At 41.8% G+C, this 72,089-nt stretch overlaps 1 protein-coding gene and 1 long non-coding RNA gene across 5 annotated transcripts; one reads left to right on the forward strand and one right to left on the reverse strand.

The window, feature by feature from the left end:
- The first annotated feature begins 11,698 nt into the window (after positions 1-11,698).
- LOC131243571 (caffeoylshikimate esterase-like) lies at positions 11,699-50,725 on the forward strand. 4 transcript variants are annotated; one of them, XM_058243027.1, is made up of 9 exons: positions 11,699-11,806; positions 11,928-11,960; positions 12,052-12,142; positions 12,248-12,280; positions 12,358-12,504; positions 12,591-12,721; positions 13,855-13,992; positions 16,689-16,787; positions 18,606-19,119. In XM_058243027.1, exons 1-9 carry the CDS (start codon positions 11,804-11,806, stop codon positions 18,906-18,908), a joined length of 978 nt encoding a protein of 325 aa, XP_058099010.1. In that variant the 5' UTR covers positions 11,699-11,803; the 3' UTR covers positions 18,909-19,119. The 4 variants fall into 4 exon arrangements, with proteins under 4 accessions (XP_058099010.1, XP_058099013.1, XP_058099012.1 ...); XM_058243030.1 differs by lacking the exon at positions 18,606-19,119 and adding an exon at positions 16,901-16,942 and having other exon boundaries at positions 16,689-16,852; XM_058243029.1 differs by lacking the exons at positions 13,855-13,992; positions 16,689-16,787; positions 18,606-19,119 and adding exons at positions 48,381-48,479; positions 50,230-50,725.
- LOC131243572 (uncharacterized) lies at positions 26,486-27,584 on the reverse strand. Its single transcript, XR_009170128.1, has 3 exons — positions 26,978-27,584; positions 26,813-26,893; positions 26,486-26,629 (listed from the first exon to the last, which is right to left on the reverse strand). It is a non-coding gene; the product is annotated as an uncharacterized LOC131243572 (long non-coding RNA).
- Positions 50,726-72,089: the final 21,364 nt, after the last annotated feature.

Raw genomic sequence — 72,089 nt, forward strand, 5'->3', positions numbered from 1 at the left:
CAAGATCGACCCGACGGAGCATATCGAATGCTTCAGAACCTATATGGAGCTCCACGATGCCTCGGATGCAGTAATGTGTTGGGCCTTTTCTCTTACATTGACCGATGTAGCTCGACTGTGGTTCAAACAGTTGAAATCAAAGTCCATCAGCTCATTCGTTGAGCTGAGCGACGCCTTCCTCACCAACTTTATCGGTGGAAAAAAGAAATTGAAACCCCCTGCACATCTGAACAACATAGTTCAAAAGCAGAGAGAGCTATTGAAAGATTATATCAAGCGTTTCAATTTCGAATCCCTTCAGGTTCGAAAACATTCAGAAGAAACGGCTCTCAATGCGCTCATGCAAGGAGTTAGAGATAAGCCATTCCTGGCATCTCTAGACAAAACTCCGCCCGATACTCTGGCAGAATTTATGGCACGGTCGGATAAGTATGCAAACGCCGAAGAAACGCGAATTCTGCGTGAAACTAAAACTTTGGTCAAAAAGTCGGCCAAAAAGGAAGCCGACTCGGCCGGAGGAAGGAAACGCAAGGATGATCAAGCGCATGATGAGCGAAAGTCAGGCAAACGACCAGATCGAAGATTTTTCACATATACCCCCCTGAACAAGACTCAGGAACAGGTATTGATGGAAATCAAAAGCGAAGGCTTTGTCAACTGGCTCAGTAAGCTCAGGAATAATCCTAATCGGCGGGACAAGGATAAATACTGCCATTATCACCGTGATCACGGGCATAACACAAGTGATTGCCGTCACCTAAAGGAAGAGATCGAACGACTCATAAAGGACGGCCGACTCAAAGAATATGTGGTTAAAGCTGGGGTAGCTGAGGGACGTCCGACCGAGAGTCAGCCTATGGAAGAAATCCGGACAATTATCGGCGGTCCGCGAGGTGGGGGCGACTCAAACAATGCTCGAAGGAATCATGCGAGAAAACTTAGTAAGCCTAAGTCCGAGCTTATGATTATAGATCGGCCACCGAAGGAGAAGAAAAGGGAAAGATATTACATTTCGTTCACAGAGGAAGATGCCCGAGGTATCTATCACCCCCACGATAACGCATTGATTGTCACCCTGACTATCGCTAACCGAAAAGTGTTCCGGATACTCGTCGATACGGGGTCATCTGCAGACGTGTTGTTTACTCAGGCGTTCGACAAAATGGGGATCGAACGATCCATGCTACGCCCAGTTCGGACCCCGTTAATCGGTTTTTCCGGAGGACAAGTACTGCCCGAAGGGATTGTCTCGTTACCGCACCGCTGGTAGTGCCCCACATCCGACGATGATGGTCGAATTCTTGGTCGTCGATCAACCCTCAGTATACAACGCAATACTCGGCCGACCTTCATTGAGTCTCCTCCAGGCCGTGGTATCCACATACCATCTTTCACTGAAATTCCCGACTGAGTCGGGAGTAGGAATTGTCAAAGGAGACCAGCAAGATGCGAGGCGTTGTTACATGATAGCTGTAAAGGGAACCTCCGACAAAAGTCCGATCAACATATCAACGATCGAATCATTGGACCCTCGGGGCGAGAGTCATGAACGAGGGCAAACCGGCCGAAGCTTATCTCAGGCCCCTTGGTCGAAACAGATGGATCTAAGACGGTACCAATTGGCTGTCTTTACAGTCCCCCTTGAAAGAAAAGTCGATAGCCCTGCTCCGTAGGTACGCCGACGTATTTGCTCGGTGTCATGAAGATATGCCCGAGATCGACCCTTCTGTGATGCTCACCGACTTAACATCGATCCGTCATATCGACCGATCCGACAGAAACCCGCTCGGCCCCGAACGATACGCCATCATTGAAGAAGAAGTCAACAAACTCCTCCAGGCTAATTTCATAGAAGAAATACACTATCCAGAATGGGTCGCGAATGTCGTGCTTGTAAAGAAATCCAACGGGAAGTGGCGAGTCTGTATTGACTATACTGACTTAAATAAAGCCTGCCCGAAGGATAGCTTTCCGCTTTCGAGGATAGACCGGCTAGTAGATAGTACCGCCGGACATGAGCTCCTTAGCTTCATGGATGCATATTCAGGGTATAATCAAATTGTAATGCATCAAACAGATAAATCAAAAACTACCTTTGTCACCAACAAAGGCCTTTATTGTTACCGAGTGATGCCATTTGGTCTGAAGAATGCCGGCGCAACTTATCAAAGATTAGTTAACAAAATCTTTGCTCGGCTTATAGGCCGAACCATGGAAGTATACATTGACGACATGCTCGTCAAAAGTATACACGCGACAGATCATGTGAATGATTTGGAAGAAACGTTTCTCATCCTACGGAAGTTTCGGATGAAGCTGAATCCGAGTAAATGTGCTTTTGGGGTGGGCTCTGGAAAGTTCCTCGGTTTCTTGGTTAGTTAGCGAGGAATAGAGGCAAACCCTGAGAAGATAAAGGCTTTGATTGATATGGAATCCCCTAAAACCATTAAGGACATCCAAAGGTTGACTGGACGAGTCGCAGCACTTAATCGGTTCCTGTCCAAAGCCACGGATAAATGTCTCCCTTTCTTCAAACAGTTAAAAGGAAGACAAACAATGGGTTGGACGGAAGAATGTGAAGCGGCATTCCAACAATTAAAATCATATCTCGGTTCTCCACCTCTCTTATCAAAATCCGAATCAGGGGAGTCCCTGCTCCTTTACCTAGCAGTATCCGAGGCAGTGGTTTGCTCGGCTTTGATACGAGAATCCGAAGGAAAGCAACTGCCGGTTTATTACGTCAGCAAAGCGTTATTGCCAGCAGAAACGAGATATCCAAGCTTGAAAAAAGTGGCATTGGCTTTAATAACTTCCTCTCGCCGACTCAGGCCGTATTTCCATGCCCATACCATCATCGTGATGACCGATCTTCCGCTTCGTCAGGTATTGCAGAAACCAGAAGCTTCCAGCCGACTCACGAAGTGGGCTATCGAACTGAGTGAGTTTGACATTCAATACAGACCGAAGGTAGCAATCAAAGGGCAAGCCGTAGCTGATTTTATTGCCGAGGGAACACCACCAACCGAACTCCCGGTCAATGATATGCCAAAGGATGTTGCAGTTCCAACAACAACCGCTCCCCCGACCCTACCCTGCCCTATTCCCTGGAAACTGTTTGTCGACGGTTCTTCCAACTCGAAGGTAAGTGGGGCTGGGGTTGTGCTGGAAACCCCCGATCATACCTATATACAGTATGCCTTACGACTTGGATTCCAAGCGTCGAACAATACAGTAGAATATGAAGCATTGTTACTCGGCCTCCGACTCGCCGCTAGCATGGGAGTCACGCACCTAAGTGTTTTCAGCGATTCTCAGTTGGTTGTTAATCAAGTTACTGGTGTATACCAGACACGGAAAGACCAATTGAGAGCATACATGGAGAAAGCGAAAGAACTTATCAATGGATTTCAACTCTGTCGTGTCACTCGGATCCCTCGTACAGAAAACGGCAAAGCCGATTTATTAGCAAAGCTCGCCTCCGCCGATGAAGATGATATACCCAGGTCCGTCCCTTTCGAATACGTCGATAAGCCGAGTATAAATGAACCAATTAGCGAGGCCGTCAATACAATCGACTCGGAACCATCCTGGATCGATCCAATCCGCCAATACCTTGACAAGGGAAAGCTGCCTGAAGATCGTGCCGAGGCTCGACGAGTTAAGATCCGAGCCTCCCGTTACACCATACTCAACGGAACCCTCTATAAGAAAGGTTACTACGCTCCGTTGCTGCGGTGCCTCAAACCCAGTGAGGCGAACTATGTATTACGTGAAATCCATGAAGGAATCTCGGAAACCACTCTGGAGGGCGATCTCTCGCCCACAAGGTCCTACGACAGGGATATTACTGGCCCACTATCCAACACGACGCTCGCAAGCTTGTCCAAAAATGCGACAAATGTCAACGGTTCGCAGCAATTCCGAGGCAAGCCCCCGAGGCACTGATGCCGATGACTGGTCCTTGGCCCTTCGCACAGTGTGGTGTCGACATCATAGGTCCACTCCCTATGGGAAAAGGTCAGACCAAGTTTGCTGTGGTAGCAGTGGATTATTTCACGAAGTGGGCCGAGGCAGAGCCATTAGCTAAAATAATCGAGCAGAAGATCACCGAGTTTGTATGGAAAAACATTATCTGCCGATTCGGAGTACCCCGTACCATTATTACAGACAATGGAAGGCAATTTGATAATAGGAGCTTTCGCGAGATGTGCGACAACCTCGGAATCAGAAACGTCTATTCTTCACCTCATCATCCTCAAATTAACGGACAAGTTGAGGCGGTTAACAAGATTATCAAACAACATCTTCGGACCAAGCTTAACCGGGCCAAAGGAGCATGGGCCGAAGAGCTCCCGAAAATTTTTGGGCTTACCGAACTACAGCTCGAACCGCCACAGGGGAAACTCCCTTTTCACTCGCGTATGGCTCGGAAGCCGTCACTCCCGTTGAAATCGGATTACCTTCGGCTCGAATCACTTCGTTCAATGCGAAAGAAAATGAAGAACTCCTTACACTCGGGCTCGACCTTCTGGACGAACAAAGGGAAGTGGCGCGGCTGCGCACGGAGGCACGACAACGACAAGTGGCTCGGTTCTACAATACCCGAGTTAAGATCAGGAGGTTTCGAATGGGAGATATGGTTCTCCGAAAAGTATTTTCCAATACCAAGGAATTTGGATCGGGTACGTTGGGACCCAATTGGGAAGGACCCTATATCGTCTCGGGCACCATCCGACCAGGAACGTATCGGCTAGAAGATCTAAACGGACAATCATTGCCTCATCCTTGGAACGCTGAGCACCTCAAGATTTACTATCCTTAGCTCGGTACTCAATGTTTAAAGACTCTTAACTAAGAAAGATTAAAGCCAAGTCAAATGAATAAAACTAAGCGTTTTCTTTCATTCATCAACCACATGCGAGTACAACATGTGAATACATCAATTTAAAAAAAAAAAAAAACACAAGGGGCCCTGGTTACTGTCCTCCGGTAGGAACGGTACCCGAAGCATTCTCGCATGTACCGGCCTCATCCCCAGCAGTGACTTCAGCAGCGGTGTCCGGATTCTCGGATTTCGAGGCTCCTCCACCCTCGATTTCTGAGAGATCAAGGTCAGGAAAAGATTTCTTTATGTCTTTGACACATTCCAGAAATCCGCTTTGGAACAAGCGATCCCTCTCATCCTCGAACTCCACTGACTCAAGGAAAGCTTGGACGGCTTGGTCCCTAGCTTTCTCAACCTCCCGAGTCTTCTCGTTGGCCTGCTGAATATGCCCCGCCGCCTCAAGCTTAGCCCGAACTAAGTCATCTGCACAAGAAGCATGGACTGCGAGAACTCGTCGGTTCTCTTCTTCAGCTCTGGAAAGGAGAGCCAATACCCGAGTAACCTCGGCTTGCGTTTCATCAAGGGCTCTCCTGGAGAAAGCCGTCTCTGCTTTTGCGTCTTCGGCAGCTTTCCGGGCAAGGGCCGCCTCGCCTATCAGAACGCTGACCCGAGTTTCAGCATCCTCGCGTCGCCCTTCGGCTTCCGACAGAAGAGTCTGCAGCCGATGAGTCGAAGATAACTCTTTGCTGGCCTTAACCAAGCAGGGAGCGAGTTCAAAAAGCACCCTTGCTGCATGGCCGATGGTTTGCGATGAAGGAGCGTTGTAGAGACTGATGAACTCTTTTTCGCTCCCATGGGTTAAGGCCCAAGGAACCATCCCCGACACCACCTTCCGCAGGATGGACGGCCCTTCTTGGTTCGTTTCCTCCCCTCTGGAGGATGCAGTCCTCGTCTCTTCTTCCCCTCTGGAAGACGCAGCCCTAGTCTCTTCCTCCTGTCTCGGAACATCCGTCGCAACGTGTCCCGAGTCGGGTGCCGCCTGAGGTTCCGAGGCTGCGGGCACCGTCACTTTCACCCTTTCTTCCGGGTCAGAAATTACGACGACAGTAGGGCAGAAGAACTCGCAGGCTCCTTCTCCTTCCGCACCACTCTTTGTCTCTTCGGCGGCCGAGGCTCCGACAGAAGAACTGATCGCGGAGGAGCCTTTAACTTCGAAACCGCCCTAAGAGGAGGACGAGCTCCAGTCATTTTCGAGGGGGCCGATTCGGGAACAATCCTGAGATGGGGTCGAGCTTCGGGCAAATCTAAAAATAATAAAAAAAAAACCAAGTAAGTTAGGAAAAATTCAGAAGATACATGAAGATACATTTTCAATTACCTGTGACGGCCGAGTCTAGACCTGCGAGATGAAGACGCTCCGGCTGTAAGAGCATCTTCCAGGACCTATCTGCCGGATCCAACGTCCTCAACTCTTTGATCCGAGTCGAATCACTGGAGCCGAGCTTTTGCCGCTTCTTCGGAATATCTGCCAGACATAAGCCCGTCAGACTCAGAATATTACAAAAATAAAGAAGGGCAAGAGAGAAGACCCAAGTCACCTGCTCTCTGGAACGCCCGAGGAACACGAGCCTCGCTGGACCCGGACTCAGCCGACTCCCAGCGACCACATGCCCAAAACCAACGTTCTCTTCAATGTTTGTTGGAAGTGGGAGGGTCAGTTATTAGGGAGCCGCCTCCGCCCCGCCAAGCAGCGAAGATATAAAAGCCGGGGTAGTTCGGGTTCACGCGCACTTGGTATAAGTGGAGAAATTCGTCGACTGTTAGCGGTGGCTGTTCCATCTCAGCCCACAACACCGCACACCCGAATAAGTTCCTCCACCCATTCGGAACTATTTGCCCCGGGGCAATCTGAATACGAGATAAAACTCCCCGGACGATGGCCTGAAGGGGCAGACGCAAGCCGCATTGCATCGAGACTTGGTAGATCGCGACCGCCCCAGCAGGAGGATGATCCGGCAAGTCATTCGGACGGGGGAGATAAGTGATAACCGATTTGGGGATGTGATACCCGATTCGGATTCTGTCTAAATCTGCCTCAGTTAAAACTGAAGGAACCGGGCCGCTTAGATCATCCCCCGATCCTTCTCCTTCAGACTCGGCGTGTGCCGACTTATCAACAGGAACCGGCCCAGAGGTTCCCTCGGCAATCAATATTTCCTCTTCCTCCTCCTCTTCTTCCTCCACGCCCCTTGGAAAATTAGGCCTTCCCGGGCGGGTTATTAAAGACGACCCACCACGAGAAGGATCAATGGAAGCAGGGCGCTCCGCCGGAGCTTCAGTGACCCTCTTAGAAAGAAAAGCGGCATTCGCATCAACTGTTATCTCTGTCAGTAAGGAAGGCGATTCCGCAACATTCTAAAAACGTTGCGCTTCGCCTTCATCTCCGGAAACTCCCTCCTGGGGACTTCGAGAACCTCTAGCCTCCATTATCACTAAATAAAGAGGAAGGGGAGACTCACCGGAGGGAGGAAGAAAAACGGAAATGGCGAAAGGAGCCGCTGACAGTTAAGAAAGAGGAAAGGAAGAAGACGAAAGACCGAAAAAGCTCCAAAGGGAATGCAAAGCGGGAATGGCAGTAGAAGTTCAAAATGCGGGACCCCCACCATTTTATAAGATTGCCATGTGGCGGAAGCAATTAATGGGGAAATGATTCGACGCCTGCATCGACTCCCCCACTCGACACGTGGCGCACGTCGACTGATGACAATAATGCCCTTGCTACATATCCAACCCTCATTGGTGGGGTGAGCGATTTGACGGCTGTCGGTGCATTCGATGTCAGAAACTGAACCGTCTCCCGTCAAAGGCGACACAGAATGCATTAAATGACTACTTATTGTCTCGGACTAAGTTATGAACCGACTCAAAACTCGCTACTCCTAAGTGTCATATGAAACACACGGAGTAAGGGGGCTTACTGTTGGGGACAAAAGATACAGAGTTCGGAGACTCGGACTTAATGCCTCGGTTCGCCAAAGGATGTGTCAGATCCGAGGCATGGTTTACTAAACCGAGACAGAAGTTAAGTCGGTTCGGACGACACATCAGCAATCCGGGCATGCATCGGGCCGATCTTCTTATCAGATCAGTCAGCGCAAGATAAAGCCTCACCCCGAATATCTTGGGATAAGATCCCCGACCCCGAAGCTCACGGGATCGGATGAAGACTGGAGATAGGCACGATCCCATCTCCGTGATATCAGGAGAGGATCCCGCACACGATATCAGGAGGAGAATCCTCGTATGATTAAATGCTCCAGCAGCTATAAAAGAGGAACCTCCATCGTCTTGTGAGGTAGGTAAAAATTCTTTCTCAAAACCCCTCAATACATTTAGACCCAGAATCCGGGCCTGACTTTGGCATCGGAGGGTCCCCTGCTCAAGCCAGGGTCTCCTTTGTCCTCTTTCCGTGCAGGTATACGAAGGTCTAAGAGGACGAACCAGATTTTTGCATCAACACCTACCATAATATTTATTTGAAATCCAACCTATTTAAAAGTTTAAAAAAGACATGAAATAAAGGAAAACAAATATATTAGCTTGATCTAAAACTTTTACAGCCTTTAAAAGCTTTTAATGGTGGTTATCACTGACCCTACTATTTTCTATGCTGGGTCCACTGGAGCTTTGGATTTAACTCTTTTTTGGATATTGCCCTAAAATGATTTTTTCAAATGAATGGAAGGTGTGGATGCAAAGCATACATTATGATAGAGCCCATGGAACTTAGTTAGGTCACTTTAATACTGAGTCTCGCTGCTCAACCTACAAATAACTAATCGGTGCCCAAAAATGAACAGTATCCAATGCCCAATTGGGCTGTGATAATTGAACGTGCGTAGTTAAAATATTTATGAAGCCACAAAAGTTTTGAATCATGTTAAAATTTGTATTTTCAGTTCATTCCAGTGAGGATTGACATTAACGGGATGCATGGCATGTAAGCATTATTGTCAAACGGAAGAAAGTTTCAGCCGTAGTAATTTTCCTAACCACCTTTTCCTTTAGTGCAGCTCACTAGAGTCTTAAAGATGGACGGAGCAAAGTAAATTAGTAAAAAACATCACGAGGTCTCACCGAAGTCCACGGCGCAGGAATTTCCTGCGAAAGTCTTCCTCAGGAAATTCGCGTCCCGTCCCGTGGGGGGCGGTACGCAATCCGCGTCAAGGAATACGGAGTGTCTGACACGCTGTCCCACCCGACAGACATATGAATTCTTCACACGTGTGAAAGCGTCCTCGACCGAGGAAATAAACGTGTTGGAAAAGGTCCGGTGTACTATGAGTTGGAGACGGGCATATATGCGCAGCCCTTCCGGTCTTCTCTATCCTAAAAACAGATCTAAAGAGATATACTCGGGCGGTGTGATCAACGATACATGGGCTGTTAGAAACTACTGAGTATTGCTTACGTGGCATACGAATAATTCAAGATAAACCGCTCAAATTATAGATACCATGTTAGATGTATCTTGAACGAAAAATTTGTTGTTTTTATATTATTTAACTATTAGAGGGCTCGACACTCATTGGACGGTTAAAAATGAAAATATCCAATAATCTTATTTCAAAAAATCAAGGTCCACGAATCAGAGGACAGGATTGTTTAACCAATCTGACTTTTAGATTATAACTTATCTACAGTGAATTTCACAATTTAGATTTGAGTTAATATATTCTACGTGTACCATTTTAAAGTGCCTGTGTATCAAGCGTCATAGGCAGACAGAGTGGCAATAACTTCCGAAAAGGCTCCTAACGACGCGCTTCCTAAAATAAACTACGCGGTTGAATGCTCACGTTTGTCGATTGCACAAGTGACTATTTGAAGACTCTTTTTTTTTGATACTACGGTTGCGTATGACGCTTGATACTCGGGCAGCCAGAAATTGTACACGTGGACAACGAGGCTCAAATTAAACCAATTAAATTGTCTAAATCATTATATTCAAATCACTGTACCAAAATCAGATTGGTTGAATAATTGTATACTCTTGATTCGTGGACATTTGTTTTTGAATAAGATATTTTTATTTTAACAGTTTAAAAAAATATATTCTCCAAATGGATATTTAAAAAATAAAATAAGAGTAAATTTAGGTTAAACACATCTAAACTGTAGACCATAGTTTTGACGGTTCAAATTATAGTATTTGAATTTCACGTATGCAATATCTAAGTGAATTCTAAGTGCCTGCGTATCATCTATCAACATCCGGCAGAGTATCGAAGATTTTCTCTTTTCTTCTGTGATCCAACCGAGTAAAAAAGTTGGTTTTGCGTCTATCGCGTCTGAGATTCTAGCATGTGCCTCTACTTACTGGGGCCCACATGGTGAGATTTTTCGACGAATCAAACCGTGAATTCTTTTATTTACCACTATACATAGCTATTATCCCATTATCACTTTGCAGGAATGATTGTATCCTTTTATTTTTTATAGTTTAATTTGACCCATTGAAAAAATTCAATTAATGACTTTAAGTTCTTCTAAAGGTAATTACAGTAGAATCATCCGTTCAGAATAATTTTCACTTGGTTTCTCTTAAATAAAAAATATGGACGGTTCCGATCTTGGATATTTCACCATTTGGACCCCAGTGGGTGGCGACGAACAGTTTTTTCCATGTGGTGACAGACGCAAAATCAACTCTCAATTAGGGTCGGAAACGGATTGGCTACTCCCCCTGCCACCAGCCAATGGCTGGTGGTCGGTGCTATGTGGGCCCCACCATGATGTATGTGTTTCATCCATGCCGTCCATATATTTTTACATATCATTTTATGATATGAGACCAACAATGAGATATATCCTAATCTCAAGTGGACCACATTATAGGAAACAGTGTTGAATGAGTGTCGACCATTAAAAACATTTTGGGGGCCATAAAAGTTTTGTATCAATCTGATATTTGTTTTTTTTCCCTTAATCTGAGCCTGCATGACCTAATCAACAGATTGGATGTCAAATAAATAGTACAGTGGGCCTTAGGACGATTTTAATGGTGGATATCCAATCACTATTGTTCCTGTGGTGTGGTCCACCTGAGATTTATATCCCTCTAAATTTTGGGATAAGGCTTAAAATGATCTTTAAAAATGGATGAATGGAATGAATGAAACATATACATCATTTGGGTTCCCACAAAGCACCGACCACCAGCCACCAGCCCGGTAGCTGGGGGAGTAGCCAATCCGTTCCGCGGACGCGGATTTCCTGCGAAAGGCTTTCGCGGGAATTCCTGCCAAGGATGCTGGGCCGCCACCATGTTTTTGGGAAATATACTCCGTTCATCCGTTTTGCAAGATAATTTCAGGATAAGAAACAAAAAATGAGCTGGATCCAAGACTCAAGTGGGCCACACGAGAGGAAACAGTAGGGATTCAGTGAGAACCGTTGAAACATTCCTATGACCATAAAAGCTTTGTTTCAGGTTAAATTATTTGTATTTTCACTTCATCCCTGTGTTAATGACCTTATAAACGGTTTGGATGGCATATAAACATCAAGGTGGAGCCCAAGAAGGTTTCAACAGTAGTATTTCTTTTCCCAAATTTTCCTCTCGTGTGGCCCTTACCAAAGTGAGCTCGCCAAACGGACGAACAGAGTATATTTCTCAAAAACATGGTGGTGGGCCCCACCCAGCATCCTTGCGCAAGAATTTCCTGCGAAATCCGCGTCCGGTCACCCCACCGACGTACCTTCCTCGAAAGCAATTCCCTCTATTTAAGCGGAGATTTTGAACATTTTGTCTACGTCCTCTCTCTCTCTTTCCCACTACTCTTCTTCTCTTTAATAACAGAAGAATCCCTCTCTCTCTCTCTCTCTCTCTCTCTCTCTCTCTCTCTCGCTTTACCACTACTCTTCTTCTCTTTAATAACAGAAGAATCCCTTTCTTTTGTGGTGTTTTTCATTTTAATGGTAGGTTTTTAACGTTTGTTGCCATCATACCCGTGTCTTTGTTTTCTATGGATTGATGGTATTTGCTCACACGTGTTCTCTCTTTTTCTCTGATTTTTTGTTTTTGGGAATTTTTAAATAGGCCCAAGATCTTGAGAATGTGACATATGAAGAGGTTAGCTTATTAGATTTATTATTATTAAATTCATGGGTTGTCTTCTTTATTTATAATTTTAAGGTTATTGATGAATTGGAATTTGGTATAGGAATTCATATCGAATCCTCGTGGATTGAAGCTTTTCACATGTCGATGGACGCCGATTCAAGACCCAAAGGCATTGATCTTTCTATGCCATGGTATTCATCATAACTACCATCCACACGTAAAAAATATTCAATTTGTTTTTATTATTATTCTAATTTTCCTTTATTTTTTGAATTTTTGTTCTTGGTGTTTGCTAGGATACGGCATGGAGTGCAGCATATCAATGAAAGGTGAATGTCCAAAAAAAAAAAAAAGGAACTTAATTTAGAGCATGGATTTTAAATGGGTATTTGTGCATTTGATTCAGGCACTGGAATCCGACTCGCGAAAGCTGGTTTTGCGGTGTATGGTATTGATTACGAAGGCCATGGAAAATCATCGGGCTTGGAAGGTTACGTCCCAAGCTTTGATGATCTTGTCAATGACTGCTCTGATTATTTCACAAGCGTCTGTGGTACATACAATCTCCCTCTTCATTTCTTGCATGGTCTTTGATTTTTCTCTATTTCTCATTAAAAAGAATATTTTTATCATTTTCAGAGAAAAAAGAGAATAAAAAGAAGTTGAAATATCTACTAGGAGAGTCGATGGGAGGAGCGGTTGCACTTCTCCTACACCGAAAAAAGCCTAAGTATTGGGACGGTGCCGTTTTGGTTGCACCCATGTGCAAGGTCAGTTCAATGCTATTTCCGTGTTGGTTGTTAATGGGATGAAGTGAAATTACAAAATAAATAAATAAATAAAAGCCGGAAACAAAGCTTTTATGGCCACAAGAATGTTTCAACGGTTCTAAATGGATGAACGGCTAGATTTCTCGCAAACATGGCAGTGGGCCCACCCAACATCCGCATCCTGCGGAAACAGCCTTGGTTCAGTGGGGCCTGTCATTTTGTGTATGTAAATCCAATCGGTTCATCGGGTTAGAATCCTTATTTGAACCGAACATACAAAATATCAGCCTGATAAGAACTCATATAGTCCATGTTGGCACCTGATTAACGGGCCTGATGGAAGATACACACCATGTTGGCACCATACAAAATCCTACGGTTGGGATCACATCCCAGTTGTTCCTTACGGATGTGGCCTGCCTGAGTTGTGAATGTGTCTGATTTTCCACATATCCTAAAATTAAGAATAGTACCTGATGGATGGATCGGATTTTATATATAGAAATGGTGGGCCTCACTGAGCCTGGGTGTTTTACGCGGTCCCATCAAATACCGGGGTTGGTAGAGTCAGTTTTGGGGGTTGGAATATCACTTTTTCATTTCAAGCAACTTCGAATATCCATATCTTATCACCTTGAATTGAATATTGTGTGGAGTCTATGACCGAGTTTTCTTTTTATTATTACGACAGGTTTCTAATTCCACACGCGTGAGCAGTCAAGCACATTCACACCTAGCTACACGTGCCAATCAAATCACACGTGTGTTAGATCAGAGCTTTCTATCTGGGTTGGAACTAATGGCCAAATCTTCTGTCCAAAAATAACAAGCAGTTTCCTGATCAGAGAACCACAATGTACAAAGTAAATAAACTGCTAAAACTTCTTCTAGCCGTTTATTTGTCTTGAATGCTGTGGTCCATCTCAGATGCTAAATAGCCTCATATTAACCCTAAAACGATCTACACAGAGTGGCCCACCAGATGAAAGGCTTGGATCTTGTAAAATACCATACTGACACGTGTACTGCCTGTAGAATTAGCAAACACTTTCTCCTCAGTCAAATCTCTCTTTGCAAAGGAGAGATTTCTAACGCGTATTCCGAAATGTTTTTTTTTTTTTTTTTTTTTTCAGATTGCTGACGAATTGAAGCCTCATCCTATTGTAATCAACATCTTGAATAAGCTCTGTAGGATTATTCCAACATGGAAAATCATTCCAACTCAAGACATCATAGACATTGCTTTTAAGGAGCCTCAAGTGAGAGAGGAGGTAAATCACATTCATACCTAAACTGCAATTAGATTTTTTAAATTATTTTTTATGGGTCTTTTCCTGCCCCTTTCTAATTTAAATTATTTAATTAAAATACCTTTATATATATTAAATGTGAATTTTTTATTCTTACAAATTTACAATTAGTGTTTTTTTTTTTTTTTAAAAAGCAAAGAATTTTAAATATTAAAAAAATTTAACATTTTGGAAATTGAAACATGTAACTTTTATATCATAAAAGGTTAAGATTTTACCGGCAAGCTGCAAAGGCTTCTATTTTTCCTATAAAAGACCCTCTCCCAATGAGGTTTTATTGTAGTATGGTGTCACCCCATGATTATATGGAAAAGTGGTTGGATTTGTACCCTAAGTTGTAAACTTAGATTGAACTGAACCGTTCATGTTCTCAATATTATTATACAGAAGCTATATTCTTATAATCGTGTTTTATTGACTATCCTAATTTTTTAATAGGAGCAATTGAATGCTTACTTTCATATGCAATCACTTGTTCCACAAATGTTTCTTAGCGGTCTTCCATATATATCATAGAATCTAGAACATCAACGGTTCAGATCATGGTTTATAATGCATTCCGAGGTTAAAACCAGCCACCATCCTATGCATCAGTCCCAAAGATAGGGATCCACTGAGGTTGGTGGATACTTGACTGTGGGGCCCACTATGATGTATGTGTATTGTATTTATACAGTTCATCTATTTTGCCAACTCATTTTTAACTTTTTAAGGGCTAAAAAAGTTTTAGATCAAGCTCATATTTGTGTAGTCCCTCCATCCACGCGGACTTAGAAAATAAAGATCATGGTAGCCATCAAGAAGTTTTTAACGGTGGCCATTTACTAATATTCCTATAGTGTAGTCCACCTTATATTTGAATATGCATCTTTTTGGGCCTCATCCCCTAAAATTGGGATTGCATAGATACAAAACACATACATCACGGTGGGCTCCACAGCCAGGATCCCCATATATAGTCATCACTCCTTTATTCTATCCTTTTCTAATTTGTTTTTTCTATTAAAATATCTGTTGAATCTTGATCGATTGATTGGCCTATTTCAATTTATAAAGTGACAAAACTGCACTCTTAGAACGGTGGGCTCCACAGTCAGGATCCCCATATATAATCATCACTCCTTTATTCTATCCTCTTCTAATTTGTTTTTTCTATTAAAATATCTGTTGAATCTTGATCGATTGATTGGATTTTTCAATTTATAAAGTGACAAAACTGCACTCTTAGAATGTATTTTGGCTCCACATATAAGGCCGAGCCCTACACGTGCCTGTGGGGCCCAATTCGCTTCCTGCCGTTCACGTCTCTCACTACAACACGCCTTCTCCACGTTGGGAAGATGAGAAGTTCTATCCTTTTAATTTATTAAAAAAGAAACTTTAATATGCCAGTGTAATAAGTTACAACTACTTGTAAATTAGTTAGATATTGCTTATGTGGCATACAAGTGATTCAAATTAAACCGTCCAATTTAAGTATACTAGTTTAGATGTACCATGAACAAAAAAAATACACTTATTTAATAATCTAACCATCAGATTAGCAGACATTTATTGGACAACGAAGGATAACCAAATGTTTTATTTCAACAAACAACTGTCCACAAATAAGAGGTTAGAATTATGCAAGCAATCTTGTTTTTGGATGTGGGTTCCACAATTCAGATGGTTTAGTTTGAATTAACGCATGTCTAATGAATAATATTTAAGTATATGTGTATCAAGTATAAGCAGCAAGAGGATTATCCATGGACTTCCCTTTATTGAATACCGCAATCCTGTCCAATCAGAAGTATATAACTCCTGTTTTACGCAACTCCACGAATGAAACACAGCTACGTTGGGCCAACCATGTTGTATGTTTTCACTCCGTCTATCATGTGAAAACCCTTATATGGACCGTACATAAGAAAGATTAGCCCCTATAGAAATCTCAGGTGGGCCATTAGAATAAGAACAACGTAAAATTGTTCATAAAACCTGTACGTTCGTTAGTTTAGGCTGATATTTGTATCTTACCTTCATCCTTCGTAGGCACAACTGATGAACGGATTTGATGAAAAATTCATTCCATGGTAGACCCAAATAAAAATACTTGTTTTGTGTAACATCCCCACTGTTTCCTGTGGTGTGGCCCACCTATGTTTCTAACGTGGCTGATTTTTTTTCCTAGGAACTAAAATTGATAAGATAACCTAATGGATAGAGTGGATTTTACACAGACAACATGGTAGGCCCCATTTCAAAAAACCATCCTCAATCAACAGATAATTTGTCCGGCCCAATTCAGGCAAGGGCCCAGATGTGCGGCCGAAGATATGGGCCCACTGGCATATCGCCAATTTCTTTATTTGTGGGGCCTACCATGTAAAACCAGCCCAGAACACATCATATGTACCGTCTACTTCATATATAACAATATATGAACCGTCTTGCGGGCCGGTAGGTCTGCCAACGAATTGGGGCCCAGCTGGCGATCTAACTCTAAGTGGGCCCCACCTTTAAAATGGCTATTGACCAAAGGAGTGATTATATAGAGTGTAGGGGGGTTTTAATAAGATATTAGACAGTTTTCCGTTTTTTGTAATTTGTTATTTTTAATAAGATATTAGACAGTTTTCCGTTTTTTGTAATTTGTTATTTTTATGAAATTGCAGGTTAGATCCAATCCATATTGCTACAAGGGAAGGCCGCGCTTGAAAACAGGAAATCAGCTTCTCATGGCCAGCTTAGAGATAGAAAAGAATCTGGACCAGGTAATTGCTCTTTTCTTACATGGGGCCACCTTTGTTCGACCGTTTATTTGGTGGACCGCAGTGATGGATGGGCTATATATGCATTTATCTCATCGTAGGAAGATGATCTGGCAGGATAATTAATTTTAAAAGGCAAACGTACGGTTGAGATGCAACCAGTAAAGTTACATTAAGTGGGAATTTATGAATGTCCAACGGTGCAGAGCATGGCCCACCAGATGAATGGCGTCCAAGTTCCAATTCCATGTAGGCCCGCGGACTACCAAACCAGTCCTTTGCTATTTTTAGTCCTTTGCTATTTTTATAGATCAATTGTTATAGGTTTGCTAATTCCACAAGCGTGTGTATCCCTGCCCATCCGTAGGTGTGAGAGATCTGAGCTTTCCAAACTGTTGGAAATGATACCTAGCGATCTGCTGCCTTGAAATCAGGTATTCTTACTCCACACGTGTGCCACAATGTATACAGTAAATTGACGGCTATGACAATTTGCTGTAAGCGTCTATCTGTTTGGTGATCCACGGAAGATATTATCAAGCACATGCTTTATACATCGGCACGTGTGATTGCGTGTGGGTGGCAGGGTACAGGCGCGCGTGGGATTATCAAACATCATACCCGCAAAGACCTCAACAGAGGGCATTGTGGTAATTGTCCATCATGGGTATTTTCGTCCACTTGAAAAGTTCAAGACGCCTTACGTCTCAAGGATCCTTGCTCCTGTACGCATGCGTGCAAAATACGCACGAGTGCATGAGACGAATGTGCATGATTGCACGAGTCCGAACCGCACGGAAGGCTCTCTCTCTTGCCTTTTTTGCCGCGTTAGCGTACCTCACGGGCCAAGAACAACATGGGTTGAACTTTCATAAGATCCAAACCGTCCATTATCTACGATGCTTCATGTTCACTCTGTCGTCCAAAAATCATAACCATCCATAACTCAGTTAGGCCACACCCTAGGAAAAAGTTGGGATGGGACACAACCATTGGTTTTGTGTGGGGCCCACTGTCGTATTTATATGCCATTTGATCTATTTACATGATGTGCCTTGATGAAATAGTCAGCCAAAAATCAGAGTATTCGTGGGCCATAACAGGTGAAGTTAAAGTGTTTTAGATGTAACTTCATGGGTGGCCCACCTGTGTGTTGAATCACCCTGAATTTTGCAATCAACAAAAAAAAATAAGAGATCATCCGATGGACGGTGTGGATTTGACCTACCCTAAATCATTTTCCTCACGCTTTAGCACGTACGCAAGAGTATTTATTATATATGTGAAATTGAAGCGTACGGTACATTATACCGGACGTGTGCGCACGACACTCAACGCTTAAAGTAGCAAATTGCGTTTACGTGTTATGAGTGTTGAGGCCGTTGCGTTGGGACTTTCTTATCCTGCACTTATGGCATATATTGATGTATTATTTCTTCAAGAGGGGCCCCTGTTTCAATGATCCACACCGTTGGTATGATGGTCTCATAGTAATAGATGATGCTATGGAAATCTCATTGATGGAATAAACATGACTCATCCATGGTCGGCTTGGAAATAGACTATAAAGATGGTAAATACAATGACGGTCCACAACTGTCAAAATGCCAAAAATAAATGTGGCATGGTTTCGAATCTGGGAGGCATGTTTCTCCATATCAATGGTCAGGAATGCCAAACCATAGGCCCCACCTGTACAAATTCGAAAACTCTTATGCTGTTATTTATATCATTGGATCAATATAGAATAATTCTTTTGGTCCTATGATGACATGAATGGTTCTGATGATTGATCTAGGCCGTTCTTTTGTACAATTACAGGTATCATTGCCGTTTATCATCGTTCACGGTGGGGATGATACTGTAACAGATCCATCAGTGAGCAAATTGCTCTACGAATCTGCAGCGAGCACTGATAAGACGTTTAAGCTATATCCGGGCATGTGGCATGCACTCACGTCCGGCGAACCGCTGGAAAACATTGAGCTTGTGTTCTCGGACATCATTGGATGGTTGGATGAAAGAACGATAGGTGGAAATTCAAATTCCGAGAGGGACCGGAAAGCTCAGCATGATTATCAGTTCCTACATTCGCAGGGCGAGAAGACGATTGTCGTGGCGTAAGATAATTGGCGATGATGGAAGAAGATTGCTAGTTTGGTAGACCATTTGATGATGTGGGGCCCACATAAATGTCCCAACCCATAGCTTGGAGTGGTTGCATATAAGTGAAAGAGGAGTGGTCCATGGTTTATAATAGTTCTGTGAATAAATTAAAGTGTTTGTCTTATAGCTTATATTTTTAAATTGAGAAAATATATAGTACTTCTCTATCCTTGATCGGTGCACTTTAATAAAGGATATGGACCATCCAATCAGTGAGCTATGTCTTGGACGACCTATAAGCCCTAAAATTGCAGTGACTTCCAACTTCATAACCATCTATTTTTGGAAGGAAAATGAAGGTGCATAACAAAGGTCCAAAATGAATCTAGAGATTGAGTGGTTAGAGAGCCAATCCATCCAATACTAACGATTGGCCATCCATTATGTGGCCTGCAAAATCCGTTGGTTAAGATACTTCAGGTGCTGGGCCATCCATGAGGCAACATATCGGGGGCCAAACCCCACCCCCCTAAATAATAATAATAATAATAATAATAATAATAATAATTAAAAATAAAAAATATCCTGCCCTAATAGGCTAATTTGGCCATGGTCCATTCATGATAGTAGCCACCGAATGGATTGCAAGGATCATATGAATATGAATTTTTGTGGCCCCATGTTGTAACACATGCCTGAGCCTAACTTGAACTCATAATAGTCTCTTTAAATATGGGCCAGTCCTCTCAGTCTGCAGCGTGAAAACTATCTAGTAATAATTCAGTTGGAAATATGATTTTCTCCATGTCATTGATAAAGCTATTATGTGTCTATTTTCTCGATGTCTTTGACGGGGCAATTTTTTTTATTTTTATTGTTTAACAATTAGAGCTTGAAGTACTTATAAAGGGCATTCGGTTCTAGGGCATTCTAATGAATTTTTAGTGTAATAAAAGCTTATGTAATTTCATGATCATATCTCTCATTCCAAGCCTTTTGATCTATGAGATTTAGGTTATATTCTTTATAACTTATTACTTAAAAGAGATTCCATCCTCATTAACGAAAACAAACCTCTTATACATTTTATTTTAGAGATTAAACTTCAACCAATAGTTAAATCCTTCTCTAAACCCTCTAAAACACTAATTTAGATAAATCTATTAGGCATTACAACTTTCCAATAGTTGTAAAAGATTCTACCCAATCTCTTATTACTTTAGTCACTTTAAAGGAGTACTGCATATAAGGTGATTGATCTTGGAGTCAATGTATTGACAATGCATCGGCATCATGATAGGGGAAGCAAAGAGAAACTGATTGATTCAGGAAAAAGTATCAATCAAACAACCCAAGATGATACATTAACGAGGTTCAATCTAGCAAATAAGTTGTCATTTAGAGAGTTTGTATACTCTCTTTCATTGTGTAGGATTCAGGGTAAGAGTTTGTGATCTAGATTTGAATAGATTTTTGCATAAGACTTAGGCTCTTGTGTCGAATTTACCGGATATAGGTGCGTGCGTGTTAGCACTACCAAAAAAGGGTTTAACAATATGGATAAAAGTCTTAGTTAAAATCCTTTGGCTACGGTTATAATCTGTAGCAGGACCGTAGCCATTGGCAGTATACCTGTTGCTTCAAAAGAAAAACCTACGGACTTAATTCGTAACTATAGATGAAAAATATAGATATTCCAGATTGGATCCATAGCTATATATTCCGTAGCAAAATGTTGATATGCCTACAGATAGTATTTGTAAGTAAAATTAGACAAAAATTCATAGCAATATATGCTAAAGCTAGCAATATTTACCGTTTTCAGTGATAGGACTACGGCCAATATCCATAGCCACTGTCTACGTATATAAAAATAAATAAATTATATTAATAGTGCCTGTTACCAATATTGCTAGTACGTGCCCTGATTGATACGACATCGATCCACAAAGCTTCACAAGGTTGGGAGATACCTGAATCGTGTGGCCCTGTGGCCCACTTCACAAGATTGACCCATGGTGAAGAAAAACACATGCTGCCATGCCTAAATAGCAATCATATTGATGTCGTGTGTATAAATAAGCATGCATGTAATAGAAACAGCCTCATGTCTAAGAAAATCCATGTTTACCTTAGCAAACTTAAATTTCACCCATTACACATTAATAGCCTCCGTATCCTCTCACCTAAACCAATGGCTATAAACAAGCCCTTTAGGTATGCATCCTTGGTGAGGTCACTGCATGTCCTTTAGCTCCTGATCTCGATCTGCATAAGGCAGATGTAAATCACAAAATATAAACCACCTGAATTTCGCAATTCTGAAAAGACATGAAATTCACTCAAATTTTGAATAGGAATTTAGTAATTTTTCCTAAACATTAAAGAAAAGAATAGAAAAGAATGTGAACGCTAGCATTTTTCTATACGAATTATGTCCAGATGGAAATATACATGATGTAACAAGGCGATGAAGCAAAAACAAGACGTAGAATATTTCACACAATTCATAGGTAATGCAAACCACTTGCCTTAAAATCATTTTCTTTGAATATGTCAAGAGCTTGTTCCCTCTTGATATTTCAATACACTCAAGTGGACCACACATCAGAAAGCAGTGGGGACTGAACATCTACCATTGAAACCTTCTCGGGGTCACGAAAGTTTTGGACCCATCTAATATTTGGTTTTTCCCTTCATCCAGATCTGTATGGCCTTATGAACAGTTTGGATGGAAAATAAACATCATGGTGGAACCTATGAATGTTTCAACGAAAACTTGGTGACGTCAGCACAAAGTGGAAGTTGGCTCGGGGCACACCACACAATCCGCTTCCCCCGCGAATCCGGGCGGAGATTCGGTACTACCCTATCAGGATCTAGCTGGAGAAAGATAGTCCTGTCTAAGGCTATGTGGGGACGTCTGCCGTGATGTATACGTTATCCACACCGTCCATCCATTTTTCCATATCATTTTAGGGAATAATACTAAAAGCTAGGCAAATCTAAGGCTCATGCAGGCAGCACTACATGAGAGTGATATAAATCTCGGGTGGACCACACCGTAGGAAAACAATAGTGATTGGATATCCACCATTAAAATCCTCCTAAGGCCCACTGTACTGTTTATTTGACATCCAATCCATCGATTAGGTCGTATAGACCCAGGTGAAGGGAAAAAACAAAGATCAGCTTGATCCAAAACTTTTATGGGCCCAAAAAGTTTTTAAGGATCGACATTCATTCAACCCTGTTTCCTGTGATGTGGTCCACTTGAGATTGGGATATACCTCATTTTTGGTTTCATACCCTAAAATGATCTAGAAAAATAAACGGACGGCATGGATGGAAGACACATCATGGTGGGGCCCACAGAGCACCGACCAGCAACCATTGGCTGGTGGCAGGGAAGTAGCCAACCCGTCTCCGTTAAACATTTTATTGCCTACCATCCGGACCGTGGATTGGATACTACCCTGCCCGTCCCTAGGTGGAAAAAGACAGGGGATCTGAGGGCCACTGTGATGTATTGGTTTTATCCACACCGGTCATTCATTTTACCATATCATTTTAGTATACAAGCCCAAAAAATAGGCCTATCCAAGGCTCAAGTGGACCACACCACAAGAAACAGTGGTGATAATGACACCCACTATTGAAACCTTCCTAGGGTCCACCATTACAGTTAATTGCCACCCAACCTTTTCATAAGGTCACGTAAACCTGGAAGAAGAAGGAAAAATACAAATATCAGCTTGACTTTCGTGGCACAATAGTTTTCAAGAATAGATGTTTAATTCCTACCGTGTGGTACACCTAGGCTTGGAACGGCCTCGTATTTTGTCTTGTAACCTGCAATGATATAAAATCACGGATGCATGGCGTGATAAAACATATATATCACCCTGGCCTCTTTAGAGCCCAATCCACTCCCAGGCAGGTAGTATCCAATCCGCGTCCCATCCTTCTATTAAAGTCCACCAATTGCATGGGATACAGATGGCCTGGGAAGACTTTGGCAGGATTTTCCTTTTGCCGGAAACTAAGTTGGGCCAGATTGCCTGGAAAAGCCTTCCGCAGGAACTTTCTCTGTCCGAAGTTAAATGGGAACATGCTAATTGTTATAAGGTAAATATGTTGACCTACCGTAAACAGGCCAGGTCAAGTATTGCCACGACCCATCGGTCCAACACTCGCCTCTCAGTCAAATAAGAAGAAAACTCAACCTCTCAGCATCAGGTCGAGCTTGACCCCAACATTAGGCTGAGCCCAACCTCAGTGAATACGCTGAGCTTGATATCAACAGGACAGGGGACCATCTGAAAGAGATCACTCACCTTGGGTCAGCTAGGCTCGCCACCCCTAGTAACAACGCGACCTCAAGAGAACCAGGCCAGACCACCTCAGGTCGGCCAAGCCCAACCTAACCGACATTCGGTCAGCCTGCGATTTGCCCCGAAGATCGTGGGAACCAGCTCTGACACGGTTCTCCTCGATATGCAGTCTTTGGTGACGAAAATTTTCGTCGCTAAAGGGTATAAACAATTTTTTCAAAATTTCGAATGGATTACTTTTAGCTACGAACATTTTCGTAGCTAAAAACACTGTATGAGACTTTTAGCGACGAATATTTTCGTCACCAAAGAATACTTTTAGCTACGAAAAGGGTCGTAGCTAAAAATCAGGGATATTACTTTTGGCGACGAAAGTTTTCGTTGCCAAAGACTGCATATGGATTACTTTTAGCTACGAACATTTTCGTAGCTAAAAATTCTGGATGAGACTTATAGCGACGATTATTTTCGTCGCTAAAGGCTGTAAACTTATTTTCAAATTACTTTTAGCTACGAAGCTTTTCGAAACTAAAAACCCTGGTTGAGACTTTTAGCGACGAATATTTTCGTTACCAAAGGTAACAAACGAATTTGCTTTTAGCTACGCAAAGTGTCGTAGCTAAAAATCAGGGATACTACTTATACCGGTTCGGATTACTTTTAGCTACGAACATTTTCGTAGCTAAAACTCTTGGACTTTTAGCGACGATTATTTTCGTCGCTAAAGGCTGCAAACTGGAATGGATTACTTTTAGCTACGAACATTTTCGTAGCTAAAAACCTGATTAATCACCAAATACATCGCTAAAAACACTTTTACCTACGAAATATTTCGGAGGTAAAAGTCTCTTTTTTAAAAAAAAATATTCCATCTCAAATTTCCTGAACCTGTTAGATTATAATTCATCATATTCTTCCTGACATACACCTGTTATATAATATATTTCATCATATTCACATTCACATCCATCTAAACCCAAACATATATACTATAAAAAATTTCTAAACAAATTTCTCAACAACTTATCATCATGCTTGAGCAATCAATACAAGAATATACAAGTAAAATCATAAAACCTAAGATACTCAACAACTTATAACTTTATTCAGAAAATATAGTTCACTTACTTAGAAAACAAAACAAATTGAATCAAGCAACAAGCACAGACACAAGTAAATATGACTAACCATCCAAGTCCAACTAATCCAAGTCATCCAGCATGCACCTATACTGCCCATGAGTATGTGTATCAAAGCGAAAACAGGTCACTACAAGAAAACTGGCCTTTATTGACGGTCAAAACCGCCGGCAAAGACCAAGAAAACCGCCGGCAAATACTTTGCCTGCGGTTAGCTAACAGTCGGTAAAGCCTCAGTCGGTAAAAGCTTTACCGACGGCCAGGACCTTTACTGACAGTTGTGCTAGACGTCGCTAAATCGTTAGCTTTTGCTACACGACTAGAAAAGTGGTTAAAAGCTACTGATAGCTTGCACTTCTCTGTCCATTTCCCTTCTCCTCAGGTTATCTTCTGTGGGCAAAAACCTGCAGTTTGATATTGCACACAAGATGGGGTCACATAGAATGTTCTGAATTTCTAGATCCTGCAGTAAACTGAAATGAACATAACAAGGAACTAGATTCAGTAAGCCTTCTTTATGGATGAGTCCTAGAAAGAAGGATATCCAATTGGATATGGGAAAAATGAACGATTGCTAAATTACTGGTGCAATCAAATGAGTTGAGAAATGTTTACCCTATATCCACAGAGTGCTTGCCAGGAATATCATCCAGTGAAAAGAAGCACCTAAAACCAAAAAATAAACTGTAATTAGCATGCGTCGGTGTTGGGCTCAGATCAGATAATGCCAATAGAAATCAGCAATGAGAGATGCCATATGTGAAATAAATGCTAGCACGTGCCTTTTAAGATTAGTAAGTGTTATGAAAATCAATAAAACTTGTTGCTTGCTTCCAGATTCTAATTCCCTGGTTCAAGTTAAGCCCCAACCCTTTCTACCAGAACACATTGAAATAAAAATTTCATACTTCATTGTGGCTGCACCAGTCTTTGGATAGACTCACTTTTGTTATCTTTTGGATTTTTTTTCTAAGTTTCTAAGAGCAAAAAATGTAAAATTCTCAAGTGAGAGTGGCAACTTAGTTTCAAGATGGATTTGCTAATATTCAGATGATCCAATCATATGCCAAGTCAAGAAGATTTCAAAAAAATAACATTGAAAAAGCATGCAAGAATGTCTTTGCTACGTTGCACATATGCTACAAGCATACATGTAGAGTACCTTGCAGGGTGGGCCATCAAAACTCTCATTCATCCCTTCCTAAAGCCTACAAAACAAGACAAATAAATAAATAAAAATAATCCAACCATCTAACTCCCATTCATCCCTTCCTAATGCCTACAAAACAAAATAGCAAAAAGAAATTAATTGGTATCAAAGTTAGAGATTGGAATTCAACTCAATATTGCATCCAAATACACATTAAAGCTATAAGTTCAGTACAAATGAGTCATATGAACATACACATTAAGAAGTTTATAGCTTTTTTGGGATGGCAGTCATGTATCAGACAAGCTGTTGTTTCCAAAAAGCCTAAAAATCGCGATACAAGTGGAAGATTTGGTTTGTTAACCTGAAAGAAGGAATGCAATAGTTATTTACTACTAGAGATCATGAAGAAAAGGGATTTGGAACTGAAGGAAAAAAAAAAAAAGAGTATAAGGTGAATTGAGATACTAAAATATGGACTGCCCACTATCTACGTAAACCACTCCCCTGTAGAAAATCCTCAAAGTTTCAATGCTAAAATCTCCCAACAGAATAACACAAATTGCATGAAAAACATTTCAGAATGACAGCTAATGAATGGAGGATGAATCATCCATAGTGATAGATAGTTACAAGCAAGGAATCCCAAAGGTCAGGATACACATTAAGAATGCACAGGTTCTTGAAAATTAGAAAGGTAAATATATAAAGAAATTAGCAAATACAATCCCAAAGGTCAACCTTAAGAAGGCATCCATGAACCTTGCTAATGTGATTTGGCAAATCCAACATATCAAATCCAATAGTTCCAACAATGGGACATAATAAACATGGCATCTTGCAGTGCAATAGGACAGAGACTCATCTATGGTGAACTTGTGGAAACGCAGCATGTCTATCATGCTAACACGTGCAAGAGCACATGTAGCAGACAAGCTGCACCTTTAAAAAGAGAACTTACAAGTGCATAGGGTTTTAGTGTCGGGATACACATTACAACTTACAAGTGGGGCCAACAGTTGTGAGATACAAACTTTACTTTCATAAGCTCTGCCATAGATGGAAGATGTGTGAAAAGCCTTACAGAACGAAGCTTTTAACCTGCCTGTCAATGTCCTACAAAAGACGGATAAGAAAAGAATATAAATATCAATTGTCTAGGAAAAAGATGGCCAAAGATTGGATGGCAAGGAACTTTCAATTAGATTTGGTTGGGTCATATATAACAAAATGAGAACTAGTAAAGTTATAGAAATATTACTGACGCAATCCAAATTTAAGCTTGGGATGTGAAATTACTATTCTCAGTTGATATGGGTTTCAAAGCATGGATTGGCTGCAAACAAATCCAGACGTACTGGCTCCTTGAAGAGTTCCTTACTGACATAAATTACACTACTGCAGTTAAGAGTTACACATGCTGTAGAGGCAAATATCATATACAAGGACCACACAAATCAATACCATATTAAGTTAACCTGAAACAGATGATTACTAAGCCTGCACGTGTGTGGAGCTGTGCCCATCCACATGTAGCCACACATGCCAATATGGAAGATGTGTATGAGATCCCAGCTTTTCATAATTTCATTAGATGAACCAGATTGATTGGATGTTCTTGTGCAAAAATCAGGCAGTGTTACTTCTCAGGTCAGGGACAAAATACAAAAGAAATCTTTAGGCAACTTACTGCAAGGCCAACAGTCCCAAGGCCGAAAACAGCAACAATAGATCCTGGTTCTACCTTTGCTGTGTTCCAAACTGCTCCAAATCTGAAAAAAGGTGGGCCCCACATGTACAGTTTATTAGGCCAAGCAAATGCTTATCCTCCTTATATATAACAGCCACGAGCCAGCTAATTCCATCTCATATATAACACAGCAGTAGTAATATCATAATACTCATAACCAGCTGCCTACCAGACATCAATCCTCCATTACCTGGTCTGTCTACTGGCTGGTGCATTTCCTCAAGTTCATTACACGTAGAAGAATCTCTCTTCTAATTTTTCCAGTTTATGAGATAAACATATGAAACTAAAGGCAACACATTTATGTCTGCAATTCAGTTAAAAAAATTTGATGAACATATTGAGCCAATGTGGCAAAGATTAGAGATGAACAAAAAATTTGATGGACTAGAGATTACCTTGTCGAGCTGGTCCAATTCAGTTTTCCCATTGAATAATGGTTCCTTTGCAGTTGTTGAATTTTCTTTACTCCTAATATAAGTTCAAGTGCCCTGTGAAGAAAGAAGTAGTGCAGAACTGCAGTGAGTTGCTAAGAAAGTGCAATATTTTATAGAAATGACAATTAAAAAGTAAACAAACACCAATACCATTAAATTCTATGGAATTTCATACTTACACTGAGTAGGGTCGAATTCAGAAGACATTACCACATCCGCAAGTAGAAGAAAACATGTAAGAAAGGCATTTTATGAACCTGTAGCAAGCATGGGACAAACACCAAGAGCTACTCCTTGACTAGCAACAGAAAAGCCCCCCACAAAGCCTGCACACGTGGTGACAACACATCATCAGAGAGAGAGAGTACATCTAAGACACTAAACACAGCAATTATCAAACTTATGATCAAAGATTTGTTTAGTTTAAAAATAGGAGGGGGGACAATCAAGATATGCACTCTGCTCCCAAAAAAAAAAAAAAAAACATAAAAATAAAATATTGAATTTGAAGCCACTACCCTCCAATTGGTAGAAGCTCAATGTGTATAGTTGCTTGTTAGGTAATCAGGGAGATTTGAGCATGAGTCGTTGACCTGAGTGCCTTCTAATAAAGTTCATCCTTCAACTAATAATAATAGGACAGCTGTCAGATCAGCCATGCTTTTATAGAACAGAATGTTAGACAACAAAATGTGTATATAATGAGTGTAGCTAAACAAGGATGTTGAGATAGATGAATGGCAAGGCGACGAAGGATGGAATTAGAAGTGAATGCTATGACCGAAGAATGCAATTATTGCAATTTAGAGTCGTAGACTCACTGTAATTTTCGATTACATGGATGACCCAACAGATCGAATTATTGCAATTATGTTCAACTGAACACCCATATATCAAATGCTTTCCACACACACAAGAAATGAATGTAAATATTCAGCTCAATCAAGAGACGAGATTTTTTTAATAACATCATATTCTTGCAATCAACTATGTGCATCCAAACAAATCATCCATGACAAGAATAAAAGCAGCTTGCTTTTCAAGTACAAACCAAAATGGTTTAATAAAGTTCCTTTGCCTCTGCTGGACAGGACGGGAGAGCCTCATTCTTAAACAATAATACTCTGTTGGAATAACCTCCTCCTTGAACAAAATAAATTGTTGGCATACCAATTAAACCACATTCTGTTGGTAAGTTTTTTCTTTCTAAAACTGCAATGTAAGCAAATCTGAACATTCTCATGCCATCAAAATGATCCATAAGCCTGTATTTAAATTGAGAGCTTTTTTTTTTTGTCCATAAGCCTGTATTTAAATAAATTATTCTTCTAATGGGCTGAGCCAAACACAGTTCAATTGAATTGTGCATTCAAATGATCTCCATGTTGAAACCACCTTACACTCAGTTGGAGTCAAAAGAAACATAACTACATTTTGTGGGCTCTGTCCTCATTATAATAGTAGGACACATTTTCATCATTTAAAATTGAGTGAAAAGCTGCACTTGTGGCTATACTAATTCGTGATTTTGGAATTTCTACTCTTAGTAGATTTCCAAAAATCACAAAATGGGGATGTTTTGTGTTGTATTAGGAAAAAACAAAAGAGTTCTTTCAAATCCACATGAATATCATTTCACTGTTTTTGGATTTTCTACTAATAGTGTAAGAGTAGAAATCCAAAATCACATATTAATGTTCTCAGAGGCTGAGCCAAACACAAGCTAAACTGATTAATGGTTCCTTTTTTCTTTTCTTTTTTGAAATGTGAGAACACAAGCACTCTTACACCCCCATGCACACTTTCAAGAGTACCCCATGGAAAAGTTTCGAAATGAAACACCCAGATCAGAAATTATCCATATCCGATTTTTCTGGCCATCAACATGAGAATCCAAACAAGGGTTTCTCATGAAACAACTGCTGGAGAAAGATAAAACCTAGAACACAATAAGAAGTTTACTAGTTACCTTTCTTTTCTTTTCTTCTCTTTTCTTTCTTTCTTTTTTTTTTTTTCTTTTTTTGTATCAAAGTCACCATTTCTAAATGTGGTAAATGTGTATGAAATCCGAAACAATCATCCAGTGGCGTTGCTTAAATGGACCATATGTACCCATAAAAAACAACAAAAGACCCATAAAAACAATAGAAAATGAAAAATACCCAGATTATAATTAATCCAGTAACATTATCTCAGCACATTCCAAATACAAAACCCATAAAATGAAGCGGAACAAATTCATAGCAGTAAAACATTAAGTTTCAATAGATAAAGAGATGTTTGCTCTCTACTTCGAGGTTCTAGCCCCACAGGCACCTCCACATGTGGCTATGCATGCTAACTGGGCACGTGCATATGACATCCAGGCCACGTATCAGGTGGAAAATGGTGTAGATTATCCAGCCAAAAGCCAGTCCAGAAAACCACTCAGGCCAGCCACAAATGAACAAAAACATTGGACAGTCGTTTTCAAGGCCACCAAATCTGCCTATTCCTGTGCAGCTGACCTGACAGTTGAATAGCTTGAGTTTCTGGCTAGATGATCTACACTGGTTCACACGTTATACATAGATAACATTTGCCAGGTTGGCATGTGGAGCCCCAAATAGAGGTGCATGTGGACCAGTGGAGGATACATGAGGGGTTAGCAAACCTCGAGTCTCAGGTATGCTGATGGAAATTGATTCATCATGCATTGAGGACATAATGTTCTTGCATGATTACTTGCTGATGACAGGAGATTCAACTTGGCATATAAAGATAATAGATACAAACATTGTCCGAGTCCTTGAAAAGCCCTCATGATGACAGTTATAAACAACAATGTAAAATTCAAAATCAAAGGGCACTTTCTACCAATTATCTTGAAACTAGCACTGATAGTTAACAGCAGAATTAATCCAGTTCAATATCTGCACCATAAAATAAGAGTAATCCACCAAATTTGGCAAATGAATCATTGAAAGATAAATGATAGACAACAAGGAATTATTCCAACAAGAATATAAAAACATTGGTTGGATAGAGTAGTACAAAAATATGCACCAACAATTAAAATCTATGTATCTAACAAGAGAGAAAATTTTATTCAATACAAAAATCATTCCATACTTATAGTTTTCTAGTAATAAAAACACTCCAGATGATATCAAGAATTAAGGGTCAAATACGAACAACACAGTAAAACATTTAAGGGATTAAATTCAGTAAGAAATTGATGAAAGGAGTAGTCCATATTCAAAGCAAAGGTCCGGGTGTGGGCTCCACGAATCAAAAGTGAAAACCCAATGAAATCAACAAATCCAGGGAAGTTTATTCAATTGAGAATCCAATGCTAACCATCTCAACAAAATTCAAGTAAAAACAAACTAAAAATGAAAGAAATTCCAACCACTATTCAAATCACATATGCAAATCTGAAGAGAAACATCACGAAATGGATCTAAGATTGAAGAAATTGCAACCACTATTCATATCATATATGCTCAAGAAGACTACACCACATAATTTGTAAAATCAGAAATCCCTAATTCTGGTTGGATCCTCAGATCCCCAAAATCCTCAAATCCCTAATTTGTAAAATCAGAAAAACCCCAATTCGGGGTCCACATTCAAATCTGTAAGCCCTAAAATGCCCAAATCCCAAAATGAGGGTCCTCATCAAATCAAAAATCCATAAATTACTAAATCCCCAAATTACTAAATCGGCATTGAGAGAGAGAGAGAGAGAGAGAGAGAGAGACCTCACGTTCGACAAATCCCTGTCAACCGAGCTTCAGAGAGAGAGAGACCGAGGGCGTGCATGGGCAGGGTTTAGCTATTGACAGATTGAGAGAGAGAGAGAGAGAGAGAGAGAGAGAGAGAGAGGATTAGGGCGAGAGAGAGAGAGGATTAGGGCGAGAGAGAGAGGAGAGGGGAACGCCGGTTAGTTAGAGAGAGAAAGAGAAAGGGAGAGGATTAGGGTGAGAGAGAGAGGGGGGGAGAGGTTCTTGCTGGACGCTGGACGCCGGACGCGGATTAGATACAGGTTGAGTAGCGAGTTGGCTACTGAAGTGACGTTACCAATTTCTGTGGGGCCCACTATGATGTATGTGTTGTATCTACACCGTCCATCCATTTTGAGATATTATTTTAGAGCGTGACCCAAAGAATGAGGCAGATAAAAACATGTAGTGGACCTCACCACAGAAAACACTGGAGAGAGTGATTCCCACCATTGAAACTATCCTAAGGCCCACCATAATTTTTATTTGAAATCTAACCTGTTCAAAAGTTATAAAAGACATGAAATAAGGTAAAACACAAATATCAGCTTGATCTAAAACTCTCGTGGCCTTTAGAAGTTTTTAATGGTGGGTGTCACTGTCCCCACTATTTTCTTTGTTAGGGTCCACTGGAGCTCTGGATTTAACTATAGATATTGCCCTAAAATGATCTCTCCAAATAGATGGAAGGTGTGGATATAAAACATAGGTGGGACTCAAAACTGAGAGGTATATAAATATCAGGTGGACCACACCACATGAAAACAATAGTGATTAGATATCCATCATTAAAATCCTCATAAGGCCCATTGTACTGTTTATTTGGCATCTAATTTGTTTATTAGGTCATATGGGCCTAGATGAAGGGGAAAAACAAAAATAATCTTGATTCAAAACTTTTATGGGCCCCAGAATGTTTTAAATGGCTGACGCTCATTTAACACTTTCTTGTAACGTGGTCCATTTCAAATTGGTACGTGCCTCATTTTTTGTCTCATGTCATGAGATGATCTTTAAAAATAGATGGATAGCATGGATTAAACACAAACATCAGCTTGATCTGAGACTCGAATTGGGTAGTGATGGCCCTTACCATGGGGCCCGTCCAGATGTATGTAATTGGTTGCAATGGTAGGTGATTGTACATTTCCTAGTGTTATATCCTACTCGAGATTTTTCGTCTCACATCATAACATTAACCAGCAAACATGTGTGATATGGATTTTACAATGCCATTGCAATGGCCTTACAACAACTCAGTTACACAGTATACCTACTTATATGCTCCTTGATGGCTCCACATAGAGAAGAAGTTCGAGGAGTCTACTTGCATCAAAAAATTGAAAAGATAAAAGTACTTGGTTGCAAATCAAATATAGGGCACATACGGTAGCCTATAAATGAAGTTAAATGGAAAATGAAAATGGAGGTAAATGAATTGGGAATAAATGACTTACTAGTTGTGTTTGGATGGGAGTACATGAAATGTGTTGGTGCTGATTTCCAGCAGACCGTGGCCAATACAGGGGACTCTTCGATGCCTAAGTCAGTGTCGAGGTTTTATAGAGTATGGTAGGATCTTCAAAAAAGAAATATTAGTCAAGTATTTAGGGTTTCTCAGTGAACGTACCTTGGATAGTGGGAGGTACATATATAATTATAAGAGAATCAGAATACAATTTCAAGAAGACTCTCGGCTGATATCTTGGCTGTAATCTGGGATGTCCGTGAGATGAGTGGTTCTCAAGATCGTCGGGATTCGATATTATCCTCTAAAGATCTTAAGTGGGATCTTTTAGGACGTTAAAGGATATCCCGAATCGTGGTGGATGTTCCATCAACACTGTTTCTTGGGGCACACACCAGTGGATGTTCCATCAACACTGTTTCTTGGGGCCGGCACACAACGGTTTTGGATCAAGCTAATGGTTGCGTTGTCCCAAAACTACGTTTGTGTGACCATAATTCAATGTGGCCTACTGATGAGCAGACTTGGCCCGGGCAAGTTCATAATGTGGTATCCCTGATTAATGTCCTGGATCTTCCCCATAAATGTATCTTTTAAATATTTTTTTTAAAGGTGATTGAGCAAGACATGGTGAAAACGTTCCTCCGTCCATTCGAGATGTGTGTGAAGTAAGGAGACGTTAGCAACATCATGTGCTCTTACAACCGTGTCAACGGCATCCCCACACGCGCGTGATCCAAAACTCCTATCTCAAACAATATGAGGAGATTGGAATCTTCGTGGGTAATGTTGTTTTATTTATTTATTTTAAACTTACAAAAAAAAAATACAAGAAGTTATGTTGGTATTTTCTTATTTCAATCATATAAATGAAAATGGTTTTGAAGTATCCACATATAGCTATGAAAATCAATAATTATTAATTTTTTCTACTTAGTTAATTTAACTTGTATATTTTTACTAACTATTTTGTTAATCATTGCCTAATATATTAGGCATTCCTTCGCATGATCCAATCATTGTGATTTTTTCAAGAGCATTGCCCATTATTGTATGGAATGAATGGAAAGTCCACATCAAAGGTTGAATCATCCAAAATGCTCAAATCAACTAATTGAGAAATTGGGTATGATCCATCCATTATGGGGAGTAAGTCCAATGGTTTAGATCAACAAACTATTAGGCCTATATATACAAAACTTTAGCACAATAAGAAATTCCATGTTATCCACTAATTGAGAAATTGGACTCTTAGGAGCCCGTTTGTGTGCCAATTAAAAATGAGCTTAACTCATTTTACTTAATTATCATTTTTAAGTGGTCACGAACCATTGAATTTAATTTCAATAGACAACTCGTGGCATCAAAAGCCATTGATTTTAATTACAATATACATAGATTTTTATATTTTAAAAAATATTATGTGTGTGTGTGTATATATATATTATATAAAATATATATGGAAAAGGTTATTCACGGTGGAGGTCATGGGAACTCCCCATGAGGTCAAGCTGTGTGGGCCCCACCATGATTTGTGTAAAACATCAACACCGTGAATTTGATGGGTCCCCTTTAAATTATGGTATATCCCAAAAATCTTCCGTATACGGAACTCCAGTGGGCCATACCATCTAAAATCATGTCAAGACATGCCTAAAACATATAAAAGAAATTAGTGGGCCCCACCTGAAAATTGGATGCGTCTGAAACTTGGTATGACCCCTCATCCAAGTGGCACACACATAATTTATGGGCTGGATTTGTGAACCACATCTCAGTGGGCCCAAAAGATAATGGATGGGCATTATGATAGTTTCAATGGTGGGAATCACTCTCCCCGCTGTTTTCGGAGCTGGGGTCCACTAAAGATTTTTATCTCCCTCATTCTTTGGCCGATGACTTAACATGATATCTCAAATTGGGTGGACGGTGTGGATATAACACGTATATCATAGTGGGGCCCACAGAGCACCGACCAGCATCACTGGCCAAACGGTGTAAAACGCACACTGTGCGTAAACCTAAACCCCAAATTCATTTTCCCGGTCTCGCTCTCATATCTTCCCCCCCTCTCGCTCTCATTTTTGGATTACCGAAACCCTAAAACCCGATTCTAGCTCTCATTTTCTCCCTCTCTTGCTCTCATTTTCGGATTCAAGAAACCCCAAAACTCGATCTCCATTTCGGGCGAGATTCCGTTTCCATTGGGTGTTCGTTTCAGAGGTTTTAGTTTCTCAAATTTCGCATCGGAATGTATGCGATTCGCACCCCCTCCTCTCTCTCTCTCTCTCTGTCTGTCTCTCTCGCACCCTCTCCCTCTCTCTCCGTTTCTCTCTTCCTCTCTCTCTTTCTCCCTCCATCATGTCGAGGTAGACCACACCAAAGGTAGACCACACCACAGGAGACAGTAGCGATTGAACGCTGACCATTAAAAACTTCCTAAGGCCCACTGTAATGTTCGTTTGCCATCCAGCCTGTTGATTAGTCACACAAACCTAGATGAAGGGAAAACCCAAATATCAACTTGATCCAAAACTCCTGTAGCCTGGAGAAGTTTTTAATGGTGGGCATTCAATCAGCACTGCTTCACGCCTGCTTCCTATGGCGTGGTCTGCATTCAAACACATACATACTTATAATGTATTTTTTGTCAGGAAGATAATATGTCATGTATCTCTACAGATAGAGCTTTGCTAAGCCCACACAAGTGTGGAATAAAGCTAATGCATAGCAAGTTAGGTGTTTCCCAGTGTAATGTCTGTGAAAGATCCACCCCTTCCTCTGTTTTTTCGGCTCAGGTTCACCTGCCAAACTTATTGTACATCTCAAATTGTGGGCCCTACTACTAATCTGCTGTCTAAAGGACATATCTTGATGATTAAAATGAATAATAGTCACTATCCAAATTTAAAGATAAATGGTTAGATGGTAAACATGTCGAGTATTAAGTAGTGGTGTCCATGACGAACATGCCATTGTCCAAAGATAGGTCAATCCTATCATAAAATGGGACACACATATGTTGAATCTGGAAATTTATTTTTTCGGTAATTACATGTTCATCGTTAGCCCATCCTCTTAGTGGTCTGGACTTTGCAGATGCATATGGTCGTTTCAGGTGTGCTTTAATAATCCTTTCTATCTCACCTCCTATTTGGATTTTGTTTTCAAATTATAGGATGAGGGTTTTAGTGTGCTGCCATTCTTTTGACATGGTGCCATATTGTCACAGGAAGTTCATTCTCATGGGCACCAAGTTGTCACAGGAAATTCATCCTCATGGGCCTAAGTCATGGACTTGACTAAATTTACGGTAAGTGCTTTCTATTGTAAGTGTCATCTGCAAGTCTATTATGCTGGTACTAGTCCAACTGAAGTGGATCAGTTCTGAATGTCCTTATGCCGATCTGGCTACCTGTCTCCAACATTTTAGCAATCACCATGGACGTGGATTACTTTCAGCTGGGGCTGCAATGGATTTCAGCACTTGTAAGGTGCAGAGGTATTCTCTTTCAAAAGAGCACTTTGTTTTTTCAGTAGCAGTTTCAATGGGAAAGTTGTAGCAGGGGAACTATGCAGTGTTATTGATTGGGTGGAAAAAAAAGTGGTTTCAGAGATATTGGCATATTACATATGAATTTGGTCTGGAGATATTGGCCATTGCATGCAAGCTTTGAATCAGTTTTGTTGGAATTTTGTTCTATTGTTATTGATTTGTAGCTGTTAATTTCACATAATTATTCTATCATAATGTTCTGTTTTCTTCCACACTTCTTTTGTTCCCAAGCTGATAAATCAGGTAGTTTGCATGTCCCGCTTTCTGTCCCGAAGCTGGGTAGTCGTGTAGGATTGGTTGATGCTTGTTTAAGTCCTATAACCATGCAAGATTGCAACAATTTTTATTCTACTTTTCTTTTGGGAATAACAAAGAAGTGAAGATTTTGGTAACTAACATATGAAATATAAGTGGAATGTAAAAGATTTCGAATGTAGTCCATCCACTAATGGGCTCAACAATGTATATCCATCCCAAGAAAATACAAGCAGGACTACATCTCCAACTCATCCATGAAAGGCTGAAAACCAATCACCACTGTTAAGGGCTTGCAGTTCTATAGATAGCAACTCATTTATTCCTGCAACAACCTGCTACAACCTACAGCTAGGCAAAGGTGAAATTCCCTCAGTCTTCTTTTTCTTTTCTTCTTTTTTATTTTTTTGATGTATTCTATTTGTATCACTTGTATTCTTACATAATCGTTTGCGATGTGTATTTTCAGGTAGTGGAGTAAGATATGTGGGTCCACTAAATTCGCTTAACAATTGGATGAATGTAGTAAATAGTAACTATGAGTTGGTTCGATCATGTTGCTCCATGGATGGTGATCTTTGACGCAACATTTAGGTCTCAGGTGTGATCCCAATTTACCTACCCACAGAAAAAAGGGGGAAGAAACTACTATTTGGTGGAATATACAATATATTGGAGTTTTCTCCTATGCTTTATTGGCATAGAGGGAGGAGCTGGAGCTGGCCTGACTTCGTGATATTAAGAAATAATTTGAGTATTAAAAAATTATGAGTCTTAATGCTTTCTAAATGTCCAACTAAGTCTTAAAAATTTATATAACAGAAAATATTAATCCAATACTTATAACCTAAACCCGTTCTCAAATCCCAAAACCCATAACCTAAACCTAAACCTTAACCTAAACCTATAACCTAAACCCGAACCCGAACCCGAATCCCTAAACCTTAACTTAAACCTAAACCTATAACTTAAACCTAAACTCAAATCACTAAACCTTAACCTATAACCCAACCTAAACCTATTCTCAAATCCCAAAACTTATAACCTAAATCTAAACTCAAATCCCTAAACCCTAACTTATAACCCAACCTAAACCAATACTTATAACCTAAACCTATTCTCAAATCCCAAAACCTATACTTATAACCTAAACCTAAACCTTAACCTAAACTCAAATCCCTAAACCTTAACCTATAACCCAACCTAAACCTATACTTATAACCTAAACCTATTCTCAAATCCCAAAACCTATACTTATAACATAAACCTAAACCTTAACCTAGACTCAAATCCCTAAACCTTAACCTATAACCCAAGCTAAACCTATACTTATAACCTAAACCTATTCTCAAATCCCAAAACCTATACTTATAACTTAAACCTAAACCTATTCTCAAATCCCAAAACCTATACTTATAACCTAAACCTAAACCTTAACCTAAACTCAAATCCCTAAACCTTAACTTATAACCCAACCTAAACCTATACTTATAACCTAAACCTATACTTATTTTTTATTTAAGGTTTCTAGATGCAAGTTTTATATTCGAATTTCTAAGGTTAGTTGTACCCTGTCGCATGGTCAAGATAGTTTCCATCTTCTTCTGTCTATATTACCACAGATTCCAAGTTTTTGCAAAGAACCATCTAGCATTTCCCTCGGGTGTTTCTTTCTCTTGCGAAAGTCTTTGTGCTTTTGTTGAGTCTAGCAACCAATGTGTATTTTGAAACAAGCAAGCATTTCCCCCTGTGAGCTGAAACTCACTCGTGGACATTTCTTGTGTGTGTGTGCCCACACATGCATGGGGTGGGGGAAAGAGAGCGTGTGTACATGTCTATCTATGCATGTATATATGTATGTATTTACGTATTAAGGAATACCAATTGATAAAAGGGAAAAACCTCTAAATTCACTTGGTAGGAACTCCTTTCCTCTTCTTTTGTTTTTATGTATGAATTTAGGAGCTCTTGTCATTATCTTTGCTAAAATGAGATCAACTGGGAATGAACCTATGTTCACATATATAGGATTTCACACCTTTGTGCCTGGCTGGCACATGTGGTGGCATTTAGATGGGCTAGGTTATACATGTGTATGCTCAACACACCTCTAAACTCTATATTTGAGCCGCCTTTTTAGATTTTTGTGTTTCTTATTAATGTTGCATAACTTCTGCAGGCATGCAATGCTCATGGGATTTATTGTGCTCCATTATATGATACCCTTGGTATGCATATCACAACTTCTCACTGGATTCACTTGTGCATGGACTGATTTTCAGTAATCATAAATGAAGTTCAATTGGTGCAGGATTTTGCATCATAAATGCTTGACGTGTTTATGTTTTTTTTTTAATTATTATTTTAAATTTCTCTCCATAAATATTTTGACATATGTTTATTTGCTTGAAGTGTCATCCATTATCATTTTTAATTTTGTAAACTTTGCAGATTATATTGCACTATATGCTGATTTTTTATTTTTTATTTTTTACCTTTTTTTCTTTTTCTTTATTTGGTCTATTTTCCAGGTGTTGAAAGCATTTCCTAATGCAACCAAATTCTTGAAAAGTAAGAAACATTTTTCATTTTTTATATTCTTGGTGCAGGCTTTGTATTATATATATTGAAATCTGCATTTGTTGATGCAGCAATTGTGAGCTTCGGAAGTAACTTCTCTATGAATTTGTTATTGCAACGATTGTTCCCATACTTCTTCTCTATGAAGGTTGGTAATTTCAATAAGTAACTTCTCTATGAATTTGTTTTGTTCCTGTCCTGATGATGATTGTTGTGAAATTTACTGTTTAGTGAAGAACTTTATCAGCATGGTGACACTAAATGGTTAGAAAATGCAGGAAGTGAGAGGGTGGATAAATCAGAAAGTAACAGGAGATAGGCTAAAATAAGCACAGCATATCAATCGGTCTCTTTCCTGTTTGGGAGATGTGATTGTAGCCTTGGCTCAGAAAAATACCTACATACCTTACAGAAACAGCAAACTTACGCTACTCCCGCAAGATTCCTTAGGTTGAAATCTATTGCCTTTATTCTATGCAAATGATGTGAGGTTTAGATTGGAAGGGCCTTAATGTTTTCCATAAATTGTTCTATTAAAAGGAACAATCGCAAAAATTGAAGGATAATCAATGATGAAGTTTGGACAGTTTGCTGCCTCACAAATTGTAATGGTGGTAATCTAGGAGAGCAATTGATTTATAGGGTTTGATTTGTGTTCAATTGATAGGAAAGGACTATAGGGTTTGATTTGTGCCCAGTGGAATTCTACTAGCCACCCAATGGAATTCTTGATCACTACAGGGTTTGAATTGTGCCCAATTGATTTACATTACAATGAATTCATTTATTTGGAAGTAAAGATGCAATATCCAATGAAGTAAAGTCAATCCTGGCTTAAAGCCTGTTGAAACTTAGTGGCTTATATACTTCATTAACGATATAGTTTTAATCCAAAACCTATGGTCACTATGAAACACTCTTGTAGAAAGAGGAAGAAAGAAAAATTCTTACATGTAGATCTTATCATAATTCTTCGTAGTTCGGTGGTGCAATCTATCGCTAAGATAAAGGAATCACAATTGTTGCTTATCTGCTCACTGAAGGAAGATTGAGTTTGTCATGTCTTCGAGGTTTTCTTTATTGGAGCTCTCCTAAAATTTTAACAACTTCTGTTCTCAGTAATGTTAACAACCTTATGAAGTTTTGCTGTTGTGAAAAAAAAGCACTTATGTTATATACTTCATTAATGATATGGTTTCTAGTAACTACAGTATATCTTTTAAATTCCATTGGCTCCCATATCTCTTGATCATGTTGATAGTACCACAGTCATATCAGAGTTTCTCATAGTCTCAACTTAAAAACAAAAGTTATTTCTGTTGTAGAATGTTTGTATTGAACTTTTGCAGTGCAGGCATGTTGTTAATACAACTGACATTACCACCAAATATTGTAGAAGAACTTGTGTTTCATTGCTTTCATGTTCTATATTTTGAATGATATTCAATGGTTTTTTCTTTTCATTCAAGGAACATAAGTGTTGGAACTATGATGATCTCTATTTGCATATAGATTAACATTCAATTTCTTCGACTAAAAGTGAATTCCAAAGTTAATATGTATGGATAGTTTGAGGACAGCTCGAGGTAAGAGTATATGCAAGGTTATGGTTGTGTGTGGACATGCTATCATCTAGAAATGCAATAATCATTTCAGTGAAGCTGAAATGACCAATTTGAAACTATCATAGTATTTGTATTGTGTGATCATTACTCCAAGTTCAACTAGAAAGGAATGTAATTGCAATTTGTACTCCATTATGAATAACACTAACCGTCGATACAGTTCAATCATTGCCACGTAATTGAACTGAACAATTGCAATCCAATTCAGGTGTGTTTCAAAATGCAGCGTAAAAGATGCATTTAGATCAATGGATTATTTCTAGCCTGGTGAACCTGTGATTAGTTCTGTTTTGAGCTTGTAGATTATCTTTGCATTAAGTCGATGAAACTCAATCATGCCTTGAAAGATTTGAATTTTATTTTGTATTGTGACTTGAATAAAAGATATGATGTCATTGAGAAAATCCAAAAGCTACAACTCAGTTTTTCATTTTTTCTTTTTGCAGTGGCTATAAGTACATGCCTTATCAACTTTTGGCTTGCCACGTTACGATGGAGGTGAGTTTCTTGGCTGTTAACTGGTAGCTCTTTGTTGGAAAGTATTCTTCTTCATCATGGTTATCAAACAATTCCTGTTACAACAAAAGTGGCTGATGTGCCAGTCCATGTTGGCATTGAGTTGTAGTTTGACCACCAAGTGTGTCAGGTTTTTGGGTATCACTCTGTGATTAGAGTTCATAGAGAACCCACAGACATGTTATGGAGTCACAAATCATATACCTGCTTCCAGTGACTAGTAGAAATGATGTCACATGATTTTTAGTTCAATTGGCAGGTGTATTACAGTGCAGAAACACTCAGTGTGCCAGTGGAGATGATAGAAGGGAAGTGTGAAGCTAGAAAGAAGCATGATCTTCCATCTCTGGATGACCCTGCAATCTTTGAGCATATCTTCTTCAGTGAATACATGTATGATCCTTCCAAATGTTGGGTAGTGTAGATAAAAGAGAAAGATGGCGATCATGTTAAGATGCAAGGACAAGGAAACAAGTGTACATGGCTATGGAACTTGACTAGAAAGTAGGTGGTAAGGAAGTTGTCGAAATAGGAAGAAGACGATGATTTTTTGTATATTTGTTTATTATGTTAAACTTATATGTATTTATGCGTGAATGAGTGTGATGTGGATAAGATTGTTTGTGTTTGGATGAATGTACTTTTATGTTTGGATGGATTTTCTTGTTTGGGTTTAGATGGATGTGAATGTGAATATGATGAAATATATTATATAACAGGTGTATATCAGGATGAATATGATGAAATATATTGTTAACAGGTGTATATCAGGAATTTTGTGCAGAATTTTGAGCTAGAATAATTTTTTAAAAAGAGACTTTTAGCGACGACAATTTTCGTAGCTAAAAGTTTTGTAATTTATTTTTTAGCTGCGAAAATTTTCGCTGCTAAAAGTCTTGTACAATTTTTTAGCAACGAATATTTTCGTCGCTAAAAGTATAACAATATTTTTAGTAGCGAAAATTTTCGCTGTTAAAAGTCTTGTACAGTTTTTTTAGCGACGAAAACTTTCGTCGATAAAAGTGGAACGATTTTTTAGGAGCGAAAATTTTCGCTGTTAAAAGTCTTGTACAACTTTTTTAGCGACGAAAATTTTCATCGCAAAAAAGTTTGCATTTAGCGATGATTCGAATTCTTCGCTGATAAAACGCATCGACATCGGTCTTTTAGCGACGAAAACTTTCGTGGCTAAAACTTTTTAGCTACGAAAATTTGACTTTTAGCTACGAAAATTTTCGCTGCTAAAAGTCTTGTACAATATTTTAACGACGAACATTTTCGTCGCTAAAAGTAGAACAATATTTTTAGTAGTGAAAATTTTCGCTGCTGTTTTTTTAGCGACGAAAACTTTCGTCGATAAAAGTGAAATGATTTTTTAGGAGCGAAAGTTTTCGCTGCTAAAAGTCTTGTACAGCTTTTTCGTGATGAAAATTTTGGTCGCTAAAAATGGAACAATTTTTTTAGTAGCGAAAATTTTCGCTGCTAAAAGTCTTGTACAGTTTTTTAATGACGACAATTTTCGTCGCTAAAAGTTTTGTAATTTATTTTTAGCAGCGAAAATTTTCGCTGCTAAAAGTCTTGTACAACTTTTTTAGCGACGGAAATTTTCGTCGCTAAAAAGCATGCATTTAGCCACGATTCGAATTCTTTGCTGATAAAATGTTTCGACATCGGTCTTTTAGCGACGGAAACTTTCGTTGTTAAAAACTTTTAGCTACGAAAATTTGACTTTTAGCTATGAATATTTTCGGCGCTAAAAGTGAGATTTCTTCAAAATGCACTTATATTTATGCTTGAAAAATTGGTCCAAAAGGACTGGTTTAAATTTTTGGGCACGGTATATATATATATACTTGCATTTACCGGGGGTTTGGAATATCAAACACACCCCTGGTGTTAATAGCAAGACTTCTAGACACCAATCCACATTCCGAACTACACCACTCGTTAGGTGTAGTACTCAGTGAGCATTCCTTGACCCAAAAATCACAGTCGTCCACTAATTAAACTGCCAAATTTGTAAGAGGAAAAAAAAAAGAAAAAAAAAAGAACGGTTGCAGAAAATGTCAAACTTCCATATTCAGATTCATATGTGACGTACCTAAGTGGACCCACCAGTTTGTCTTCTAGACAATTCTCCCAATGAGCCCAACCTATGTCACGGATACCATTCCATCCAAATAGATAGGAACCACGTTGGATGGTCGGGTAGATGTTATGGCGCTAAAAGCTAGTTGTCAACCCTGGGTCAATTTTTGTATAATCTTTTTTTTATTAATCTTTGTAAAGTCTACAGAAAAAGATGTCCTTCCCCTGTACAAGCCGTGAATCTAATGTAACTCCTCATTTTCACCGTGCATCCCAAAAATTATCAAGATCTAAAATTCAGTTGGGACACATCATAGGGTGCAGTCTGGATTTTTGGGTCATATGAATAATCCACTTTCTCGTGAACTCTGCCCCCAATAAATGTCATACTAACACATGTACCTGTTTGTAGAATTACCAAACCCTGTATATATAGTGGAAAGGAGATAATTTTGACATTTATTTGGATTTTTTTTTTTTTCAGGTTGCTGACGTACTGAAGCCCCGTCCTATTGTAATCAAGATCTTGACTCTGTTTTGTAGGATTATTCCAACTTGGAAAATCTTTCCAACACCAGACATCATAGACATTAGTATAAAGAACCCCTAAGTGAGAAAGGAGGTAACTGACATTTGTATCCAAAATGCAATTAGATTTTATTATTTTTTGGGTCTTTTTAGGTTCCTTTTTCGCTTAAATTAGTCGATTGGAATGCCTGTATATTTATATAATGTGATTTTAATTTTTTTTTTGACCCTCACAATTAGTTTTTTAAAGTAGAGAACTTTGAATATTTAAAGGACTTTACATTTTAAAAGATGTCAAGTGTATTTTGAAAGTTGAAAAATATCACTATTATATAATGAAAGGTTGAGATTTCATCACCAAAAGTGAAACCCCAGTTAGATTTATACCCTGAGTTGCAAATTTAAATTGATCTCAATACCATTATATAGAAGCTATATTTTTATAATCATGCTTTATCAACCATCTTTAATTTTTAACATGGGCAATTGAATATTTATCTTCATATAAAAGTGCTTGTCCCACAAGTGTTTCTTCTCATGGCTTGGACAACATAGAATCTAGGACATTAGCTATTCATATCATTCTTTAAAATGCACTCCATGATGATGTCTCTGATACCATGGAAATGTTCAGAAATGAAGAAATTTCAATTGCTTTTTTTATATTATTCTTCACCCAAATTAAATTTAAATAAAGAATTTACATGATGTATATACAAGAAAATTTTACAATGAGATTTAATTAGAACCAACCCTAATTAAAGTAATTTTATACATGACTGATTATAGATACCGCGAATAAAGCTAATATTATACGTGACAAATATACAACTAATAACATCTAATATAATCTTACATTCCATGGGTTAAAACCAACCACCATACGGTACTTTGGAGAAGGGCGCCATGGACCCTAGTAAAAACCTTCTCCAAAATTTCTCTTCCCAAACCTTAGCCTGTTAAGCTGGGTGGTTGGCTGACTGTGGAGCCCACTAAGATGTATGTGTATTATATCCATGTCATTCATTTATTTAATTGCCAACATATTTTAAGGACATGAGCTCATAAATAAAGAAAAGCTTAATCTCAGGGGGGAGCAACTAGGAACAGTGGTGATTAAACCTCCACCCTTAAAACCTTTTTGGGGTACAAACAAGTTTTGAATCAAGCTGATATTTGTGTGGTCCCTTTATCATGGTCTGTGTGACCTTACCAACCTGTTGATGGAAAACAAAACAAACATTATAGTGGCCCCCAAGAAGCTTTTAATGGTGAGCATTCAATCACCAGTGTTTCTTGTGGTGTGGTCCACTTGATATTTGGATTTTCTTCATTTTGGAGCTCATGCTCTAAAATGAACTGGAAAATGGTTAGACAGCATGGACATAAAACATATACATCATGGCCGGCCCCACATGATCACTCCTTTATTCCTTTTTCTTTTTTTTTTTCCTATTAAAATGCATCCTGAATCTTGATCAAGTGAATGACTTTTCAATTTGTAAAATGACAAAAGTAGGTTCGGAGAAGATACTTTGACTCAAAATATAAGGCTGAGGCCAACAAGTCCATCTGTCCATGTCTCTCTTATGTATATATAGAGAAAGAAAGACATGATCACATGCGCAAAAGTATATATAGAGAGAGAGAGAGACATGATCACATGTGCAAAAGTAGAGATAGAGAGAGAGAGACATGATCACATGTGCAAAAGTTCTCATGATAACTCATCAGGACTTTTTGAGAACTCATCTCACATTTGCCGTGACAAAAAGAGAGGTAAATGAAGGGAGGAAATTGTTTCAGTTTGCAATGACCCACTAAAGTTTTGGGAAAAGTTAGGGAGTAGAAGTTTCATGGGGCGTTGCATCACGTCGACCGTTCACATTTTGGGCTCATGTCATGTGAGATAAGTTCTCAAAACAGGCTTACATCACGTGAGAGAAGTTCTCAAAACATTCTCATGAATTCTCAGGTGAGCTCACCATGTAGAAAGAGAAAGGGTGCGGAATGCTCACCTGCACACGAGTTCTCAATAGTTTCAGTGAGAACTTTTTTAGAACTCATCTCGCATTATATGATCCCAAAATCGAACGGTTCATGTGATGTAGCATCCTATGGAACCCCTAAGATTCAACTTTTACCCTTATCCAAAACTTTGGTGGGCCATTTTGGATCAGGGTGAAAGTTGGGCCCTTAGGATTTCATGGGGAGCTACATCACATGAACGGCTTATATATTGGGCTCGCATCATGAAACATGAGTTCTAAAAAAGTTCTCGTCAGAACTGGTGTCCTCAGGTGAGCATTCCTCTCTCTCTCTCTCTCTCTCTCTCTCTCTCTCTCTCTCTCTCTCTCTATATATATATATATATATATATATATATATATATATATATAATGTAATGAATTATATACAATCACTTATAAATTAGTTAGATATTGCTCACGTGGCATACAAGTAATTCAAATAAAATTGTCCAATTTAAACATACTAGTTTAGATGTACCATGGACCAAGACATAATCAAATACACTTATTTAATTGGCTAACCAATCGATTTAGTGGACACTTATTGGACAATTTAGAAATAATAGATAACCAGTCATCTTTTTTAAAATAACAAGTGTACACAAATTAAAGGTTAGTATTATGCAAACAATCTTGTTTTTGGACTTTTGACATTGGGTTCCACGGTTTAGATGGTTTAGTTTGAATTAAAGCATGGCTAATGAATGATATCTGAGTATATGACCCGGTCTACAATCAGAAGTCTATAACTCCTGTTTTACCGGACGCCATGCGTGAAACACCCAAGCTACGTAGTCCCCACCATGTTGAATGTGTTGGATCCACTCCGTCCATCATGTGAAAACCCTTATATGGGCCGCATGTAAGAAAGATTAGCCTGATAAAATTCTCAGGTGGGCCATAAAGATGGGAACAACATAAATTTGTTCATAAAGCCTCTAATTTGGCTAGTTTGGGCTGACTTTTGCATATTACCGTTGAAAAATATATTCCATGGTGGCCCCAAATAAAAATAAATAGTTTGCATGATATCCAGGGGTGTACATGAACCGAGCTCGATTGGTTAACTTGCTTGACTCGACTCGAAAAAGCTCGATTCGAAGCTGGTTTCGAGCCAAGTCGAGCTAATTTTTTGAGATCAAAAATGAGTTTGAGCCGAGTTCAAGCTAGCCCTAGCTCGACTCAACTCAGATCGAACTCAACTTAAATCGAACTCGGATCGAACCAGTTCAATGACTCCGTTACTTTGATATTGATGTTGCTCACCAAGTGTTTAATGAAATGACTTAGCAAAGTGTGGCTGGTGGCAAGGTAGGTATGTATATGAAACAAATACCTTTTTTTCTTAATTTTTATATATATTGCTTAGAAGGTGTTCGATAAAATACTTGCAAAACCACTGCTATTGTTTTACATACAATGAGATTTTGAAGGTGTAGTCCATGTGTTTGTGAAAATGTTGCACTGGCGAACTCGGCTCAAATTGGCTTGAGCTGCTGACCGAATCGAGCGGAGCTGGCTAGTCAGGCTCGAGGACTGAGTTCGAGCTGGGGTCAACTTGTGGCCGAGCCGAGTCAAGCTGAGGCCAGCTCGACTCGGTGTACACCCCTAATGATATCTCTACTGTTCCTTGTGGTGTGGCCCATCTAAGTTGTCTACGTGGCTAATTTTTGGCCCTTGGAGCTAACATTGAGGAGTGAACATGATGGATGGAATGGATTTTACAGACTATGACTTTGGGCTGGCCGACTTATCAGAACCGGATTAGCATACTCTGCAAAAGCTCAAGTTGGTAAATCCTGATCGTGAGTCATACCATCCTAACCCAACATAATATTTGTCTAGCCCAATTCACGCCTGAGCCCAGATGTGTGCCGGAAAATTTGGGCCCACTTCAAGCCTCATTGAAGAACTTGTCATACCACCAATTTTTTTATTTGGAGGCCCACCATATAAAACCAGTCCAGAACACATATCACATGTCCCATCTGCATCATATATGAACTATTTTGTGGGACGGATTGGATCCCATATGTAGGGCAGGGATCTTCTGATCTAACTCTAATGTGGACGCATCTTAGACACACAGGCAGTGTGGGCTCCACCTTTAAAAAGGGTATTGATTTTGGTTAAGAAATATTTTAGTAAAAAAGTAAAGAATGGAGGGACAAAGGAGTGATTATATTGATTGTAGTGGCATTTTAGTGAGATATTTCACAGTTTTTCCATTATTTGTAATTTGGGTTTATCTATTTTTCCTGAAATTGCAGGTTCGATCCAATCCCTATTGCTACAAGGGAAGGCCGCATTTGAAGACAGGATATCATCTTCTCAGGGTCAGCTCAGACATAGAAAAGAATCTGGACCAGGTAATTACGCTTTTCTTTCATGGGGCCACCTTTCTTGGACTGTTAATTCGGTGGACCGCAGTGATGGATGGCCTATGCAATTATCTCTCCGTAGGAAGAGGAAATGGCAAGATAATTGATTTTAAAATGCAAATGGTTGAGACTCAGCCAGTAAATGGCCCACCGCATTAATGACTTCCAAGCTACAATGTATGTAGGCACGTGGACTACCAAACCCGTCCTTTGCTATTTCCGTTTGAGCAATGGTCTGGTTGATTGATCCTGACCGTACATCAGGTCCAACACACATTTCCTGGGTTGATCCATCAGAAAATTTCTATTCACGAATAGATGGGCCATGGGACCTATTGTGCCATAAATGATGCTGGCCGTCTATTTTACAGCTAACAATCTAAGGTCTAGAAACGTTGACCGGTATGAATTTTGAAATGTAGTCAACGAAATTTGTATTGGACCTGATGGACAGTCTAGATTAAATGGTTGGACTGTCCAAGTGTCCTAATGCAACAATACATGGACCACTAACTTATTGTGCTACGAATGAAAAGACAAACCTACAATATTTGTAGAGCAACTGTTACATTTTTGCTCATTCTACAAGCGTGTGTCGCCCTGCCCATCCACACGTGTGAGAGATCTGAGCTTTCCATCCAGTTGGAATAATACTTAGCAATCTGTTGCCTTGAAAATAAGCAGTGTCATTCTTCAAGTCCGCCACAATGTAAAAGTAGACGGACGGCTAAAATGATATACTGTAAGCGTCCATTTTTTTTTTTGGTGATCTGTGCCTTCCCAGGCTTACAATAACCTGATTATTTATTTATTTTTGGCGAAAGATATTATCAAGCACATGTTTTATACATTGCCATATGTGCCTCTGTATGGATGACAGGGCTACAGACGCACGTGGGATTGTCAAACACAGTCCCTCGCAATGGATCTCAGCGGCAAGCGGATTGCGTACTGAGTAGTGAGTAATAACTCAGTATGCTGACTGAGTAAATTCTGTGGGTCCACCGTGGATGTATGTGTCGTATCCATGCCATCCATTCGTTTTTAAAGACAATTTTAGACAGTTAGTCCAAAATTTAAAAATATATAAAGTTCAAGTGGACGACATCGCAGGAATAAAGTGGGAATAATGAGGTCCACCGTTGAAACCTCCACAGTGATTTTTATTTCTCATTCAACCTGTTAATAAGGTCAAAAAACATGGATGAATGGAAAATACAAATATCAGCTTATCCAAAACTTCTGTGGCTCCTAAGAAACTTTCAATGTAGATGTTCAATTCACATTGTTTTCTATGGTGTGGTCCATTAAAGATATGGATATGCTTTAATTTTCGAGTCCATGCTACAAAATGATCTGATAAAATGGATGGACGGCATGGATAAGACACGTACATCAAAGTGGGCCCTACAAGTTTACTTGGTATGCAATCCGCTTCCCCTCGTGCTGTGGTAATTGTACATCATGGGAAGAAGCCTTGCCGTTGCATCTCAGAACGCGGATTGCGTCCTACCCCTGCCCGTCTCCAGCTGGGAACGGGCAGGAGCTTTGAGTGGCCACCTTGATTTATGAGTTTTATCCACACCGTCCATCCAGTTTTACGTATCATCATGTGATATATGACCAATATAAAATAATTATTTATATGATTTAATCAATATAAAATAATTATCCTGGTCCTATTATGAATGAACGGTTCTGATGATAGATTCGATCTGTTCTTTTGTACAAATCATAGGTATCATTGCCATTTATAATCGTTCACGGTGGGGATGACTTCGTAACAGATCCATCAGTAAGTAAATTGCTCTTCGAATCGGCATCGAGTACTGATAAGACATTCAAGCTGTATCCAGGCATGTGGCACATGCTCACTTACGGTGAACCGCCTGAAAACATTGAGCTTGTGTTCTCGGATATCGTTGGATGGTTGGATGAAAGAACGGTTGGAAGAAATTCAAGATCCGAGAGCGACGATTCGCAGGGGGAGAAGATGATCATTGAGGCGTAAGATAAGCGGCTATGATGGAAGTAGATTGCTAGTTTGGTGGGCCATGTGATGATGTGGGGCCCAAATAAATGTCCATTCCATAGATTGGAGTGGTTGCGTAAGTGAGAGAGGAGTGGTCCATGGTCTATATATAATAATCGTTTGTCTAAAGTGATTGTCTTAGCAAATATTGTTTCATTACAGCTTATAATTTTAAATTGAGGAAATATACACTACTTCTCTATCCTTGATTGGTGTGCTTTGATAAAGGATCTGGACCGTCTAATTAGTGGGTTACGTCTTGGATTACCTATAAGTCTAAAAATTGCAGTGGCTTCTAAGTTCATAACTATCCAACCGACTATCTATTTTTGGATGGCAAATGAAGGTGTATAACAAGGGATCGGAGTGAATCCAGTGATTTGAGTAGTTAGAGACAACCAATCCATTCATTAATAAGAACGTTGTCTCATCTACGAGGAAGAGGTGAACCAAGCGTCGAAGGGGCACGACCCCATCCTCATCAATCATCTAAATTCAATCCCCTTTGATAGCATTTTAATGACCAACTCAGGTTTATGAGAAATGTGCTTCATAAGCAATATGGGGTGGAACTCTCTTTCACCACCAAGATCAGTAAACTTTATCCCTTCTCAAATGTTAGGGTACTAGTGAACTTTGAAGTGCTCAAATTTCAAAAATATGATGGCACACCGTATTATACCTCCTAGAACTGTACATGAGTCGAGTTAGCTTCGTCGGCTCACTCGACTAGACTCGAAAAATCTCAGCTTGAAATTGGATTCAGACTGAGTCAATCTGGTCTTTGGAGCTTGAAAAATTTTGAGCTGAGTTTGAGCTTGCCCGAGCTTGATCGACTCGACTTAGATCAAACTTCAACTCAAATCAACTCGGATCGAATCGGCTCGGTGACTTGGTTATTTTAATATTGATGTTGCTAACTGAGTGTTTGATGAAATGACTCAACGAAGTGTTGTTTTGGGTGCGTACATTATTTGTGGGATCGGCTGGTGGCAAGGAAGGAATGGATATGAAATAAATCATTTAAAAAAAAAAAAAACTTCACATTATGAGACTGCCCTCATATCTTGATTTTTGCAAGGCAGCTCATGAGATATATACTGGACAGATGAGTTGTCTAGATCAATTGATTGGACTGTCCAAGTGTCCTCATGCAACATGGACCACTTATATAGTGCCACAAATGGAAATAACTAAAATTTTAGGAGATTATTACCATTTTTAAATTTCCTACTTTTATAGAGGAGTTGTTTTATGTATTCTAATTCCACGTGCATGTGTTAACAGATGTCTTAAATCTAAGAAAATTCGATTAGCCCGGAGAAAGTTCGGCTAAAAGTCCAATAATAATGTATATTAGAATTTTCAAGAAATTTGACCAGTCGAAGAACATGTTTGACTAGTCAAAGGTTACGCAGACTACGCGGACTGCGTAAATTTGAGGCAGTTTCTGGACTATTTCAAGTCGGTACGAAAGTTGGAGTTCTCCAACTATAAATATGAGTCCCTGGGGCCATTCTAAAGAGATTCTAAGGCTTCTTGAAGTTATTCTAAGATATTCTAAGGGTTCTAGAGTTTGTAAAGGGTGTAGCAAGGGTGAGATTTGAGGTTGTTCGAATCGGGTAAGTCTTCTCTCTTTGTAATTTCTACTTTCATATTGAAGATCTATCGTTTTGTGTCATAATTTTTTTCTGAAAGGGTTTTCCACGTTAAATCTTTATATTCTCTTATATTTGCTTGGTGCTCTCGGATTGTTATCCTAGATCCATCTCTGTGCGATTCCGTAGCCCAATCCCCAACAAGTGGTATTGGAGCAATTGTCAGGACACAGATTTGAATCTGTAGGATTAGCATCAATGGGAAGCACTATGTATGATATTGAGAAATACTCAGGAAAAAATAACTTTGAGTTATGAAAGATCAAGATGATCAGTTCCTTAACCAAGCAAGGTGAAAACAGTGCTCTTAAGGAGCGAAAGCAGACCATGACTGATGATGAATGAAATCCTCTTAATAAGAAAGCCTTATCCTCGATCCGTTTCTGTCTCACGGATGAGGTCCTCTATAATGTTTTGAGGGAGAAAACTGCAGCTGATTTATGGGCGAAGTTAAAGGATATTTATGTTAAAAAATCAACTGAAAATCGCCTACACTTGAAGCTACAGTTGTTCACCTTCAAATTGGCAGAGTGTGGAGATGTGAAGGCCCACATCAGTAATTTTAAGAAACTGATTTGCAAATTGCTGGACACGGAAGAAGCGATAAAAGATGAAGATCAAACATGTATATTGTTGAATACTCTACCATCATCGTATAAGTCATTCAGGAACTCATTGTGCACAATAAATTAATCCAAGTTTGGACACCGTTATCTCAGGCCTTCAAGGGAAGGCCATGAGAAAAATAAACGGTGGCGTAGGAGCATCTTCTTATGCACTTTTTACGAGAGGCATAAATTCTGAGCAAGGTACAACATCTTCAAGGTCAAGATCTAAGTCCATGGGAAAAGATAAAGGTAAGTTAAAGTGCTAGAATTGTGGGATGACTGGACACATAAAGAGGGATTGTACAAATCCTAAATTGAAGAGAGAAGAATCTGAGGCTTCATACAGGGAGGCCAATGATGCCACGTCTGATGAATGTACAAGTGGATATAAAGGTAATGTTTTATCTGTGTCTATGATCGGACACTTATACAATGATCGTAGAGACGAGTGGATTTTAGACACAAGGGCATCTTTTCACATGACTCCTCATTGAAGTTAGTTCACCAGCTACAGAGAGCGCGATGGTGGACAAGCGTTTATGGGTAATAACATTACTTGTAATGTTGTGACTATTGGTACGGTACGCATCAAGATGTTTTATGGGATGGAGCGTACCCTGACTGAGGCTCTTTCTACAACTGAAGCAGAGTATATGACAGTGACAAAAGCGTTTACGGAAAGTGTTTGGTTGAGAGGCATGATAAATCAGTTGGGGCTTCAGTAGGAAGCCATGCTGATTAATTATGACAGCGAAAACACTATATATTTGGCTAAAAATTTTGTTTATCGCTCTCGTACTAAACACATTAATGTTCGTCACCATTTTATCCGACAGGTGCTTGAGGAAGGAGGTGTAACATTGGAGAAGATTCACACCATCGTGAAGCTGACAGATATGCTAACCAAAGTCGTTCCTACAGAGAAGTTCAAGTTCTGTGCAACTTCTCTAAACTTTGCTATAGCGTAAAAGAAGGATAGAGTGTGCACAAGAAGCATTGATTGAAGTTATGATGTGATGCAAAGATAAGAAAAGAGGGCAAGAAGCTACACGTTTGAAAACTGAAGACATGGTAGAGATTGTTGTTAATAGATGTCTTAAATCTAAGAAAATTTGACTAGCCCGGAGAAAATTCGGCTAAAAGTCTAGCAACAATGTATTTTGAAATTTTTGACAAATTCGACCAGTTGAAGGACAAGTTCGACTAGTCGAAGGGCCCTTGGACTAGCCGGAACTCTGGTTAGACTAGTCAAAGGTTACGCAGACTGCGCGGATTGCATAAATTTGAGGCGATTTCCAGAATATTCCAAGTCAGTGCGAAAGTTGGAGTTCCCCAACTATAAATAGGAACCCCTGGGGCCATTCTGTAACGCCCCGGATTTCAGGGACCGAGAAAAATACTCGACTCCCGAATTCCCGGGTGTCACTAATGTTTTGCGGAAGCGGGATTTCATAATTCGTTTCACCTGGCATTTGAGCAGTTCATAGAATTAAAATAGTTTATACGATGTACCCTAGAGTAAACATAAATTTTAATACAAGTAAATCGGTAACAAGTAAAATATGTCTATACAGAATACATGACTACAGCTGAGGAAAGTTTACAATTCAAAAAAATACAAATGTGCAAAAATATACAAAAATAACCCTACCCATGGCCCCATCGCGGGCCCTAGGGCAACTACAGTGGCCCACCCAGGAGCTAGCAATAGGAGAGCTCCTCCTTCGAGTTTATGGACGCTTCGTCCAGTGCGTCGGATTCCTATTACTTGCATCTATGAAAGTGTCTGGTTGGTATTTTAAAACACCGTCCTGGAGTAGGAGTGAGTGATCAACTCAGTGGGTTCCATTAGCAATAAGTTACATATGTTATCAATTTCATAGGGGCAATTAATGAAAAGTATCCAACACACAGTTCCTAGCTACTCTTATTAATGCACATGTATGTTATTATGATATGATGCATGCCCTCAACATCCAAAACTCCCTCGAGCGACACTATCTTACGTTCGCAATGCCCAACACTCCCTCATAAGGTGATGTCACGCCCCAAACTCGGAAAACGGGCTCACAAAATTTTCGATCGCGGAATCCGGTGCCGACAGCCTCTGTAGTATCCTATTCTCTGCTCCTAGTGTCCATACGCCAGATTTCGATCCTAGAATCTTACAAGGAGGATTTTCAGTATAATTTTTTTTAATGGAGCATAACCACAAGCATAACCAAGTCATAAAACAACAACACCACATATCCACTATATCAAAAACTTTAAGTACAATGTGTAAGAAAAGGAAATACAATATAATGAAAGTAAAAGAAACTCCAGAAGCTCGGCCGCACGCTCCAAGCTCAACGCTGCTGCAACCCAGAGCCACCTGCACGCATCTATCGTGCATAAGCTTATAGAAAGCTTAGAGGGTGGTGAAAGTGTGTATAAGATGAGTGTCAAGTGTACAATATCAGAGTAATGCGGAAATATGCGGGTAAGTCCACGAATGCAATTAGATATATCAAAACGATGTGATGGAAGACATGAATGCTATCGGCCGTACCAAGGTCATGCGATGCAAGGCCTATGTAGTCAAATGTCATATGCGAGATACAAAGCAAGCGTGCCAGTACTCATCAAGTACACATATCAGTACAGTTCCTCTCTGGATATCACCGGGGTCTAATACACCTTACACTGACTGCCTCCTCCCTAGCTGTATAGTCAAGCGAGTGAAAAAGACTACACTATCCGCCTGACCAATAGTCTATCAATACCTACCCGGCTCGTCGATAGCGGACTCATTTGCGAGCTGGTCAAACTCAGCCTAGCTTATAGTCCCCTCACTCGGGCGGATAAGGCCACACCCCCTTCCAACTGACCATGACACAGTGGGAGACGCGGCCTACTGGTATTCGGCACTCGGGCGCTCATGTATCCACTCGGTCTAGACGTTGAATCATCTCTTGGTACCAAAAAGGTTCTAAGACTTTCACCCAAGGACATTCTAAGTACCCACAGTGCTAGAACCAAGCATTTTGGGTATCCGATACGGCCATCCACGATATGTCTGTGGAGCCACGACCCTGATGTCGCTAGGGCGTGCAGTGATCAAGTCACACAAATGCGAGATGCATGAGTCACACCACACAATCATGCAGCAATCTTGCGCATACTACACGATCATGTGGGGCACTCCGTCTCATAAGGAGTCCCGTAAATGCCTCAGCCCAATGGCTTATGCTATGATCAAACATGCCTCATATCAAGCATACGTATGATGCGTATGAGCATGTATCATGGAGCTATACTAAGCATGTTATAAAGTGATAAATTATCCTTACAATGCAGATGGGCCTAGACGGCCTACACACAACAAATACTGCCTATCAATGGGCCCTAGGGAGAGTCGTAATGCGGACATTTAACCAACATTAAACTTGCAATATGGACGTCAAACCAACATTGCTCCCAAGGCATAGTCTGCCACAAACCATAGAGAAATCACACATTGCAATGGACCCTAAGGACAACCCATTGGGCCTCGACCCATGGGCCTTAGATACATCAAATGGGCCGTATTACATGGGCCTGAGCCGCATTAATGGGCCTCACCAACGGGCCTTATGTACATTGCAATGGGCCATAACCCATGGGCCTTAGAATACATCAAAATGGGCCTTATCACATGGGCTTTATGTATCACAAATGGACCACACCAATTGGGCCCTATGTCTATACTCAAGTGGGCCCCAACAACGAGCCATATACATCAAGATGGGCGTAATCCTATGGCCTTATATATATACCAAGGTGGGGTCCACTTGGACTATATGTATGTCTTATTTTTATCTTATGCCATAAAATGATCTTTCAAAACGGATACACGGTTTGGAGGCAACATATGCATCATGGTGGGTCCCACTGTCCAAACAGTGGACAATGCAGATAAACACATGCATCATTAAAGGCCTGTTTGGCCGGGCAGACTGGAGGGGATTAGATTGTATTGGAAGGAGCAATCCTGGGATGGCCGGGCATGCCAATCAAGCACATTAAAATTCTGCCTGGATTGGAGCAATCCCATGGGATTGCCAGCAATCCACGGATGCAGCCATCATTGAATGCCATCCACCCAAATGCAATCTAATCCCATGGAATGGGCCAGTCCAAACACACCCAAAGGGTTGGGCGGTGTGGACAGAACACATATGTCCAGGTGGGCTCCACCGTCCGCTGGACGGTGTGAATACATTACATGTATCATGGTGGGTTCCACCGTCCGCCTGGACGGTGGGAACACAACACATACATCAATGGTGGGTCCCATGTGGGGCCCACCATAATGCTTATATGCCATCCATTCTGTCCATAAGGTCACGCAGACCTAGATGAAGAGTAAAAACAAATTTCAGCTTGATCCAAAACTTCTGTGGACCCAAAAGGGGTTTCAATGGTAGAGTTCAATTCACACTGTTTCCTATAATGTGAGCCACCTAAGTCTTGGATGGACCTAACTTTTGGAGGGTGGTCCACTGTGTCACGCCCCAAACTCGGAAACCGGGCTCACAAAATTCCCGATCGCCGAATCTGGCGCCGACAGCCTCCGTAGAATCCCATTCTCGGCTCACAGCGCCCATTCGCCAGGTTCCGATCCTGGGATGCTACAAGGAGGATTTTCAACATCAGTTTGATTCGTAATAAGCATAACCAAAGGCATAACCCACAAACACAACCAAAAACTCCATCACATTTCCACTATAATCAAAACTTTACAGGTACAATGAGCATAAGGGAAATACAATGAATATAGACTAAAACTCCAAAAGAAGATCGACCACGCGTCAAGCCTCGTGACTGCTGATCACGTCACCGCACGCACGGGTGCATAAGCTTATAAGCTTAGAGGGTGGTGAAAGTTTATGCTCGGGTGATAATGTAGCTATACGATGTCGAGTAATGCGGAACATCTTTGATGAATGCCAAGAATACCATTAGCCGTACAAGGCCATGCGGTGCAAAGAATGATGTCGGCCATACCAAGGCCATGCAATGCGAAATGCAAGTCAAGCATACAAATCCTCATCTAAGTCCACATGTCAATACGGCTCAAATCTGGAATATCACCGGGGTCTAGTACACTCCAAGCCAGATTGCTGCCCCATCGCGCGCAATAAGGTGAGTGGAAAAGACCTCACTATCCGCTTGCCAATATCGGGCTCGGCTCGTCAATAGCGGACCCATTCCTCGACCTGGTCAGACTCAGCCTAGCATTGCCCCCTACTCTCGGGCGGGTAAGGCCGCACCCCCTTCCAACTGACCACGACACAGTGGAAAACGCAACCGTCTGGTAATCGGCACTCAGCGCTCATGCACCCACTCGGTTTAGACGTTGGATCAACCTCTTGGTACCATAAGGGTTTAGGGACTTTCACCCAGGGATATCTATAGTACCCCATGTAGAATAGTATTTTCAGTATCCAATCCTACCAACCACGATACGTTTGTGGAGGCTACGGCCCTGATGTCGCTACGGCGTACAGTAACCATATCACACAATGCGAATGCATAAATCACACTATCCAATCATGCAGCAATCATGCGTGTATCATGCGCTCATGTAGGGCAACACCCCCTATCCGGGAGTCCCTAAACAATCTACCCGAAGGCATATACGATAATCAGTCATTTCTCATATCAAGCATACATATGATGCATATGATCATAAATCATGGAACTAAACATGTTATATGGGATGGGTGATGTTCATAATGAAGATGGGCCTAGACGGCCTACACATAACATGCACGAGCCTAACAATGGGCCCTAGGGAAAGTCATAATGCGGCATTTAACCACACTATACTTGCAATGTGGACATCAAACCACCATTGCTCCCAAGGCATAGCCCTGACGTAAACATCATCACATAAATTATTTTGGGATTACACATTGCAATGGACCTTAGGTACATCCATTGGGCCCTTAAATACATCAAATTAGCCAAGTCACAAGGGCCTTATATTCATTAAGTGGGGCCACACCAATGGGCCTTATGTACATTGCAATGGGCTATAACCCGGGGCTTCAGAACATATCAAATAGGCCTAATCTTATGGGCCTTATGTGTATCACATGGGCCACACCAATGGGCCCTAAATGCACATCAAATGGGCCTCAACCCATAGGCCCCAATATGTCTTAATGGGCCTTAAACCATGGGCCCTTAATACCTCAAATGGGCCTTGGGCCCATAATACATCAAATGGGCCTCGACCCTTGGGCCTTGCACATACATCAAAGTGGGCCTCAACCATGGGCCATAAGTACTGAGGTGGGCCTCAATCACGGGCCTCAATATTGGTAACAAATATATGCACAAAATATAGTATATAATATATGTATAGTATATAATATATATATATATACATAATACATATAATATTATATGAAATATAATATTATATATATATATATATATATATATATATATATATATATACACACACACATCACAGTGGGCCCACACACTCATCACAGTGGGCCCAAGCACTCATCCCAGTGGGCCCAAGCACTCATCCCAGTGGCTCCACGTCCACCGTCCAGGCGGACGGTGGGAATGAAACACTTACATCAATGTGGGCTCCATGTGGGGCCCACCATAAGGTTTAGATGCCATCCGAACCATTGATAAGGTCACATGGGCCCAGTTGAAGGGTGAGAACAATTCTCACCCTGATCCCAAACTTCTGTGGGCCCAGGAAGGGTTTCAAAGGTAAATGTTCAATCCCACTATTTCACACGGTGTGGGCCACTTGAGTCTTGGATCAGGCTGATTTTTGGGGTGGGCCCATGCCAGGGGGTGGCCCACCCTATGAACGGTTTAGATGGTATATAAACATCAAGGTGGGGCCCACGGCCACAGCCGTGGGTGGCTGTTGGTACGTCCCTGGCGTGCGCTGGCGTGCCTGCTGCAACGCTGACAACAGCAGCAATAGCTGCTTCTTCATTTTTTTATTTTTTGTTGTTTTTCAGAAAATCTGCAGATTTTGCAGGTGGGGTCCACATCCAGTTAATCTACACCGTCCAGCGTTCTTCCATGGCTCACCACGAGCAAAACAAGTCCAATATTGGACATATTTCAATGTACAACAACTCAAGGAAGTTTTCAATGGTGAAAACCACCATTTGCTACGGTATGGCCCGCCTGAAAGTCTGATGGATCCCATCTTTCAGGTCAACGGCTAAAAAGAGCTTGGGAAGGGAATGGATGGTGTGGATTTAATACATACATCAAGGTGGGGCCTACATGAGGGGACAACCCCCTGGCAAGCTAATATTTATGTTTTTTTTTTTTTTTTCCCAAAACGTCCAGCGTCCCTGGACGCTGGACCATTGAAAATAAATTAGGGGTGGGCCCTGCTTAGGTGGGCCACCTCATGGAAAATGGTGTGGATATTACACACAAAGTGGGCCCCACTTGTAGGTGATTTGGATGGAATACATACCCTATGGTGGGGTCCATTCAAGTGGGCCACACAACCTCATCATCTTACAACAAAATAAAATAAATGAAATAAAATTAAAATAAAAAGGGAGAGAGATAGAGAGTGAGACCGTGTGATGGAGGGACCCCGGCACTATGGGCCCTCCCTTGCACTAAATCATACATTAAGTGGGTCCCATTACAAGTGGGTCCATGGAATTGAAATCCAACGGTGGAGATCCCTTCTCCACTAAAATAAATGGTCTAGATGACCCTAAACATGGAAGGAAATAAACATCATGATGGGGTCCATGGAGAATGGCCCCATCATGGAATGATCATGATGATCCAAGTGGGCCGTCGGCCACATCTTAGGGTCCAAAGTGAGATCCAAACCATTAATCGGTTGGCCTCACTTGGTCCATCTTAAAAAAATGAAAATCTACCCTATTAAGACACCCACCACTTGATCTTCTTGCTCCCTAGGCTTCCTTGGTTCCTTGAGCTCCTCTTTGATGGTGGAAGATGAGAAATGGATGGTTGAGATGAGAGATGAAGGGGGGGGGGGAAAGGTGGGCCACACAAGTAGTTTGGGAGAAATGGGAGAGGGTCTCATACGTAAGGATTTTTTTTTTTTTTGCTTGAAAGAAATATGAAGGAATAAAGGAGAGAGGGAGAGATAAGAGAGAGGGAGAGATAAGAGAGAGGGAGAGATAGCTTAGGTAGGAAATGATGAGTTGTAAGAGAGGGTGGCTAGCATTAAATGCTTGTAAGAGGGATAGGGGTAGGTAGGGTGGCTATAGCTAGGGTAGGGTGGCTATAGCTAGGGTAGGGTGATGTCATCATTCTCATAATTTTCTAGAGATTAGTGCCACATGGAATAGGTGGGCCCCGCAATACGCGGTCCACGGTCATTATAATGCATAGTCCCCAACTTATGATCTAAGCGTCGGTTTCACGCACAAGACGCGGCGTTGGAATCGCAGCGACGGAGCGGTCGCTATGATACAACTTTCGGATCAAGCCGTCATCGGTGCGCGGAACCTGGCCTAGGATCGTGTGCAAACACCGGATATGGTACGAAGGTTGACGGAATTTGACCGGAAGGACCGCGGAAGCCAACGGAACAGTAAGGATTAGGACACGGGTCTTACAGCTCTCCCCTCCTAATAAAAATTTCGTCCTCGAAATTTAAACAATCAACACAAGGAAACATAAATCATAATAGAAGAGGAAGCAAGGCATCGCCATATAAAATCAGAGACAACATACAACACATGATCAACCATCAAAGAGATAGAGATAGCGCTCTCGAATCTCAGCCTCTCGCTCCCAAGAAGCCTCCTCAATAGAATGGTAACCCCACTGAACCTTCATCAATGGAATGACCTTGTTCTGGAGGACCTGCTCCTTCCGATCAATAATACGGACTGGCTGCTCAATATAGGAAGCGTCCTCCCGAACCTCTAACGGCTGTCAATCAATAACAGGAATGATGTCTCACCCATACTTCCTCAACATAGAGACATAAAAAATGTTGTAAACATCAGATAACTGAGATGGCAAGGCAAGCCAATAGGCCACGACGCCAACGCGCCCAGTGATCTCAAAAGGTCCTATGAATCTCGGAGCAAGCTTGCCCTTCGCTCCAAATCGAACTACGCCCTTCATGGGCGATACCTTGAGATACACATGATCCCGTACATCAAACTCTATGGGACGACGCTGACGATCAGCAAAACTCTTCTGCCGGCTCTGAGCTATACGCATCCTCTGCCTGAAAATATCGATAGCCTCTGACGTCTCCTGCACAAGCTCGGGACCTAGGAGACGGCGCTCTCCAACTTCGGTCCAACAACTCGGTAATCTGCATGGTCTACCATATAGTGCCTCAAAAGGAGCCATGCCGATGGTCGCCTAATAGTTATTGTATGAGAACTCGGCCAATCGCAGATGCTCATCCCAGTACCCCGAAATCAATCGCGCAGGCCCAAAGCATATCCTCGAAGGATCTGGTTGACCCTCTCGGCCGGCCATCGGTCATGGATGGTACGCGGTCTTGAGCCGCAAATCGAACCCATCGCTCTCTGAAGCTCCCCAAAATCGAGACGTGAACCTCGGGTCTCGGTCAGAAACGATCGAGACTGGAACGCCATGCAGTCTCACGATATCCTCGATGAATAATCTCGCAAGCCGGTCCAAAGGCCAAGTCGCACGTATCGCAATAAAATGTGCCGACTTCGTCAGTCGATCAACGATAACCCAAATGGCGTCATGACCGCGCTGAGTCCTCGGCAAGCCCATAATGAAATCTGTCGACACGTGCTCCCACTTCCACATCGGGATACTCAACGGCTGCAATAGACCAGGGGGTCTCTGATGATCGGCCTTGACACGCTGGCACGTGTCACACTCGGCCACAAAGCTGGCGATCTGGCGCTTCATCCTCGCCCAAAAATACTGTCGCTTCATGTCATGGTACATCTTCGTCGAGCCAGGATGGATGGAAAACCGCGATCGATGTGCCTCGGTCATAAGATCTCTACGTAGCTCAGGAATATCCGGGACACATAATCGGCCTCTGAAGCGAAGTCCACAATCTAAACCAATCTACCAATCTGCCTGACTCTCAGATGCTGCCTCCACTCGGAATCCTGTAACGACTCATCTGCCTGCTGAGCCTCGATCACCCTTGCGACAAGAGAGGGTTGAATCGACAGGCTCGATAACTGCACGATAGAAGACTGCAAGCCAAACTCAAAGTCGTACTCTGCTACATCCTCGAGCATCCGCCACTCCTGAATCATCATATGCGCCACCAGGCCTCGTGGCTGACGGCTGAGGGCATCCGCCACCACGTTCGCCTTACCCGGGTGGTACTGGAGATCGAAGTCATAGTCCTTCAGGAGTTCCATCCAACGCCTCTGCCTCATATTCAACTCAGACTGAGAGAAGAGGTACTTCAAGCTCTTATGATCAGAAAAGAGCTCGAACCTAATCCCATAGAGATAGTGTCTCCACACCTTCAATGCGAAAACAACTGCAGCCAACTCTAAATCATGCGTGGGGTAGTTCAGTTCATGGATCTTGAGCTGGCGAGACGCGAAGGCTACAGGTCTACCGTGCTGCATCAGGACAGCACCCAAGCCAATATGCGAGGCATCAGTGAATACAATAAATCCGTCACTCCCAGAGGGAAGAGTGAGGACAGGAGCGGACGTCAGACGGTCCTTTAACTCCATAAATGCTCGCTCACAGGCGTCACTCCAAATAAACTCTGCGCCCTTCCGGGTCAACCTGGTCAACGGGGCTGCAATACGAGAGAAGCCCTCAATGAAACGCCGATAGTAGCCCGCTAAACCAAGGAAACTACGGATCTCGGACGCAGTCGTGGGCTGGCCCCACTGACGCACTGCCTCAACCTTCGAGGGGTCCACTGCGACACCCTCCCTCGTCACCATGTGACCGAGGAACTTCACCTCCTCCTGCCAAAACTCGCACTTCTCCAGCTTTGCATACAGCTGGTGTGCGCGGAGGGTCTGCAACGTAACCTCCAAATGCTGCTCGTGCTCCTCACGGGTCCTCGAATAGATCAGAATGTCGTCGATGAAGACTACAACAAACTGATCGAGATACGGACGGAAGACCTCGTTCATCAACTGCATGAACACTGCTGGCGCATTGGTCAGTCCGAAGGACATGACCTGAAACTCGAAATGACCATAACGCGTCCTGAATGCTGTCTTCGGAATGTCCTCCTCTCGGACCCGAATCTGATGATAACCGGAACGCAAGTCAATCTTCGAAAAGAACTGTGCACCTTACAGCTGATCAAACAAATCATCAATCCTCGGGAGCGGGTACTTGTTCTTGATCGTGATCGTGTTGAGCTCGCGGTAATCTATGTAGAGCCTTAATGAGCCATCCTTCTTCTTCACGAAGAGTACCGGGGCTCCCCACGATAAACTGCTAGGATGAATAAAACCTAACTCTCGCAACTCGTCCAACTACACTTGCAGTTCCCGTAACTCCATCGGTCTCATACGATACGGGGCCTTTGAGATAGGTGTGGTACCAGGCACGAGATCAATTTAAAACTCAGTGTGCCAGAAAGGCGGTAATTTCGGAATCTCCTGGAACACATCGAAAAAATTGCAAACCACAGGCAACTGGTCGATGCTCACTGCTATGGGCTCCTCTATGGCACACGACATCAAACAAGACAATGGTTCTCCTCTAAGCTCAGCAATGAACTGGAACTGCGGCAAGCCGGGTATACAGAACGTGATTGTCCTCACGGAGTAATCCAATATGACATAATACTCGACAAGTCAATTCATGCCCAGGATGACATTGAACTCAGACATCGGCAATGCAAACAGATACAGAGGCAAAAAAATATCCCTAACTAGAATGGGGTAAGACAAGCAAAATCGGCCCAACACTGCAGTCTTCCCCAAAGGAGTCGATACTGACAGGCCCTCATGAGCTGACTCCAACGGTAAACTAGTTGATTAGCAAAAACTCTCGGCCACAAAGGAATGCAATGCACCAGAATCAAACAACACACGTGCAATGCATGCAGAGACTAAAAGTATACCCTCGACGACCCCTCCGGATGATCGAGGATCTGTGGGCCGCATAGAAGCGAGCGAGCCGGGCCGAGGAGGTGCTGTCCTCTCGAGCGTCTTGCTTCTGCTTGCTGGCGGCGGAGTGCAGCTAACGCCTCTCTGCTGGCCTCGAGGTGGTCTTGTGGCGCTGCCGAGGTGGTCTCGCGGTGGAGGCTGGCTCGCCGCTGCGTGGGGGCCTCTGCTGCCTGTGGGGCTCTCCTGCTGTCTGCGGTGGTGGAGGTGCTGTGGACCTCTCTGCTGCTGAGTGGGCGAGGACACTCCCACATACGGTGTCTGTCGCACCGCACCTAAAACAAGTGCCGAACTGTCTCGGAGGTGGTCTGGAGGCTGGGGTCTCGGTGCTCGAAAGGTGGGCGACTGTGCGCCTCTGCTGAGGTCGACCCTGCTGCGTATCACTAGAAGAAGCCTGCCTCTTCCGGTCCCTCCTCTGACCGCGATCAGACTGAGAGCTGTCCCACTCAGCCTCAAAAATCTGGGCCTTCCGCACCACTTCCTCGAAGGTAGGGAGCTCGTGCCCAATAACACGGCCTCGAAGACCGTAACGTAAGCCGGCCTCGAATCGGCGGGCTCTCCGCTCCTCATCATCCACTAAGTAAGGTGCAAATCTGGACAATGCTACAAAACGAGCGGCATACTGAGCCACTGTCATATCGCCCTGCACCAAGGCCTCAAACTCCAACGCTCGCTGACGTCGGATGTGATCGGGAAAATACTGTCGGTCAAACCGATCCACAAAATCCTCCCAAGTCCATACAAAGTCAGCACCGGCTGCTCGGGAGACTGACGCCCACCAGTGCTCAGCCTCACCATGGAGAAGAAATGCGGCTAATCGGACTCGCCGCTCAGTCGCGCATCCCATCGTCTCAAATATCTTCTCTACATCGGCGCGCCACCTCTCAGCTACGGTCGGGTCTGGCTCCCCCTGGAAATGCGGGGGATCGAGGCGTCGGAACTCTCGAAGGAGGGCACTCGAGCGCTCCTGCTCTGCCTGTGCTGGAGAAACGAGCTCTGTCCCTGAAGTGCGGCCGTCACGGACTGCGGCATCTCATGGCGGGAAGCACTCACGAGATACGAGTGCTACACTGACAGGTCTCTGGTGGAGGAGCCTGCACCCATAGGCTCAAGCGCATGAATCCCGAGTAGGAGCGGCATCTTCACGCCGGGCGGTAGGAATCTCGGGTGGTGCGGCAGGAATCGTAGGTGGCAGTGCGGGAGTCGCAAGTGGTGGAGCGGGAGTCGATCGGGTCACTCTCTCGGGCAGCATTCCTACAAGAAAGAGCGAAGGTGCCTATCAACTTTGAAACTCTCGAAGGCACACTCGTTAAGGATCGGTAATAAATGATCGCTAGGCTACCCGAACTTAGGACTTAAATCATTCATAGCAGATATGTAATGTTGTTTTTGGTTATTCCCGAGTTATGCTCTGATACCAACTTCTGTCACGCCCCAAACTCGGAAACCGGGCTCACAAAATTCCCGATCGCCGAATCTGGCGCCGACAGCCTCCGTAGAATCCCATTCTCGGCTCACAGCGCCCATTCGCCAGGTTCCGATCCTGGGATGCTACAAGGAGGATTTTCAACATCAGTTTGATTCGTAATAAGCATAACCAAAGGCATAACCCACAAACACAACCAAAAACTCCATCACATTTCCACTATAATCAAAACTTTACAGGTACAATGAGCATAAGGGAAATACAATGAATATAGACTAAAACTCCAAAAGAAGATCAGCCACGCGTCCAAGCCTCAGCGCTGCTGCGATCCAACGTCACCTGCACGCAACGGTCGTGCATAAGCTTATAGAAAGCTTAGAGGGTGGTGAAAGTTTATGCTCAGGGTGATAATGTAGCTATACAGTATCAGAGTAATGCGGAACATGCTGATGAATGCCAAGAATACCATTAGCCGTACCAAGGCCATGCGGTGCAAAGAATGATGTCGGCCATACCAAGGCCATGCAATGCGAAATGCAAGTCAAGCATACAAATCCTCATCTAAGTCCACATGTCAATACGGCTCAAATCTGGAATATCACCGGGGTCTAGTACACTCCAAGCCAGATTGCCGCCCCATCGCGCGCAATAAGGTGAGTGGAACAGACCTCACTATCCGCCTGCCAATATCGGGCTCGGCTCGTCAATAGCGGACCCATTCCTCGAGCTGGTCAGACTCAGCCTAGCATTGCCCCCTACTCTCGGGCGGGTAAGGCCGCACCCCCTTCCAACCGACCACGACACAGTGGAAAGCGCAACCATCTGGTAATCGGCACTCAGCGCTCATGCATCCACTCGGTCAGGACGTTGGAGCAACCTCCGGTACCATAAGGGTTTAGGGACTTTCACCCGGATATCTATCGCACCCCATGTAGAACAGTATTTCCGGTATCATCAATCGCCAACCACGATACGTCATAGGAGGCTACGGCCACGATGTCGCTAGGGCTATACGGTAACCATATCACACAATGCGAATGCATGAATCACACTATCCAGCCATGCAGCAATCATGCGCGTATCGTGCGCTCATGTAGGGCAACACCCTCTGTACGGGAGCCCTAAACAATCTGCCTAAAGACATATGCTATGATATCATCTCTCATATCAAGCATACATATGATGCATATGATCATGAATCATGGAATTTAAATATGTTATATGGGGTGGATGACGTGCATAACGAAGGTGGGCCTAGACGGCCTACACATAACATGCACGAGCCTAACAATGGGCCCTAGGGAAAGTCATAATGCGGCATTTAACCACACTATACTTGCAATGTGGACATCAAACCACCATTGCTCCCAAGGCATAGCCCTGACGTAAACATCATCACATAAATTATTTTGGGATTACACATTGCAATGGACCTTAGGTACATCCATTGGGCCCTTAAATACATCAAATTAGCCAAGTCACAAGGGCCTTATATTCATTAAGTGGGGCCACACCAATGGGCCTTATGTACATTGCAATGGGCTATAACCCGGGGGCTTCAGAACATATCAAATAGGCCTAATCTTATGGGCCTTATGTGTATCACATGGGCCACACCAATGGGCCCTAAATGCACATCAAATGGGCCTCAACCCATAGGCCCCAATATGTCTTAATGGGCCTTAAACCATGGGCCCTTAATACCTCAAATGGGCCTTGGGCCCATAATACATCAAATGGGCCTCGACCCTTGGGCCTTGCACATACATCAAAGTGGGCCTCAACCATGGGCCATAAGTACTGAGGTGGGCCTCAATCACGGGCCTCAATATTGGTAACAAATATATGCACAAAATATAGTATATAATATATGTATAGTATATAATATATATATATATATATACATAATACATATAATATTATATGAAATATAATATTATATATATATATATATATATATATATATATATATATATATATATATATACACACACACACATCACAGTGGGCCCACACACTCATCACAGTGGGCCCAAGCACTCATCCCAGTGGGCCCAAGCACTCATCCCAGTGGCTCCATGTCCACCGTCCAGGCGGACGGTGGGAATGAAACACTTACATCAATGTGGGCTCCATGTGGGGCCCACCATAAGGTTTAGATGCCATCCGAACCATTGATAAGGTCACATGGGCCCAGTTGAAGGGTGAGAACAATTCTCACCCTGATCCCAAACTTCTGTGGGCCCAGGAAGGGTTTCAAAGGTAAATGTTCAATCCCACTATTTCACACGGTGTGGGCCACCTGAGTATTGGATCAGGTTGATTTTTGGGGTGGGCCCACGTCAGATAGTGGCCCACCCGATGAACGGGTTTGATGGCATATAAACGTTAGGGTGGGGCCCACGGCCAGGGCCGTGGGTGGCTGCTCGAACGGCGTCCGCCCGGACGCTGGCGTGCGCTGGCGCACACAGCGGCATAATGCTTCTTCATTTTTATTTTTTGTTGTTTTCTATTTTTTTGCATTTTGCGGTGGGGTCCATATCCAGGGAATCCACACCATTCAGCGTTCTTCCATGGCTCACCACGAGCAAAACAAGTCCAATATTGGACATATTTCAATGTACAACAACTCAAGGAAGTTTTCAATGGTGAAAACCACCATTTGCTACGGTATGGCCCGCCTGAAAGTCTGATGGATCCCATCTTTCAGGTCAACGGCTAAAAAGAGCTTGGGAAGGGAATGGATGGTGTGGATTTAATACATACATCAAGGTGGGGCCTACATGAGGGGACAACCCCCTGGCAAGCTAATATTTATGTTTTTTTTTTTTTTTTTCCCAAAACGTCCAGCGTTCCTGGACGCTGGACCATTGAAAATAAATTAGGGGTGGGCCCTGCTTAGGTGGGCCACCTCATGGAAAATGGTGTGGATATTACACACAAAGTGGGCCCCACTTGTAGGTGATTTGGATGGAATACATACCCTATGGTGGGGTCCATTCAAGTGGGCCACACAACCTCATCATCTTACAACAAAATAAAATAAATGAAATAAAATTAAAATAAAAAGGGAGAGAGATAGAGAGTGAGACCGTGTGATGGAGGGACCCCGGCACTATGGGCCCTCCCTTGCACTAAATCATACATTAAGTGGGTCCCATTACAAGTGGGTCCATGGAATTGAAATCCAACGGTGGAGATCCCTTCTCCACTAAAATAAATGGTCTAGATGACCCTAAACATGGAAGGAAATAAACATCATGATGGGGTCCATGGAGAATGGCCCCATCATGGAATGATCATGATGATCCAAGTGGGCCGTCGGCCACATCTTAGGGTCCAAAGTGAGATCCAAACCATTAATCGGTTGGCCTCACTTGGTCCATCTTAAAAAAATGAAAATCTACCCTATTAAGACACCCACCACTTGATCTTCTTGCTCCCTAGGCTTCCTTGGTTCCTTGAGCTCCTCTTTGATGGTGGAAGATGAGAAATGGATGGTTGAGATGAGAGATGAAGGGGGGGGAAAGGTGGGCCACACAAGTAGTTTGGGAGAAATGGGAGAGGGTCTCATACGTAAGGATTTTTTTTTTTGCTTGAAAGAAATATGAAGGAATAAAGGAGAGAGGGAGAGATAAGAGAGAGGGAGAGATAGCTTAGGTAGGAAATGATGAGTTGTAAGAGAGGGTGGCTAGCATTAAATGCTTGTAAGAGGGATAGGGGTAGGTAGGGTGGCTATAGCTAGGGTAGGGTGGCTATAGCTAGGGTAGGGTGGCTATAGCTAGGGTAGGGTGACTATAGCTAGGGTAGGGTGATGTCATCATTCTCATAATTTCCTAGAGATTAGTGCCACATGGAATAGGTGGGCCCCGCAATACGCGGTCCACGGTCATTATAATGCATAGTCCCCAACTTATGATCTAAGCGTCGGTTTCACGCACAAGACGCGGCGTTGGAATCGCAGCGACGGAGCGGTCGCTATGATACAACTTTCGGATCAAGCCGTCATCGGTGCGCGGAACCTGGCCTAGGATCGTGTGCAAACACCGGATATGGTACGAAGGTTGACGGAATTTGACCGGAAGGACCGCGGAAGCCAACGGAACAGTAAGGATTAGGACACGGGTCTTACACACTGCCCTGAGGGCCCACTATATGAATGGATTAGATGATAAATAAACATCAAGGTGGGGCCCACGGCTGGAGCCGTGGAACCCTGTCCGTCCGCCCGCCAGCAGCAGGCGCTGCCTGCACCTCTGATAAGCAACAACGTCTGCTGCATGCATATATATTTTTTTTGAAATCGCGTTTTTCTACGGTTTTTCCATGGTAGGGCCCACACCAGGCGAATCCGACTCACCCAATAACTTCTACAGTCCATTACCAACTCATCAAGCCCAATATTGGGCATGTTTTGACATACAGAAGCAGTAGGGTGTATTTTAACGGTTAACACCACTGTTTCCTCTGCTACGGCCTACCAGAAATCTGGATCAGCTTCATTTTTTTGGTTCAACGCCTAAAATGAGCTTGGGAAGGGAATGGACGGCATATATTGGATACATACATCAAGGTGGGGCCTATGCAAGTGGCCCACCCCAAATGTCTTTAAACCAAGCTTATATTTGTGTTTTTCATCCAACGTCCAGCGCCCCTTGACGCTGGACAATCTTGGACATAATACATACATTGAGGTGGGCCCCACCTATGGATATGGGCCACCAAAGAAGGGGTTGGAGGGCATGGGAATTTCATACATCAAAGTGGGGTCCATCTAAGTGGGTCACATCAAAGTGGGGTCCATCTAAGTGGGTCACACAGCCACATCATCACAAGAAAGGAAAAATGAAAAGGAGAGAGGGAGAGAGAGAGAGAGAAAAAGGTGGGACACACGTGTGATGGAGGCACCCCGACACTATGGGCCCTCCCTTGCATTCAATCATACATCAAACGATAATCAAGGTGGGCCATCGGCCACATCTTAGGGTCCAAAGTGAGATCCATACCATTGATCGGTAGGCCTCACTTGGCTCATCATAAAAACACAAAATCTAGCCTATAGAAGCACCCACCGGTCGATCTTCTTAGTCCGTTGGAATGCCTATCTCATTGTGCTCTTCTTTGATGGTGGAAGATGAGAAATGAGTGGCTAGGATGATGGGTTTTGGAATCGAAAAGTAGGCCACCAAAATCACATTTCTCTCACATGGAGAAGCTTGGACGTAGGGTTTTTTTTTGCTCTCTCTTTGGTTGCTTTGAAAGTGTGAAGAGAAAGAGAGGGAGAGATGGGATGTAAGGAGAGGAGTGATGGGAGATGGGTGATGGATGTGAGTGATGGGTGAGGTGATGGATTGGTTGACTTTGAGTTTGCTTGACTTGTGAAGAAAGAAAGCATGGGTTGCTTTGTACTTGACATGAAGTGATTGATTGATGGATTGATTGATTGATTGATGGGACATGATGTAAAGATTCTCTTGGGATTACAAACGAGCGACGTTTTCTTCGAAATAAATGCCGACCCACATCTTTCAGCTAAGGTATCGCATCGATACGTGAGTCGCGGTGTTGGAACCGCGGCGACGGTGCGGTCGCAATGATACAAGTCTAAAATAAAGCCGACTCAATTCTACAGGATACGACTTAGGGTCATGCGCAAACATTGATTATCGGTCGCAGGTTGTTGGAATTCGACAGGAAGGATCGTGGGATTCGACAGAATAGTATGGACTAGGATACGGGTCTTACAAGTGACCTCGAT

This window comes from Magnolia sinica, chromosome 4 (assembly GCF_029962835.1).
Source record: "Magnolia sinica isolate HGM2019 chromosome 4, MsV1, whole genome shotgun sequence".
NCBI lineage: Eukaryota > Viridiplantae > Streptophyta > Magnoliopsida > Magnoliales > Magnoliaceae > Magnolia > Magnolia sinica.

What these genes read in the sequence shown, in the direction of transcription:
- LOC131243571 (XM_058243027.1), top strand. An exon ending in AGCCTCAAGTGAGAGAGGAG is followed by an intron (nt 13,993 to 16,688) that starts GTAAATCACATT and finishes ATGAAATTGCAG; the next exon opens with GTTAGATCCAATCCATATTG. An exon ending in TAGAAAAGAATCTGGACCAG is followed by an intron (nt 16,788 to 18,605) that starts GTAATTGCTCTT and finishes GTACAATTACAG; the next exon opens with GTATCATTGCCGTTTATCAT.